At 38.1% G+C, this 60,276-nt stretch overlaps 8 protein-coding genes, 1 long non-coding RNA gene and 1 pseudogene across 10 annotated transcripts; 2 read left to right on the top strand and 8 right to left on the bottom strand.

The window, feature by feature from the left end:
* The first annotated feature begins 10,713 nt into the window (after positions 1 to 10,713).
* On the top strand, positions 10,714 to 11,466 carry LOC130990809 (uncharacterized). Its single transcript, XM_057915044.1, has one exon. The coding sequence runs from the start codon at positions 10,714 to 10,716 to the stop codon at positions 11,464 to 11,466; it is 753 nt and encodes a 250-aa protein (XP_057771027.1).
* Positions 11,467 to 18,888: 7,422 nt separating this feature from the next.
* LOC130989212 (uncharacterized) lies at positions 18,889 to 21,422 on the top strand. 2 transcript variants are annotated; one of them, XR_009090530.1, is made up of 3 exons: positions 18,889 to 19,303; positions 19,554 to 19,630; positions 21,203 to 21,422. It is a non-coding gene; the product is annotated as an uncharacterized LOC130989212 (long non-coding RNA). The 2 variants fall into 2 exon arrangements; XR_009090531.1 differs by lacking the exon at positions 21,203 to 21,422 and adding an exon at positions 20,270 to 20,815.
* A 4,790-nt stretch (positions 21,423 to 26,212) lies between these two features.
* LOC130990808 (uncharacterized) lies at positions 26,213 to 27,464 on the bottom strand. The gene is made up of 2 exons (XM_057915043.1): positions 27,270 to 27,464; positions 26,213 to 26,515 (listed from the first exon to the last, which is right to left on the bottom strand). Exons 1-2 carry the CDS (start codon positions 27,462 to 27,464, stop codon positions 26,213 to 26,215), a joined length of 498 nt encoding a protein of 165 aa, XP_057771026.1.
* Positions 27,465 to 27,516: 52 nt separating this feature from the next.
* Positions 27,517 to 27,975, bottom strand: LOC130990807 (uncharacterized). The gene has a single exon (XM_057915042.1). The coding sequence runs from the start codon at positions 27,973 to 27,975 to the stop codon at positions 27,517 to 27,519; it is 459 nt and encodes a 152-aa protein (XP_057771025.1).
* Positions 27,976 to 29,248: 1,273 nt separating this feature from the next.
* On the bottom strand, positions 29,249 to 30,004 carry LOC130990806 (uncharacterized). The gene has a single exon (XM_057915040.1). The coding sequence runs from the start codon at positions 30,002 to 30,004 to the stop codon at positions 29,249 to 29,251; it is 756 nt and encodes a 251-aa protein (XP_057771023.1).
* A 9,226-nt stretch (positions 30,005 to 39,230) lies between these two features.
* Positions 39,231 to 39,986, bottom strand: LOC130990805 (uncharacterized). The gene has a single exon (XM_057915039.1). The coding sequence runs from the start codon at positions 39,984 to 39,986 to the stop codon at positions 39,231 to 39,233; it is 756 nt and encodes a 251-aa protein (XP_057771022.1).
* Positions 39,987 to 41,422: 1,436 nt separating this feature from the next.
* On the bottom strand, positions 41,423 to 42,178 carry LOC130990804 (uncharacterized). The gene has a single exon (XM_057915038.1). The coding sequence runs from the start codon at positions 42,176 to 42,178 to the stop codon at positions 41,423 to 41,425; it is 756 nt and encodes a 251-aa protein (XP_057771021.1).
* A 1,211-nt stretch (positions 42,179 to 43,389) lies between these two features.
* LOC130990803 (uncharacterized) lies at positions 43,390 to 44,145 on the bottom strand. The gene has a single exon (XM_057915037.1). It carries the CDS (start codon positions 44,143 to 44,145, stop codon positions 43,390 to 43,392), a length of 756 nt encoding a protein of 251 aa, XP_057771020.1.
* Positions 44,146 to 44,515: 370 nt separating this feature from the next.
* On the bottom strand, positions 44,516 to 48,988 carry LOC130989211 (serine/threonine-protein kinase BSK1-like). Its single transcript, XM_057913166.1, has 9 exons — positions 48,127 to 48,988; positions 47,868 to 48,003; positions 47,471 to 47,604; positions 47,297 to 47,402; positions 46,572 to 46,657; positions 45,664 to 45,852; positions 45,220 to 45,384; positions 45,027 to 45,140; positions 44,516 to 44,912 (listed from the first exon to the last, which is right to left on the bottom strand). Exons 1-9 carry the CDS (start codon positions 48,451 to 48,453, stop codon positions 44,658 to 44,660), a joined length of 1,512 nt encoding a protein of 503 aa, XP_057769149.1. The 5' UTR covers positions 48,454 to 48,988; the 3' UTR covers positions 44,516 to 44,657.
* Positions 48,989 to 52,248: 3,260 nt separating this feature from the next.
* LOC130989210 (protein ALTERED PHOSPHATE STARVATION RESPONSE 1-like) lies at positions 52,249 to 56,468 on the bottom strand (annotated as a pseudogene).
* Positions 56,469 to 60,276: the final 3,808 nt, after the last annotated feature.

Raw genomic sequence — 60,276 nt, 5'->3', positions numbered from 1 at the left:
GAGAGAGTACATGGACAAATATATAAGCAAGAGCATGATAAGTGTCACATGCTATCTTTTGGAAATATCATGACAATAATTCAGAAATCACATGGGTGGTGCCACCGAAAGTAAAGGCTTTTGAAACTATTGTGACAATAATTCAGATATCACATGAGTGGTGCCACCGAAAGTAAAGGTTTTTGGAACTATTGTGACAATAATTCAGAAATCACATGGGTGGTGCCACCGAAAGTAAAGGCTTTTGGAACTAGTATGACAATAATTCAGAAATCACATGGGTGGTGCCACCGAAAGTAAAGGCTTTTGGAACTATCGTGACAATAATTCAAAAGTCACATGGGTGGTGCCACCGAAAGTAAAAGCTTTTGGAAATGTCATGACAAAATGAAATTACATTGAAATTGCACAAAATGAAATTACATTGAATTACACAAAATGAAATTACATTGAAATTGCACAAACTGGAATTACATTGAAATTACACTGAATGAAATTACATTGAAATTGCAGAAATTGAAATTACATAAATAAACCATACAATAATTTAAATAACACAATAATTAAAAACAAGCATCATAAGTTCGATTACATTCCATAAAGTTCTGCCATTAGCCGACGTTTGAGAGCTTCCTCATCTGGAGATAACTGGTTTTTATTACATTTTGATGATGTGGAGGTCGAACTTGGAGAGACCATGCCACCGATAAACACAGCCTTAGTGAGTGCATCAGCCAACTGAAGTGTGTTCTTCACATGAACTGGAGTGATGATCCCTTCCACAAACTTATCTCGGATTGTATGACAATCGATTTCTATATGTTTGGTCCTTTCGTGGAACACCGGATTGCAGCAAATATAAACCGCCGCCTTGTTGTCACAATATAAAGGAGCTGCCTTTTGCTGTTGAACACCAAATTCCAGTAACAAATTTCTCACCCAAGTAACCTCACAACTCACTTGAGCCATGGCTCGGTACTCAGCTTCAGCTGATGATCTGAAAATAGTATTCTGCTGCATCAGAAAAGGCAAACAAATGCAAACTAGACTCCTTGGCAAAGAAAAGTCCATGCCCAACTGTTCCTTTGAGGTACTTAATCACACGTTCTGCTGCTGCTAAATGACCTTCACATGGTTTAGAAACAAATTGGCTTAAGTTTTGTACAGCAAAAGTAATATCAGGTCTTGTCAAACTGAGATAGAGTAGTCTGCCAATCAATCTTCTTTATTGAGAAGAATCTGCCAAAGGAGCTCCTTCCTCAAGAGTTAGATGTTTTCCTGATTCCATGGGTGTGCTTGCAGGTCTGGAGTTCATAAGTCCAGTGTCTTTCAATAGATCCAACACATACTTCCTTTGGCATAGAGATATGCCCTTGCTATTGCGTGCAATTTCAAGACCAAGAAAATATGTAGGTTTGCCTAGATCTTTATACTTAAAAGCCTTTCCCAAGAACTCCTTGAAAGATGCAACAAGTGAGTCATCATTGCTAGCAAGCAAAATATCATCAACATAAACTACGAGGCCCAAAAACTTCCCATTCTCTTGTTTGTAAAAGAAAGATTGATCACAAGCGGATTGCACTAATCCAAATGTTGTCAAAACCTCAGAGAATTTAATGTACTACTGCCTCGAGGCTTGCTTGAGGCCATATAAGGACTTAGTCAATTTACAGACTGAGCCAACGGGATAAGGTTGCCCCCCCTCATCAAGTAAGTCGGGAGGAAGTTCCATATAGATGTCCTCATCTAGGTCACCATACAAGAACGCATTATTAATATCAAGGTGAGAGAGAGTCCAGTCATAAACAGAAGCAAGAGCTAACATAACTTTGACAATGACCAGCTTTGCCACAGGGAAAAAAGTGTCAAGAAAGTCGACACCAGCTTGTTGAGTGTAGCCTTTAGCTACTAACCGTGCCTTATAGCGGTCAACAGTACCATCTGCAGAGAACTTGGTACGAAATACCCACTTACAACCAATTGCAACCTTATCTGGAGGGAGCAAAGTGACAAACCAAGTATTGTTTTTTATGAGAGCTTCAAGCTCTTCTTGCATAGCCTTTCTCCATTCAGAGTAGAGGGCAGCTTGATGATAAGAAGAAGGCTCAGGAATGGAGGAGAGAGAGCAAATGAGTCGATAATATGCGGAGGAAAGTTTGGCATATGAAATATATTTATGAATAGGATAGAGAGAACAAGAGATGGAATTACAGACATAATCTGAGAGATGTGAAGGTGGTTTCACAACACGACCAGACTTAGTGGTAGGAAGAGATGGATTTGGAATGAGAATATCTGTAGAAACTGAAGGAAAATGAATGGCAACAGGCACATGAATGGAAATAGGATCTAAGACAAAAGAAAATTCAGGAGGAAAAGTATATCGAGGCTCAGGAAATATAGCTGAGGGTAGATGAGAGAAAGGAAATGTAGTTTCATGAAAAACTACATCCCTGCTTATACAGACTTGAAGAGTATCAACATTGAGAACCTTATAACCTTTGTACCTAGGAGGATACCCCAAAAAGACACATTTAGAGGCTTGGGGGGAAAACTTTGATTTGTTTCTGTCAAGTGTAGAAACAAAACACAGACAACCAAATACTTTGAGATGAGAATAAGCTGGAGGTTTCTTAAAAAACATTTCAAAAGGAGTACTATTTTGAGGTAAGACAGAAGAAGAAATTCTATTGATGAGATAAGAGGCTGTGTGTATACAATCACCCCAGTAAGCAATAGGAAGATGAGACTGAAATAATAAACTTCGAGCAACATTCAGCAAGTGTTGATGCTTTCTTACCCGTGCATTTTGTTGAGGTGTAGAGACACAAGAGTGATGCACTAGAGTCCCAAACTTAGAATATAACTCCCCTAGATGGAATTCTGGCTCATTGTCACATCTAAGAACCTTAATACATTTCCCAAATTGAGTTTTGACAGTGTGGAAAAACTGAGTGAGGATATCTCTAAGATCTGATTTGAACTTCATTAGGAAAGTCCAAACAAATCTAGAGTAATCATCAACTATGGTGAGAAAATAAGTGTATCCTTGAGTAGTAGGTGTTTGATATGGCCCCCAAATATCACAGTGGATTAGATCAAATATATCATTGGAAACATGTTGTGAATCAGGAAATGATAATCTCTTTTGTTTAGCCAAAGGACAAATAACACAGAGAGAGTGTTTACAATTGGAAAGAGAAAGAGTTCTAGACTGATGTGTGTGAATTAGTTGTCTAGATTTGTGTTTATTATCGTGTGTTTTTATTTGATATTACCCAAGTCGTTGGTGTTTTGGCGCAGGAATTGCGTGGATGGAGAATGAAGATGGCAGATGCCGGGAGATGATGAAAGTCGAGAATTTTGATGAAGTTGGCATGATTTTGAAGAGATAATTAGAGTTGGGCTTGGAGTTATTTATTTTATATTTAGTTAAGCCTTAAACTCTTGTTTTTATTTATTTTTTGGGCCTTTGTGGTGTTGGCCGATTAAGCCCATTTAGTGGGCTAAGAGACGGTTATTTGAGGGATTAAATCCCTTGACCTTGTGCTCCACTCAGCCGCCAACTAGGGAGTATTATATATATTAGAGGATTAATTTAGTTTTGAGTACAGCCGCATAGATTAGTTAGAGGTTAGGTTTATTTGATTTTTTTTTTGGTAATACACGTTTTCTTTTTCTTTTCCTAGACTAAGGGGGGTGTATTCGTTGTGGATTTCCACAGACTTTAAAAAGTCCATGGAATTTAAATTCCATGGAATTCAGATAGATTCCAGACGACTTTAAAAGAATTCGTGATTGGATTTCACCCCGATTTTTACTAATTTTTGAAGACTTTACGGGATAATTTTGGAATTGAATTCCATTAAACCAGCGCCCGCGGAGAACCAGCGCCCGCTAGAAGAGACCCAGCGCCCGCGGAGTCCCAGCACCCGCTGGAAATCCAGCGACTGCTGAGTTCCAGCGAGCGCTGAGGAAAAAAAACCGAAGAGGATTTGGGAACCCAGCGCGGTGTGGGTTGGGCTGCCTGGACCCAGCGACCGCGGCAACCCAGCGGCCGCTGGGAACCCAGCGCGGTGTGGGTCTCTTGTTTCTCTCTCTTGTTTCTTGCTTGCCTCTCACTCTTCCTGCTTGTGGGTCTCCAGCTTTAGCCTAACCCCTTTTCTTGTTTATTGCTTCAAGTCTCATGACACCCATTTCTGTTGAATTTGTGTTTGGGTGATTATAGAGGGAGCTTGGGATCTTTCTCTCTCCTCTTTCTCACTCTGCAATCGATGTGGCATACCTGAGGCTAAGCTGATTGAGATTGTTGTATACAATTTGTGTGTGTGTATATATGGGATGGAGTTGGTGATGCTGCAAGATTTGGGTTTATTGCTTCAAGTTTGGGCATTTATGAATTTGTGGATTTCTTGAATAATCTGCTGTGGAATTAGTGGATTTCTCAAATTATGAATTTATGTTTCATCTCTGCACCAACAATTTAGTGGATTTCATGTTTCTCAAATATCAATGAGGTTCATTCTTGTGAGGAGGAGAAAATGTGATATGTGAAATCATGTATTTGAGTGGATTTCTTGAATCAATCTGCTGTTGAATTAGTGGATTTATTGAATTATGAATTAATTTAATTTATGCTTTTCTATTTCTAATGCAATGCAGCAGTTGATAGTAAGACGTTGTTGCCCAAGTTTGTTCATAAAGTAAAAGGTATAATTAGATTATGCCTCATTGGCTACTGCATGTAAGACTTGTTTTTTCACTGATTTGATTACCGGAGCCTCTATCTAGATCGTGTTGTTCGTTGGCTAGTTGAAGCAACTCTTTCTGCACGCGTATGCAAGTGAGATTTCGATGCTTGTGTATTCCAAAAGTTCAGTCACTATTGCAAAAAGCAAAATGTTATTTTGGATGTCTATACAGAAATTGGTTGCTTTAAAACTGACTCTCTAAGGCTGTAAAATTGTGTTATAAACTAGAGGGGAAGTCAGGTTTATTGGCTTTGAATTGTCCAATGATAGATTTGCACGAGTTTTCACTACTAGCTGCCTCTATCATGGACACAGATTTTAGACCTGCTTTTTCCATGCAGTTTCTTCTGTTGAAGAAGGTAAACCAGGCTATGTGTCTAATGTGAATGTTTTAATTGGCGAAGCAGCAACACAGGTTGCTGAGTTCCAGCGCTCGCTCGCTTCTTGGCCGCGGGCGCTGGAACTCAGCGCTCGCTTAAAATTTCATGGATTTTAATTCTCGTGGTTCTTGGCCGGATTTCGTCGTGTGTATTTTTTGGATGAAATCCATGAAAGTCATTCCGGATTTTAAGTCAATGGAATAACGAATACACCTAGATTTATATGGATTTTAAAAAGTCTTGAACGAATACACCCAGATTTATATGGACTTTTAAAAGTATTGAACGAATACACCCAGATTTCTGCAGACTTTTAAAAGTCTTGAACGAATACACGGAGACTTTTAAAATCCATAAAAATCCATCAAATTCCACAACGAATACACCCCCCTAAGAGTTAATTAGGTTTTTAACTTTTGCTTAGGTTTTAGTTTTTAGCTTTGACTTTTGTTAAGGAGAATTCTTGGCAGAACACTTTTTACTACTTAAACTTAGATTTGTTTTGCTTTTCTTTTGGAGTTGCGGCTGGAGTTCTTCGAATCGCGGCTGAATTTTATTATTTCTTACAATTTATTTTATTGTTCTATGTTTGATTTTATTTATTTTATTGTTCTAGTTTTAATTATGAGTAGTTAATTTCTAATTCGGCGAGAATAATGAAGTATTGATTTAATAATCTGTGAGACCTAATTGTTCATATAATTGATTCCTGTTGATTTTGATTTGTTCCTTGTGTTTAAAGATAGTTCTGATTTAATTTAAGCCCGATCAACTTAGGTTAAATTGGATTACAGTCAATTGGTTCCCCCAATCCGTAATTATTGGAATAGGGCTGATTAGTGATAAAGCTACCATGTTCGTAGTAGGAATAAATTGGTGGATTAATTATTATTAGCGTATCTAGGATAATTGGTCTAAATTGGGTTCCTTCCTCTTAATGCTATTAGAATATTAAATCTAGGTCTGGCGTCTCCAGCTAGGTTATATTTTAATAAGGGAAATAAGCAGGTTTGGCGTCTCCAGCTGTTTATCGACACAGTAAGTAGGAATTGGGGTACGTCCGTTGCGTTTCACGGTATCCTATAACTGGTTGGTTGATAGGGATTAATTAATCTCTGCGTCGATGATCAGAGTCATTAAATTAATATGGATTTATTCGAGCCGAGTTACCTTTTGTTTGATTTATTTCTAGTGTGATTTTCGTTGATTTATTTATTTTCTTAGTAAATTAATTTTTATATCACTTTAAGGCGTGGTGGTTACACCAAAAATTAGATCTTTAGGAATTTGATTGCAATTACTCGTTCTCTGTGGTTCGACCCTGAATTTGATTGCAATTACTATACTCATTTAATTCTTGGTGAGATTGCAGGAATTATTTGGTGGAAAACGACGTCCACCATAGACAAAAGCTGCAACTTATTGAAAGATAAATGTCCTAATCTATTGTGCCATAGATAAGCAGATACACTAGAAATGAGAGGTGCAGCAGAATTGATAGAAGGAGCAAGAGTGGCTTCTAAGACATAGAGGTTTCCAACTCTATTACCCTTCCCAATCACAGTCTCCCGAGAAGCTTCCCGGATAACAAAATTATTGCATGTGAAAGGTACAAAACAATTAGATGAAGTAGGGGTTAATTTCATGAAATGTCACTAAACTATGGTACTTGTATCAAATTGGTTACTAAAATTTAATTTGTTTCAAAATGATTATTAAAGTTGTATTTTGTATCATTTAAGGTTTTAATGGATTTTTTCTTATAATTTTATTCCATATAACAATTAAAATACCACATAAAATTAAAATACCACATAATCTTCTGCATTAAAATCAACTCCTGGCTCCCATCTTCCCGGTCCTGTGTTAGCTTGATTTTTTCAGCTACAATCACAGTTGGAATAAACCACAATTTTAATTGCTACATTGTAAGCTATTGCTAGTGCATAACTCTGTTGACATTTCTTGATACGAACATCCATCTTCTGCAAGAGAGCAACAACACATCTGAGCCTGAGCCTCAGTTTCTTTCGTCCACGTTCGCATCAATTGTCGTTGCCCGACAACTCGATTTCTGCTCCATGCGAGCTCCCTTGTTTGATGTTTGATGATTCTCGATCTGAATAGCCATGATGGCTAGGTTGGAGCTCGATTTGATGGCCATCCCGGTCTATGATTAATCATGTGGCTACAACTGTCAATGAGCAGTAGGATGGTGATGAACCGGAAATCGCTTTTGTCGAGGGTGATGGCGAAGCCGTCGGGAACAACCACGGTGACCCAAATGAAGTTCAGCTGCTTCTCAGGCGCTTGAATTGAGGGGTGGGCAGTGGCGCTACCGGCTTGGGTTCGAAGATCGTTGGAGTGGAGGTCAAGCTGCTTGCGTCGCCTTTGCGCCGTTGAGCTCGAAATCTGGAGATGAGCGCTGTTTTCGCTATCTTTCTATGGAGTAATTGGAAAGCCTAAGAAGATGGGAGAAATTAATTTTATTGGAGAAGATTATATTGTATTTTAATTATTTTTTGGAATAAAATTATTATTCAAATGTAGTTAAAATTTTAAATGAAACAAAACATAAGTTTAGTAATCATTTTGAAACAAATTAAAGTTTAGTATCCAATTTGATACAAGTACCATAGTTTAGTAACATTTCATGAAATTGACCCGATGAAGTAGTAAGAGAGCTGACTGAGATTAAGTTGTATGAAAAAGAAGGAACACAAAGGACAGATCTTAGCTTAAGTGAAGTTGAGAGAATAATGGTACCAACACAAGTGACTTCTACATTGCTACCATTAGGAGGACTTACATGAGTGTTGATGGCTTTGGAGGAGTGAGTAAAAAGCTGTGAATTATTACATACATGGTGAGTAGCACCTGTATCTAATAACCACATAGATGAACTGAAAGTAGAGCAAATGAGAGGTGTATAGGTGACAGTACCACTGAATGGAGGAGACATGCAGGCGGGAGCAGAAGCATCTCCAAAAACTTGCCCATCCTTGATGGAAGCAGGGGAGATCTGAGTGTTTGTGGAAAAAGAATGAGCCTACATCTGACTTTGTAAGAAAGAGATCATGCGAGTCATATCTGCAGTAGAGAAGGAGGGAACAACTCCCTGAGCTTGAGTAGCAATCATAGTCTCACCAGAACTTAACTGATTAGTAAACCTTGGTATCAGTAGAAAATCCTTGAGGCTTTCCTCTTCCCTTTCCATAACTTGGTGGATATCCAATAATCTCAAAGCATTTATCCATTGTATGACTGGTTTTGCCACAATGTGTGCAAAGAAACTTGCCTCTGCCACCTCTACCTCGAGCCATACCCGTGGCATTAATAAGAGATCCCTGAATTTCAATATTAGTTGAAGAAGATTGTGGAAGACCAAATTCTATAGATCGTTGCCTCTCTTCCTGCAACACAAGAGAAAATATCTTTGACAGTGATGGAAAAGGAGTGGTTGAGATAATCTGAGACCGGATCTGAGAATAGGTAGAGTTTAATCCTATTAGGAATTGCATGGAGTATTCCTGCATCTGAAAATCATTCCATCTACGTGCGCTGTGACATCAACAATGATCATAGGTACACCAACGATAAGGCTGAAAATCCTTATACTCATCCCACATAATGCAGAGATTAGTAAAATAAGTACTCACATCCTGTGCACCTTGCTTGAGATTGAACAACTGCTGTTTTAACTGACATATGCGAGCTAGATTTCCTTGGGAAAATTGTTCCCGAAGATCATTCCAAATGTGGTAAGCATCATCAATGTACATAATACTTGAACTAATTTCAGGAATTACCGAATTGCGAAGCCAGGAAACCACCATACTATTGCACCGCATCCATTGCGTGAATAGCAGATCAGTGTGGTGAGGACACTCGAGAGATCCGTCGACAAACGCCAGCTTATTCTTCGCTATAAGCACCGTTGTCATAGATCGGTGCCAATTTGAGTAATTAGAACCATTTAACTGCTGCGTAACCAGCTGCACACCAGGATTATCACTGTTTGGCAGAAAATAAGGGCTAAATGCGTCCTCATAAGGAGGCTGATGTTGTTGTTGCTTGAGTGGAGGTGTTGGAGGCGCCATTGAAGAGCACAAAATCAGCGAAAATACGTTGCTCTGGATACCATATTCAAGAGAGAAGATGATATGAAGATAGAAGAGAAGATTTTATTATTTGAGTGAATGAATTACAAACTCCCTATTTATACCCGTGCCCTCTTCACATATAATACGTGTTTATGAAGAGGACGTGGAAAAGCGAGAAAAGGAAAAATACAGATCAGCAAATATAATAAACCCACACCAGGCATGCATGCCTTCTTTATTTCTTATTCTCAATATCTTCAAAACTTTTTGCATGCGATAACCTTAGTGGAGCGACACAAGATCTTCAGCCATCCAATATTAGCTGCACATATTTTTCTTGTAACAGAACCAATTCAGCATGTAGCTATAAAGCCATTCACCTTCATGAAAATGATGAGCAGAAGCTATAGTATCTCATCTTCAAAGGACCAAAAGACCTCTGCATTGATCGTATATATACAGATGAAGGGACATGATGAATCATTTTTACTGCTGTCGATCAAGATTCACTAAGAGAAAAATCTTTAGAGGCCCATTTTTGCTCAATCCCATGTTTTCTCAGACTTTGTTGAGATTTGAGAGCCAACACAAAAAATTCATCGGTGCTGCTACACATCCTCATAATCGACAATGATGAACTGAGAAATTGCTGAGAGCAAGCTAAAAGAACCACAAATAAGTTTCTGCAGCTAACTTCCTAGAAATGCTACTATATATACAGATGAAGGGACAATGTAATTTTAAATAACCAAATTTTGGTTTTGATGGAGATTCGCTATTATGTCTACGCACCATCATAACATAAATAAATCCATATCTTCATGAATTCTAGACAAAATGGAGTGTAAAATATATCATTTTGCCTTCTGTTGGAGGGAACAAAGCTATGTGATTTGTAAACGCTGCACGAGCAACAACCTTTATTAAAGAAATGCACGTCTCATCTCAACTCGTTTCTCATAGATAATGATACGACTTTCATTGCTCATCTACAGACAAAATAATACTATATTCTGATCTCATGTTTCTTCTCCAAGAGCAGAATCTGAAATCATCTCGTGCATTACATTACAAAATTGTTCAACTAAACTATATTTTGTGGCTATGATTATGATCCGTCACTGAGATGCATTCATGAATACAGGTTGGCTACTCCATTATGAAGTTTGCATTTCAGACAAAATGCATTAAAAGAAATGCACGTCCGATGGGAGCTTCGATGCTGCATAGATAGTGATGGAGCCTTGATCATATGTTTCTTCATCAAGAGCAAAACCTGCAACCTACGCGTGCATTGCATTAAAATAATACTATCAATACAGCTATATTTTATAGTATGTCATTGGGAAAATAATGTAGATTCCTTATGTCATCTTTCTCACTATATAATAAGCACATACATTGTTCTTGGAAACATCAAAATCTTCTTCCTTCATTCATCAATTCAGTTCTAACTCTCATTTTCATCAACAAAAAACCATGGCTCTTCACCACAGCCGCTCTCTTAGCTTCCCATCTTCATCACACCCTGCTGTTTCCCACTTCGATCAAAACTTATGCAGATTGAGATCTTCGGAGGCTGCTTGCTCCTCCCTCTCATCAATCAACGCCACAATAAACGGCCTTAGAAACTTATACGAGAGCATTGATGATTTGCTGCTCTTGCCTCACATTCAACAGATCGTAACTGAGGAATGTGTTGACGATTTCATTAAGCTATTGGATGCTTGCAGCTCTATTAAAGATCTCATCTCACTTGCAAAGCAAAATTTAAGAGAGCTTCTGTCTGCTGTAAGGAGAAAGGATGCTCGTGGCATCAACTGCTACCTTAATTCCAGAAGAAACTCGAAGAAAATGATCCAAAAGTGTTTGAAGAAGTTGAGACGTAGCAGCGCCTCAGAGAATGTTTCCTTGTTGAAAGATGCAGAGTCCGTTGCCATTTCCTCGCTCGAGTCTCTCTTGTCCTACACGCTGGGGATGAAAATGCAAGAGAGGAAGAGCAGCTGGTCATTGGTGTCAAAGCTGATGCAATCCAAGAAAGCATCAGACGACGAGAATGAGTTCAACAAGGTGGAATCATTGTTGCAAGTGAATCAAGGAAACGAGCTCGTGAATCACTTGAAAGAGATGGACTCGAGCATTCAAGTTGTTGAAGAAGAACTTGAATCCGTGTTCAGGCAGCTGATCAAAACCAGAGTTTCCCTTCTCAACATTCTCAATCACTCGGCTTGAGATTATGGATGGATCCAAAATTTTGTAGATTAGAAAATAGGAAACAGAATGATGTATATTCCGTTGATCATCAATCAAGTAAAGAAAAATCTCAAATATTTCTCCTACATAGCTTGTCTTTTCCTTTCCTTCTTTTGCTCATCTTTATTTTCTCATTAAAACAACAAAATTATGAATGAATTATTAACTCTTATGTAACTTAAACAATTTATTTCCAAAATTCTTCACTTCTTTTACCTTCCTGCCTGCATGAAAATATGATAGATTCCGTTAAATATATATAAAGAATAAAGTTGAAAGAACATAGTAATATATGCTGCACGTATTTCTTATATCTAAGAAACTTGTAAAATCTGAGATCAAGTCAGTGAACACGAGGGACTTGCACAGTTTAATGCTATTTAGGGGCTGCTGCATTTATAAAAATGAAGTATTTTTGAAGCCAAAAAGAGGGAAGAATCATAGTTTAACTATGACTTGAGCGAACCTGTATCAGATTCAGAGCTAAGTCATGTTATTATTTGCTGTCAATATCGAATTATGTTTCTTTTTTTTAACAAGTGCTTCATATTTTTTTCAAGTCTCATATTCTGTATGAAAAATACAAGAATAAGTTACCTTATTTTCAAGTATTTTGTAGTATTGAAAAAGTTTGTAGTATGAGTGTATAAGACACGAGCTGTTTCAATCTCTCAAATTAAAGCCGGCGCACCAACACATGCCATAAATCCCATCTACACCTAGGGCTTGGACCTTGGTAATTCAATTCCGTCGTCATGGACGCTGAGGAGAATTTGATACCGCAAAAGATACGTGCTATCTTGAGTATGGGCATCAATCGTTATGCCGTCTACATAGTTGATATAGTCTCGGAGGATGGTATCAAGTCTTTTAAATTTTTTGTTCCTTGTAATTTTGTTAGTTCTACTATTGTGGGCTTGTTTGCCTTCTAGAAACTTCTGTTTTAGATCTAGTAAGAATGTAATGTTGAATTCAGAACTTGAGAAATATTATTATTGTAAACATTTGGTTATTATTTTCCAATTCCAATGTCGTTTAGTATATGCTTCATTACCTGTTTCATTCCTGTTATTGACTTGAATATACAAGATGACATATAAATATAACATAGTGGCATTTCAAGAGTTTATAAGAAATTTTATGTTTGTATTGTACAGTTGTACAAACTTTTCAATCCCAAGATGAGATTCAATAGCCTAATGCAATAATTAACACACTCCTCGGAAATGATCTGTTGAATGTTAGGCAAGAGCAGCAAAATCCCAATCCGAAAGGACCCAGTTTAAGAATTCTCTGCTTAGCATAGCTTGTGAATATATGTATGAGATTGAGAATGGATGTTGTGTACCTTAATTTGCTGAGTGAGGTGAACTTGCTTGGAAGACTTTCTCATCCTCATCTGGTGAAGCTTGTCTTGAGGAGAAAGAGCTACTTCTTGTCTATGAATTCATGCCCAACCATCTCTTTGGAAGTAAGGGAGGATTGATTAATTCATCAACTTAATTTATAATATTAGATACTTAATTTGCTTACTGAGTCTGTGCTGTGCAGCCGCTTCCATGGGTCACTAGACTGAAGATATTGATCGGAGCAAGTTTTTGTACCCAAAAAACAAATCCAACCCTCATAATTTATGTTGGTCAAGCTCTTCATCACATGCGCAAACAGAGCCATTGCATACTGAGACATTGAAATAGCCAAATGTTTAAATATCTAGGCTTACTTAGGCCTGACACGATTTCAATTGTTAGAGCTCCATATATGTTTAAAAAGATATTTTCGAGCTCAAATTAATGAGGGGGAAAAATTGGTAGTTATATATGATCATAGTATGATGCTGTAAATCTTGAAATGTCATTCTGTTGTATATTCAAGTCAAGAATAGGAATGAATAGATAAATGAGCATATACTTATAATATCAGGATATATATTGAACAAGAATGTAGCAGAAAATTTTCTGATTGTATTGTAATGATTGATCCTTGTGGATCGATCAATTTGATATATACTGGTATATATATTTTCATGTAATTAACTTGAATGCTCGAGTCCATCTCTTTCAAGTGATTCACGGGTTCGTTTTCTTGGTTCACTTGCAACACTTTTGGATCATTTTCTTGAGTTTCTTATGGAAGCAAGGTAGATATTGATTACGTGAGCATTATGTTCACCCAAAAATTGTGCATTAAGTTCAGTCCAAAATGACGCTATTGGTATTATTTATTCAATTGGCGTATCAGAGAATTCCTGCAATTCTAGAGCTTCTAACTTAATACTGGATGTGTCAAATTAATTTCACATGTAATATTTTATTTCCATATTACATTTAATATTTAAATTATCTACAAATCAAATCAAAATAGATCTGAATTAAAAACCCACGTCTCACGAAAACCCTTACATGTACACCATCGAGCAATGCCATGCATGTTCTTTGTAGCAGCCTACTGACTAGTTCAAAGTTCAAACAACCAATTTCTGATACAGATATGCATATCCTCAAACATTAGACTTAGGTTGATGCCCCTCTATCTCTCTCATGTACGCCACCATATTTGTGACATTTTCTTTTCTATATATTTCGGAATACAGGTTTTACATTTGATGAACAAAATGATCCCGAAAGGCATTACCTCTTCCAGAACTTCCATGGAGTCTAACATGGAATATTTATCCAGTAGTGAGTCAAAAATGGAGTCTTCAGATGAGGCTAGACCTAATCGAAAGTGTGCCAGGCGACAAGGATGTGGCTCATGAGGTTGTTGTTGCATTAGTTTCCAAGGAGAAGCCTATAATAAAAAAGATAAACCATGTATTGCAACCATAATGTATTTGAGACTTATTCCCCTTTGCAAAGACTTGTAACATAGTGGTTTTAACATGCTTGCAGATAAGAATAGCACAGAAGCAGAATCAACCTGAACCACAGGCTGCAAAGGAGTTGCAAGAACCAATCCCTGAATACTGGAAAATTGTTCACTCCCAAAATTTAAGGTATTATATCCTTTATTATTTTCCTTCTACTGTCTTACTTCTCAAGAACCGTAGAGGCAATCAAATCTATTTCTACGATGATCTCTGAATTCCCCAAACCTCGAGCGTTCCAAGCTACGCAAATCATTGTGCTCGGCGGGACTGCTCAGCAGCCTCCGCCGTTAGCGCATTTTGGTTAGACTCATTGGTGCGAGGAATTTTAAGTTTGGGAATTTCCATCGCCTCAGCCTCGGTAGAAATTCCTTGCCTTTTCTTACCCATAAAAGAAACCTCCTCTGCCTCCTTATCACTCCTCATCCGCCGCACTCCCTCTCCTACACCCACTCCCTCCCCTGTCTCCGAACTACCACCCCATGTCGCATTACTCCTGTTCTCCCTCACCAACTCCTCCGTCCCCTTTCCACCTTTTCCCCTCTTCCTCGACCCCTCACCACCCCATGACCACCCCCTCTCTCACTCTTCCCCCCTTATTCTCCCTCGCCCGACGCTTCCAAGTAGCACTACCCTCCTTATCCACCTTCCTACCTGGGACTCCCCTCCCCCTTGGTGAACCAAAGTCCATATCCGAATGAACACTCCCGCCTCCACCCTTGACTCCCTCAGTCGAGGCCCCCCCGGAATCCTTAGGTAAACCTGAATCCAGAAAATCATCGCTTAACGGTCCATCAGAGTCCCGATCCTCTCCACTCTCCGAACTAGGGAAGTACTGTGACCGAAGTGTTTCCTTTGGCCCACTTTGAAGCTTTTTACGTGTTTCAGAGGGTTTCGGAGCCATAATCCACGTTCCAAACTTTAAGTCTTCATCCTTATCACTCCCTGGTGCCTCGCAGAATCGAACGAGATGACCAATTCTCCCGCACCTAAAGCAAAAGTTAGGGAGTTTCTCGTATAGCAAGAGAATGAGAGCCCTTTTTTCTTCACCATCAGGCAACAAACGAACACAGTGCTGTAGTGGGCGTTGCAGGGACCATCGAACCCTAACCCTAGCAAACCTTCCGCGGCAAAGGCCGCCAGCACCCAGATCAATATCCACCACCGAACCAATCTGCTCCCCGATTCTCCTCACCACATCGGGATGCATACATGCCATCTGAAGATTATGACATTGGATCCACCCCGTAAAATATTCAAATCTGACTTCTGAGATGTTTTGAAACCCTTCAATTTCCGCAAACACCAAAAGATCTTGGAAAAAGTTCCACGGTCCACCATGCATGGCATGTTTCTTATCACGTATGGACGAGAATTGGACGGTGAACAGATTTGAACCCACAATCTCTATGTCAATCCGTTGTTGCGTCATAAGAATATTAGGCAAAACCTGGAGGAGTTGCTCACGACTCACTTGCTTCCCTGCGAACACTTTACCCACGAGGCAATGTTTCGTCGAGTTCCGTAAATCAGCGGTGAGTTCAGCCGGCAAGGTCACCGTAGCCTCGTCGGCCTCCTCAGAAAGGTTAAGGCGATCAACTAGTTTCTGGATCTCATCAGGATCCATGGCTGCTCGGTCAGACGGAAAACGATCACCGAAGACGGCGATGAGATCTACTCTCTCAAAACCCTAGGAAACCCTAGTTTAGTGGAGAAAAATATGGTGCTAAACATGCAAATATTCTAATTATAATTGTTTAAACAAAATAACTCATAATATCAATATTATATATTTGTAATCAAAGTAGTTCATTAAAAGTAATTTGTCACTCACATACACAAACATAAAAGGAATAAATTTTCACCTTTAAAAATTTGACGACATTATAGAGTAGTAGCTCTTAATCAAGACAAGTGACTTGCTACATTTGTTACCAACTTTATAATTTTTCAATGAAAAATATTAATTAAGTTGTGAGTAGGATTTAAAAAATTAGAATAAAATCAAATTCATTATTACTCCCTCCGTCTCATTATTTATGGCCTATGTTCCTTTTTGAGCTGTCCCAAGTAACATGGCATGTTTCCTTTTTGGGCCATAATTAGGGTTTAATTAAAATTCTTAATCAATACACTTTTATTCTCTCTCTCATCCTACCCACCGCCTCTCTCTCTCTCTCTTCTCCTTCTCCACACCCATCGGTCTCTCTTTCTCCTCATCTCTCTCACCTTTCCCTCTCGCAGCCACCGTTGTCCACCGCCGTCCGAACCCTAGTAGTGGCACCGCCGTCCGTCAGCCAGCCAGATTTCTCCGCCGCCAGATTCGTCCACAGCCAGATCTGTCCATCGCCGTCCACAGCCAGATCTGTCCGCTGCCGACCTCCATCGCCCCTGCACTATCCCCGTCGCCGCCTTCTCTATTACGCTGTCGCCTCCTCCACCCATGCCGCTGGAGATGTTGCCTCTCCTCACAGACGACAGCAGCACCAAGGAGATGGCTCACGAGACGGACCTTCATCTCCAACCGCGAGGATAAAAGACCTTCATCACGATGGCATCCAGAGCAATCTTTGAGATCTCAAGCGTCATTATTTTAGAGGAGGATCTTAGATCGAATTATTCTTGGTTTTTTTTTTGCTTTTGTGGATTTGGGAATTTTGGGGATTTTGGTTTATGGATATGTGGATCCGAGAGGGGGTGCTGGATTTTGGAAAGTCGGCAGCGCCGGAGACGAAGGAAAGTCGGCGGCTCCGGCGATGCTTCACTGTCTGTGTTGAATTTAGCATGGGGGAGATGGAAATGATTATTTAATTAATAGTAATTCAAGTTTAATTAAAACAACACTAAATATGTAATTTTTCTTAATTCTACACTCCTTAATCCCCGTGCCGAAAAGGCACGTGCCATGAATAACGGGACGGAGGGAGTACAATTTAAACTTATGAAAATGATCAAAAAAATTTTTCATGAAGCATCTATTTCTATATAAAAAGAAAGTAAGAGTGTGAAAATGTCAATTCAAAATAATTTCACTTCATTGAATTTTAAAAAAATATATATATATATTTACTTTCGTAAAAAAAATCTTAAACTTTTATGTTATCTTATGTCAGTTTTTTCTCATTCAATTTATATATTCCATTAAAAAAATTAATTCATTTTAGCTTCAAATTTATCTTAAAAAAATCATAAATTCACACGACAAAAGAGTATAAATTTTAGTGTGCTCAAAACAATCATCAAACTTTTTCTCATCTTTATTGTCCTAATACGCGTTAATTTGATTCTTTGATTCACTCTAATGTATTGTCAAATAATAAATCTGGACATATTAGGAATATACTTGTATAATTTTCTTTTACAATAATTTTCTTAATCATTGTGTAGAATTCAATCAGCCTATATAACTGGGATGAATAAAGTCTTTTGAAAAAATTCAGAGTTGTATATGCATCAAATAATAAAAATTCTAGAAAATCTTTTTTACTAATATGCATAAATAAAGTTTTAGAAAAATTTTCTTTCTTAATAGAAACCTAAAATAAAAACAATGAATATTTTGATGGACATTTTAACTAGCTAATAATGATAGTTGATAAAAATATGTTGTTAATTGATATTGGTCATTGATTTAACTTACATACAACTACAAAAAGTCACCTTTATTTAAATGATTATAGTATTAGTGAGATCTCTCTTATATAAGTTAAAAAAATTATCAATATTATCTTTTAAGATACAAAAATATAAGTATAATATAAAAAGACATTCAACACTAAAAAGTATAGATTACTTATACTTTTAAATAATTTAGTTAAATAACTAGTTTGAAGTAAAAAGGGTGACCTTCATCGCGGATACCCAGCTGGGTCACTCCAAAGCCATGACATTTGGTATTTAATTATAAATCACTTTTGTCCAAACCCTAAACCCTCACGGACGGGTTCAATATATTTTGCACACCTGTTTTTCTTTTTTCCCAGTCTCCCTGGCCACAGATCCGGTGCGTTTCAGACATGGAGGCCACAAGTGCCAATTTTTGTGGATGAAAGGAACGATAAAGCCCTTCCTTTCATTGAGCAAGAAAAGATGACATATTCTCGCAACCTATGTGTAAGCCTTGATCACGAAAATATTCTTCCTAGTTTTGGTTCATCTAGGAGCTTATGACTATACACTTAGAGATTATATTGCTAGCTATATTCATCGAAGGTGTAGCGAAACTTGGGCAGTTGGATCGATGAATATAACTACAAGTGACCAGTGGATTTGAACATAATCTCTAAGTCCTAGATGAACTAAAAACTTGGGCAGTTGGATTGATGAATATAGCTACAAGTGACCAGTGTATTTGAACATAATCTCTAAGTGTATAGTCATAATGTTTTCGTGATCAGATGAACTAAAAGTCAAATTATGAGTCAAATTATGGGTGACTAAAATGAAAGCCCTTTCTTGATCAATGAAATGAAAGATCAATGAAATGATCAATGAAATGAAAGATCAATGAAATGAAAGGAAGGGCTTCATAGACTTTGTACTGTAAGCTCATTTTCAAAAGCTAGAACTCTTTTGTTTTCATTTCTTCAATATGTCTATGGATGATGTAAGGCTTAGAATTGAATTGAATCAAGAAAATTGTGATGCCTCTAACAACAATGTATGTGCTTATGATATAGTGGGGAAGAGGATTCAAGGAATCTGCATTACTTTCCCAATGACAGACCATAAATAACTGCCATAAAATATAGTTGTCTTGATATTATTTTAATGGTTTGCTCTTGGTGAAGAAACATATGATTAGAATATAGTATTAATTTGTCTGAAAATAAGCAATCAAAGCTCCATCATTATCTATGCAACACAGAGTTTGCACAGTTGGCAGCTCCATGAGACCTTGTGAAGAATGAGGAACGAGGCGAGATTCAACGTGCATTTCTTCTAATAAAGGTCAGCTCTTCCTGCAACGTCCAAATTATATAGCTTTGTGCCCTCATACAGAAGCACAGATCTGCAGAATCATATTTTCTTTAATTCATTTTGTCTGAGCTAGATGCTTGTGATAATTATCTGCTTGTGCTCTTGACCTCTCAGTATTTTTGTTTTTTGTGATAATTCATTAGCTAAATCAGGGTTCTTAAAGTCCATGGACTCAGACATTGAACTCCAACATGCTGATGCTTTCATTTTACTCTTGCAGATCACGGAGCAAAGAAAATTTATGTTGGATCTTGTATTCAAACAGAAGAGGATGTAAAGAAACTAGCTGCCACTGAAGTAAGAACTATCATGCCTTCATCTTATATGTTACTGCTTGCTTTTTGCAACTTTGCTATTCTTTGTTTTCTCATAGGACTTGTATATTTACAGCTGATATCCATATTGTACTTGAAATAGATTGATTTACAATTAATAAATGACAAAAAATTAAAAAAGGGTAGCTAGTGTATCAATTTCAGAAAGTTGGTATGTAGTGTAGCAAACTTTAACAAATGGGTTATTCTTATATGTTTCCACTTTTGGAAATGTGCTTGTGATGTGAAGAAGAAATCACCCGACTATACTTGATTGATGCATGTAATTTCAGGTTTATAATTCCACCAATTTCATTTGTGAGCAGCACAATGTGATCGAGTAGTAATATTTTGCTTCTCTCTTTTCTTTTGGTTGGTGGGATCTTACCTATAATGCTGCTTTTTTTAGATGATATATTTCCTAGATGTTTATATGCAATGACTAGATAAGTTAATCATGTTAAATCAGGGTTCTTAAAGTCCATGCATAAAATAAATATGTATTTTTAATAGTCTGCTGGTTTGTGAATCTCAATCAATTTCACATGGATCCTCTTCATCTGCATATATGCTGTAAACGCTAGGTAGACAACTGCATAACTCTTTTCTGTTCAATTTGTAGGCCTTATTTGCTTATTAGAATGAACTGGAAAAAAAAACTGGTAGATTCACCTTTGGAATCGAAAACCCTCAAACATGGCCATTAGCAGTTGGACTTGGAGCTCCTAAGACCTCAGTTTCACCATTGTCATCAACGAGGGATAGTAAACGGCCTCAAATGCACCGATGATTTGCTTTTTTCGCCTTGTACACGTTGGATCATTATCAACAAAGTTGAGAAAATATTGAATGGTTGCTTGCAGCTCGGTTTGAAGATCTAGTCTGGCTGTTGTGAAAATGATCAAGGAAGAAATACAAGTCCACGAGTTCATGTATCACTTGAAAATTTGTGGTGTTGAATCTTTTAGTCTCATTTCAGTCCCTGCTAGACTTACTTAGGCTTGAGATGATTTCTGTAAATGTCGAAGACATCAGTTTAGATAGTATTTTAGAGCTCAGTTATCTTGTAGTTGTTGATTTGATAGTCATGTAGCTGTTGATTTTATATATAATGAGGGAGAGAATATTATTACAAACTGAATAAGATAATATTAGAACTTTGTTAGTAGACATGTAAGATATAAATCTTGTTAGTTATGAACATAGTATGATGCTGTAAATCTTGTTGTATTGATATGTCATCTTGTATATTCAAGTCAAGAATAGGAATGAATAGATAATTAAGCATATACTAATATCAGGATATTGAACAAGAATGTAGCAGAAAATTTTCTGATTGTATTGTAATGATCCTTGTGAATCAATTTGATATATACAAGTATATATATTCATGTACTAGTTACAAAATTTTCAATCTCTAGTTGTTGAGAATGTTGAGAAGGGAAAGTCTGGTCTTGATCATCTGCCTGAATACCGATTCAAGTTCTTCTTCAAGAACTTGAATGCTCGAGTCCATCTCTTTCAAGTGATTCACGAGCTCGTTTTCTTGATTCAGTTGCAGGAATGAATCCACCTTGTTGAACTCATTCTCGTCGTCTGATGCTTTCTTGGAATGCATCAGCTTTGATACCAATGACCAGCTGCTCTTCCTCTCTTGCATTGTCATCCCCAACGTGTAGGACAAGAGAGACTCGAGCGAGGAAATGGCAACGGACTCTGCATCTTTCAACATGGAAACATTCTCAGAAAAGGCTGAGGCGCTGCTACGTCTCAACTTCTTCTATTGAAGTGTGATGCATTTATCTAGAATATTCTAGGTAAGAATAAGCTATGTATATTCTAGAGAATTCACCACTAGCTAGATTACTCTAGAGTATTCTAAATAATACCTAGGACATGTATGGTATTCTAGAGATTAGATATTTTCTATATAGTATCTAGAGAATTCCTTAAGTGGATGCTAGTAGAGAATTCTAGATACAAGTTAGTGTAGTGGGATCTAGAGAGATCTTCCCACACCTATAAATAGAGCTCTTGTGAGCCATTTGTAACCAATCTCACATAATCTCAACAATCTCAAAAACATCACTCTATCTAATATTATCTAAGTTCTTTGGAGACAAGAGCTCCACTCTAAAATCATTATCTCTATCTTCTACACACACTACACTCACAATATTCTCTACACCACTTCACTACAATCACTCACCACACTCAAACCTCTATATAATCACCTCCATTTTCTAACAAGTGGCATCAGAGCTTGTTCGATCATAAGCGGGCGTTATGGCGTCGTCAAGTCTCTCCATCACGACTCCAATATTCAATGGAGAAAACTATTACTATTGGAGTGTTCGTATGAAGACTTGCCTTGAATCCCATGATCTTTGGGATGTCATTGAAGAAGGAATCACCATGCCGGGAGAAGATATCGACAAGACATCCTCATCCGAGGTACGTAAGAAATTAAAGCAACAAAATGCTAAAGCTCTTTATCTTCTCCAACAATCTGTTAGTGATTCTATCATGGCAAGAATTATTCGAGCCACTACTGCAAAAGAAGCTTGGGATATCCTTAAGGAGGAGTTCCAAGGAAATATTAAAGTTCGAACCATTAAACTGCAAAGTTTAAGGCGAGAACTAGAGAATCTTAAAATGAAAGATTCAGAAGCCGCAAAAGATTATTTCTCAAGAATAATGGAAATAATCAATCAAATGCGGTCATACGGAGATAACATCTCCGATGAAAGGATTATACAGAAGGTCTTAATCAGCCTTACCGAGAAGTATGATCCAGTAGTGGCGGCGATTGAAGAATCAAATGATTTGTCAAAAATGCCTGTCGCGGAGCTAATGGGTTCCTTGGAAGCACACGAGCAACGATTGAGTAGGCGACATGAAAGTTCACTTGAGAGTGCCTTTCAGTCCAAACTCAACGTTAGAGGCAATAACTCAAGGAGCGGCGGAAATTTTAAAAGCAATCACAAGGAAGGAAGCTCCAGCAACAAGGAGAGCAAGGTAAATTTTCCACCATGCGGAATTTGCAGGAAGACAAATCACTTGGAGAAGAATTGCTATCATCGAGGAAAGCCACAGTGCAAAAACTGCAAAAGGTTCGGGCACATGGAAAAAGATTGCAGAGATAGAAGAAATCATCAAGCCAACTATTCAGAAAATCAAAATGAGAAGGAGAACATGTTCTATGCATGTCACTCGGCAACGGAAGCAGGAGAAGAAGAATGGTACATCGATAGCGGATGCAGCAACCACATGACATCCAACGAGACCATCTTCCGTGAGTTAGATACTTCAGTCAAGACGAAGGTGAAGATGGGCAATGGAGAACTGGTGGAGACGAAAGGGAAAGGTACAATTGCCATAGAAACTAATAAAGGTACGCGATTTATTAGAAATGTTCTCTTAGTACCTCGTCTTGCACAAAGTCTATTAAGTGTTGGCCAAATGATGGAAAGTGGATATGCCCTCCACTTTGAGAAAGATTCTTGTCGAATTTACGACAAGAAAAATAACCAAGATATTGCAGTAGTAAAAATGGGAAAAAATAGAAACTTTCCCATTCAATGGCAATATCCACAAAAGGCAATGGTGGCTCAACTCGACGATACGAGTCTATGGCACCGGAGATTTGGGCATTTCAACCTAAATGCCTTAAGGCTACTTCATCAGAAAAATATGATGAGAGACATGCCTCTTCTAAATGAAAGAGAAGGTGTATGCGAAGGATGCATGATCGGAAAGCAACACAGACAATCATTTCCAACGGAGAAAACATGGCGAGCCAAGAAGATACTAGAGCTTGTTCACACCGACGTTTGCGGTCCAATGCGCACACCTTCAGTAAACCAAAACAGGTACTTCATCCTCTTTATTGATGACTACTCTAGAATGACTTGGGTATATTTCCTCCAAGAAAAATCAGAAGTCTTTAGAATCTTCAAGAGATTTAAGAACTTTGTGGAGAAACAAAGTGGTCGCAAACTAAAGAAACTGAGAAGCGATTGAGGTACCGAATACAACTCAAAAGAGTTCGACAAGTTCTGTGAAGATGAAGCTGTGGAGCATCAACTAACGGTGGCCTACACTCCACAACAAAATGGCGTGTCGGAAAGAAAGAATCGAACAGTCATGGAGATGGCGAGATCCATGCTGGCGGAGAAAGGATTGCCAAAGAAGTTTTGGGCAGAGGCAGTGTATACATCAGTCTACCTACTCAACCGATGTCCAACAAAGGCCGTGCTAAACAAGACGCCGATCGAAGCTTGGTCTGGACAAAAGCCTTCAGCCAAACATTTGAGGGTCTTTGGAAGTATCTGCTACATCCACATTCCCTCAGCAAGAAGACACAAACTGGAGGACAAGACGGAGAAGGGAATCTTCCTTGGCTATAGCTCTAAATCCAAGGGGTATAGAATCTACAATCTTGAGACCAAGAAGCTGGTGACAAGTCGAGACGTGGAATTTGACGAACAAGCCTCTTGGAATTGGGAGACAGAAAGTGTTGAAAGGCAGACAACAACTACACTCCTAAAAGAAGTCACAGAACATGGAGAACAAGATCAACAAAGCCCACCAAGGTCCTCTTCAGAAGCCAATACCTCAAGTGGATCCGACTCAGACTCCTCACCAGACTTTCCACCTTTTCGGGTAAGAACTCTAGCAGATTTATATGAATCCACTGATATATATGAGACATGCAACTTTTGTTCTTTGGAGCCAAATAACTATGCAGAAGCATCCAAAGAGGAAGTTTGGATTAAAGCAATGGAGGAGGAGATAAAAATGATAGAAAAGAATGATACTTGGGAGTTGGTGGATCTTCCAAGTGACAAGGAAGTCATTGGAGTCAAATGGGTGTTCAAGACAAAGCTGAATCCTGATGGTTCGATCCAGAAGCATAAGGCAAGACTTGTCGCAAAAGGATATGCTCAAATACCAGGAGTCGACTACACAGAAACGTTTGCTCCAGTGGCACGGATGGACACAATTCGAGCACTCATAGCTCTGGCGGCTCAAAAGAGATGGAAAATCTATCAACTTGATGTTAAGTCGGCATTTCTCAATGGAGATCTAACAGATAAGATATATGTAGAGCAGCCAGAAGGGTTCACAAAGCAATAAGGCAAAGTTCTTCGTCTCAAGAAAGCACTCTACGGGCTCAAACAAGCGCCACGAGCCTGGTACAGCAAAATAGACGGATATTTCACCGGTCAAGGATTCATGAGGAGCAAAAACGAGGCCACTCTATACATTAAAACTCTAGGTACGGACATCCTGATTGTCTCACTTTATGTTGATGACTTAATTGTCACAGGAAATAACACAAAATTGATCGAGGATTTCAAGAGAGACATGATGAGCACCTTTGAGATGACGGACTTAGGATTAATGCACTATTTTCTCGGAATGGAGATAAGTCAAGAGGAAGAAGGCATCTTCCTATCACAAAAGAAGTATATTGAAGATATGCTCAAGAAGTTCAAGATGCAAGACTGCAAGCCAGTGGTTACACCTCTCATTCCAAATGAGAAGTTGAATAAAGAAGATGGGTCTAGACCGACGGATTCTACCAACTATCGAAGTTTGATTGGGAGTTTACTATATTTAACGGCAACGAGGCCTGACATCAAGTATGCAACAAGCCTTCTATCCAGATTCATGGAAAGTCCGAAGGAGACCCACTATGGAGCAGCAAAGAGACTTCTCAGATACCTGCAAGGAATTTTTTCTTGGGGATCAAAGAAGCAAGACTCAGTTGCACTATCAACAGCAGAAGCTGAGTATGTTGCAGCAGCCGAAGCAGCATGTCAAGCTATATGGCTTAGAAGAATACTAGCGGATATGGGCGAACCGCAAGACTCATCGACAGAGATCTACTGCGATAACAAGTCAGCTATAGCAATGGCTAAGAATCCAGTTCAGCACAATCGCACCAAGCACATCGACATCAAGTATCACTTCTTGAGAGATGTTGAAGCAAAGAAACTTATCGAGATGAAGTATTGTCCAACAGAAGAACAGTTGGCGGACATCTTCACAAAAGCACTACCAAGGGACAGATTCCAGTTTCTACGAAGAATGCTTGGAGTAACCGATAAATGCATCAAGGAGGAGTATTGAAGTGTGATGCATTTATCTAGAATATTCTAGGTGAGAATAAGCTATGTATATTCTAGAGAATTCACCACTAGCTAGATTACTCTAGAGTATTCTAAATAATACCTAGGACATGTATGGTATTCTAGAGATTAGATATTTTCTATATAGTATCTAGAGAATTCCTTAAGTGGATGCTAGTAGAGAATTCTAGATACAAGTTAGTGTAGTGGGATCTAGAGAGATCTTCCCACACCTATAAATAGAGCTCTTGTGAGCCATTTGTAACCAATCTCACATAATCTCAACAATCTCAAAAACATCACTCTATCTAATATTATCTAAGTTCTTTGGAGACAAGAGCTCCACTCTAAAATCATTATCTCTATCTTCTACACACACTACACTCACAATATTCTCTACACCACTTCACTACAATCACTCACCACACTCAAACCTCTATATAATCACCTCCATTTTCTAACATCTTCAAACACTTTTGGATCTTTTTCTTCGACTGCTTTCTTAAAGCAAGGTAGCCGTTTATGCCTCGAACATCCTTTCTCCTTACAGCAGAGAGAAGCTCTCGTAGATCTTCCTTCACGAGTGAGATGAGATCCTTAACTGAGCTGCTAGCATCCAATAGGCTGATGTAATCATCAACACACTCCTCAGAAACGATCTCAATCTGAGGCCATTTGCAGCGCGGTTGATGGATGAGAGCGACGAGCAAGCAGTCTCGGAAGATCTCAATCTGGATAAGTTCTCATCGAAGTGAGTAAGAGCAGGATGTGATGAAGATGGGAAGCTAAGAGAGCGGCCATGGTTAAGTGACTTGGATCTCAAAGGTGAGGGAGCCATTGTTTTGTTTTTTTTCTTGGTGAAAGTAAGGCTTAGAATTGGAATTGAATCAAGAAAATTGTGATGCATCTAACAAAAATATATGTGCTTATTATATAGTGAGGAAAAGGACATAAGGAATCTGCATTATTTTCCCAATGACAGACCATAAATAACTGCCATAAAATATAGTTATCTTGAAATTATTTTAATGTAATGCACGAGCAGATTTCAGGGTTTGCTCTTGGTGAAGAAACATATGATGAGAATATTGTATTAATTTGTCTGAAAATAAGCAATTAAAGCTCCATCATTATCTATGCAGCACAGAGTTTACACAGTTGGCAGCTCCATGAGAGCTTGTGATGAATGAGAAACGAGGCGAGATTCAACGTGCATTTCTTTTAATAAAGGTCAGCTCTTCGTGCAGTGTCCATATTATATACCCTCAAACAGAAGCACAGATCTGCAGAATCTATTTTTTTAAATTCATTTTGTCTGAGGTAGAGGCTTCATATTCTTGCAGCCAACCTGTATTTCCCTTTGGCTGAAAATTCATGCATAAAATAGATATGGATTTTTAATTTTAATATTTTCATATATGCTAGTATAACTCTTTTCAGTTCAATTTGTAGGCTTATTAAAATGAACTGGAAACAAAAACTGGCAGATTCACCGCTGAAGTCGAAATCCCTTAAACATGGGCTGTCACAGTTGGAGCTTCTGATTGTGGCGTTGATTGATGAGAGGGAGGAGCAAGCAGCCTCCGAAGATCTCAATCTTGATAAGTTTTCATCGAAGTGGGAAACAGCAGGATGTGATGCAGATGGGAAGCTAAGAGAGCGGCTGTGGTGAAGAGCCATTGCTTTTTATTGTTGAACTCATTCTCGTCGTCTGATGCTTTCTTGGACTGCATCAGCTTTGACACCAACGACCAAGAGACTCGAGCAAGGAAATGGCAACGGACTCTGCATCTGTCAACATGGAAGCATTCTCAGAAGAGGCTGAGGCGCTGCTACGTCTCATATTCTTTAAACACTTTTGGATCATTTTCTTTAACCTTTTTCTGGAAGCAAGGTAGCCATTGATGCCTCGAACATCCTTTCTCCTTAGAGCAGACAAAATCTCTCTTAAATTTTGCTTGGAAAGTGAGATGAGATCCTTAACTGAGCTGCAAGAATCCAATAGGTTGATGTAACCATCAACACATTCCTCAGAAACAATCTGTTGAATGTGAGGCAAGAGAAGCAAATCATCAATGCTCTCGTATAAATTTCTGAGGCCATTGATTGATGAGAGGGAGGAGCAAGCAGCCTCCGAAGATCTACAAAATGATATTTTCTTTATATTCTCTTTGGCTGAGAATTCATGCATGAAATAAATATGGTTTTTTAATAGTGTGTGGGAAACAATGCATAGACATAGCCGGAAATAATTGTGAATCTCCATGCATCACTATCACGTTGATCATGTTTGAAAAAATAATTTTGATTCTTCTTGTCCCTTCATCTCCATGTATGCTATAAATTATAGGTAGATGGCTGCACAACTCTTTCTGTTCAATTTGAAAGGCCTTATTTGTAAATCAGCAAAGAAGAAATACAAGTCCATGAGTTCATGAAAAATTATGTAGTTTTGGCAGTAGTCACAAAATAATCTGGTTTTTACAAGTATATCCAATCAAAATCATGGACAACAAGAAAACTTGAATCAGGATTTCAAGAAAACCAGGCCAGTGTTTTCCAGCAACGAGATTCCTTTATTATTTAAAAAAAAAAAACACACACACATAATCGAAGAAGTAATTTTTGTACCCAAAAAAGTTCCAACAAAAACCCCTCCTTTTTTTTGCCTTTGTCGATATTTTCTAAGAAATATACCCTTTTGTTATTTCCCTCCTCATCAATATCAATAAATTTCGATTTTTTTTTCTAGAATTATTATCATGGCAGATACTATGAAATTTTGGAGTGTAGCTCAGGTTTTCTTGAAATCCTGGTTCGAGTTTGCTTTTTTATCATGATTTTGAGTGGTGGTGATGAAATACAAACAACAAAACAAACCCAAAAAATAAAAAATACTTAGATGAATTTGCTTGTTGCCTCATAATTCATGTTGGTCAAGCTCTTCATCGCATACCGAGACATTGAAATAGCTGAATCTTTAAATATCCAGCCTCACTTAGGCCTCAGACGATTTCTCGATTAATTGAAAAAATCAGTTCAAAGTTTAAAAATATATCCAGCCTTCATTCAATTGTTAGAGCTCCATATATGTTTAAAAATATATTTTAGAGCTCAAATTAATGAGGGGAAAAAATCACATCCATATCTTCACGGATTAAGATTCATGAATCAATACATGCTGCATGAAATAATATGTTAGATATAAATCTTGGCAGTTATGATCAGAGCATGATGCTGTAAATCTTGAAATGCCATTATGTTATATTTATATGTTATCTTGTATATTCAAGTCAAGAATAGGAATGAATGGATAAGCATATACTAAAATAAGGATATTGAACAAGAATGTAGCAGAAATTTTCTGATTGTATTGTAATGATCCTTGTGGATCAATTTGATATATACAAGTATATTTTGATGTACTAGTTACAAAATTTTCAATCTCAAGGTGAGTTTAAAAGCTAGTTGTTGAGAATGTTGAGAAGGGAAACTCTGGTCTTGATCATCTGCCTGAATACTGATTCAAGTTCTTCTTCAAGAACTTGAATGTTCGATTCCATCTCTTTCAAGTGATTCACGAGCTCGTTGTCTTGGTTCAGTTGCAGGAGTGAATCCACCTTGTTGAACTCATTCTCGTCATCTGATGCTTTCTTGGAATGCATCAGCTTTGACACCAATGACCAGCTGCTCTTCCTCTCTTGCATCTTCATTCCCACCGTGTAGGACAAGAGAGACTCGAGCAAGGAAATGGCAACGGACTCTGCATCTTTCAACAAGGAAGCATTCTCAGAAGTAGCTGAGGCGCTGCTACGTCTCAAATTCTTCAAACACTTTTGGATCATTTTCTTCGACCTTTTTCTGGAAGCAAGGTAGCCCTTGATGCCTTGAGCATCCTTTCTCCTTACTGCAGAGAGAAGATCTCGTAAATCTTGCTTTGCTAGTGAAACTAGATCTTTAACTGAGCTGCAAGCATCCAATAGGCTGATGTAATCATCGACACATTCCTCAGAAACAATCTGTTGAATGTGAGGCAAGAGCAGCAAATCATCAATGCTCTCGTATAAGTTTCTGAGGCCGTTTATTGTGGAGTTGATTGATGAGAGCGAGGAGCAAGCAGCCTCTGAAGATCTCAATCTGGATATGTTCTCATCGAAGTGAGTAAGGGCGGGATGTGATGAAGATGGGAAGCTAAGAGAGCGGCCATGGTGAAGAGCCATTGTTTTTTGTTGGTGGAAATGAGGCTTAGAATTGAATTGATGAATGAAGGTAGGAGTTTGTGATGTTTGAAGCATAATGCACTCTTCTCAATATATAGTGGTGTAATATGATCTGGATTAACAATTATTTTGGCGATGTCTACGCAATGTTTCCTACCATCACAGCCAATTGTTGATAAATCTGCAATTTGATCCACATTATTAGCAACTGCACATTTTATTAGTGTTTTTTCTGAGGTGAAAGCATGTGATATATATTCAGTAGTTGCTGTCTCTGCAGAGACATTTGGAATCTGGACAGCTGAGATAGCATTAAACTATGCAGTACCCTCGTGTGGCCTAAATTATTATATTGATATTGAGATTTGAGAAGTTTCACAAATTCAAGTAATTGATTTGTGCTGCCTATGTTCTTATCTTCTTCTGAGATATGATAAGTTAAATGTTGGTAATAGTAAATGAATGAATCTTTTATTCCTTGATAACTGCTGGTTTCGAATGCTTATGTCTGATTTTGGCTGGAGAAGGCATATACTATGCTGCAATCAAAACTACTAAAGTCGGTAACAACTGATTTCCATGGCAGTACTGTTAGCTGCTTGTCTGAATCACATGATAGACAAAGTAAATGCCCTAAAACGCTGTTGTCTGAATCAATAAGTTTCTTCTTTCTTCTCATATTCATTGGATCAGTTCACAGCGAAGTTGAGAAAAATAGGTTGAATTTGGATGCTTGCAGATTGGCTGAAGATTTTCTTCTCACACACGAACCAAGATGCTCGTGAGCTACTTTCTGCTCTAAGGAAAAGGATGTGCAGAGCTCCTGCTGTTATGCAATCCAATATTTTGCAGCTTAGTGAGTAATAGCAATTCAAATGATATAACTTTCTGTTTCAAAATTTATGTTGGTGTCTTGGTGAAGAAGCTCTTCATCACATTTTATAGTCAAGGATAGGGAAAATGAAATATGTATACTGCATTTATCAAGATAGGGAAAATGAAATATTCTCATACAAGTGTGTATGAGAATATATTTTTTTTCTTCTTGTATTGTATTAATCCATGTGAATCAACAGATATGTACAAGTATATCTTGTGCACAAGTTACAGAACTTGTAATCTAATGATAAGTTTAGTGGTTGAGGTTGAGGATGTTGAGAAGGGAAACTCTGGTTTTGATCAAGTGTCTAAAGATCTTCTTCAACAACTTGAATGCTGGAGTCCATCTCTTTTATGTGATTCACGAGCTCGTTTTCTTGATTCACTTGCAACAGTGATTCTTTATATTAGGCCAACAACGATGGTTGCTTCTTCAGTCGAGAATGAGAATCCATCACAAGTATCATATCAAGCAAACCAGCTGATACAATCTCGTAATACTCTTTACTAGATAGGAATAGGATCATCCTGCAAAATGTAACAAAAGAATATCCTCTTCTATAATCTCTAATATTAACGTCAAGTAAACCAGCAAGGTTTTTGTGTAGATATACTTTCAAATTACCGATTAATTTTCAACCGTAGAAAGAAATCAATGGCTGAGATCATAACCGAGACTTATACGCTTTTGCAACTAAACCCCTCCGCAGATTAATAATTGCTTAGAGGCCCTTCTCTTTAACTCCTTCCATTTAAGCATGAATAGAGCAGGTAATTTATTCACAATTCTCCACCTTACCTCTCTGATTCATGCAACCCAACAAAATACTTCCTTCCTCCAAAATCCTGACCACAAAGTCAGCTCTTTCGCAGCTTTAGCAACAGGCTGCTTCTTCAGTAACACCGCACCAAATTTACCAACTGATGACAATATTCAAACTTTGAAACTGGCCCTTCCACTTCCAATTGCACAACCCATCTCATATGGCCCTTCCACTTCCAATTCACTACGCTGCTACCACCATTCCAATCAAATTGAATATTTCACTCATACTAATTCTGATGATTTTGAAATGTATAACACAGAGTCTAAGCTTTCTTTAAAGCTTCCACCTTTACATATTGCTCGGATCAGCCCCACCATATTTATGTTGGTAGGAAAAATTCCTCGATCATACTCAGGGACGGAGGCGAGGGGGGGGGGGCTAGAGCCCCCTCCCAAATTCTGAGTTTTTTTTTTTTAAATATATATAAATATATGTTTATACCTATTATAAAATAATTTTGCTTTGTAAAAGAGTATTTGGTTATTATATTCACTCATATATACTTAATTTAAGGATAATTCTGTTATTTAAAACTATAAAATCTATTAAATATTGTTTGTTATTATTACTATTATACTTGTCTTTTAATAAAAAAACTAGTATGACCATTCGTGCGATGCACGACGAACATCGAAATCAACCACACATTTTAAATAAAAATATATAAATATTAGATAAATTATAGTTAAATACAAAATATATTTTAAAAATAAATTAAAGATAAACCTCGTCAATTACAAATTTTAACTTTCTATAATGTGTAATGATAATCATAGTTATTAAATAATTTCAAAATTTTTTGATAATGAAAATTAACATTACACATTATTATTATAGAGTATTACACGACATATTAAATGAATAAATATTCTCATGGGCTAACATAAATAAAAAAAAAATTATAAAATTTTAGCGAAGAGAGAGAAAATAAAATATCTTAATATTTTCATAACTTATTCATTTTAAATTCATTTTTGATAATTTTTTTACCATATTAAAAAACTTGTCACAAAATTAAATTTAAGATGCATATTGAATATTTTTTTTTTCATAAATAAAATTTTGTGATGTTTAGAAAATAATTAAAATTATAAAAAAGAAGAGAAAATATTGAAAAATTTGGTGGAAGAAGAGAGAGAAAAAATTGAGGGAAAGAATGGAGGAAAAAACTCCTCTTTTATATATTATATACTCCCTATGTCCGCCAAAATTATGTAAAATTGCTTGGGCACGGGATTTAATAAAATTGATGATGATTTTGATGTAGTGGAGAAATGGTCCCACCACTTTATGAGATGTGTGGTTGAGATTGAATTTTGAGTGGGTTTTTGTAAATAAAGAGTGTTAGTAAGGATAAAATATTAAAGAAGATGGTGGGACCATTGCCATAAAAGGAAAGTGACATAATCTTGGCGGACGCCAAATATAGTACTCCCTCCGTCCACCAATTAAAGCCCCATTTGAGTGTCGGCGCGGAAACTAAGAAAGCTGAAAAAGGTGGTGTAAAAGTGGTGTAAAAGACTAAAAGGGTAGTGTTATTTTATAAGCTATTTCCTTCTTTCTTTTTTTACTCTTTAATTAAATAAACTGAAAACTGGAAATAAATAAATAAATAAACTGAAATTCAGAAAATAAATAAACTGGAATTAAATAAATAAATAAACTGAAAATTCGAAAATAAATAAATAAATAAATAAATTAAAATCTGGAAAACTATTTTTTTTAGAAAATAAATAAACTGGAATTAAATAAATAAATAAACTGAAAATTTGAAAATAAATAAATAAATAAATTAAAATCTGGAAAATTATTATTTTTAGAAAATAAATAAACTGGAAATAAATAAATAAACTGAAAATTCGAAAATAAATGAATAAACAAACTGAAAATTCAGAAAATAAATAAACTGGAAATAAATAAATAAATAAACTGAAATTCGAAAATAAATAAATAAATTAATTAAAAACTGGAAAATAATTTTTTTAGAAAATAAATAAACTTAAAGTTCGAAAATAAATAAATAAACTGAAAATTCAGAAAATAAATAAACTGGAAATAGCTTGGCGGACGGAGGGAGTAGATGCCTAATATGTATGAAATGCTAAAAAAAATTATAATGTATTGAAACTAATTTGTAATATACAGAAAATATATAATCTATGAACATGTTGTTTGTTATTATTATTATTATGCTTGCCTTTTAATAAAAAATGTCTTAAATATACGGAATGTCCAAAAAAAGTTTTGTGATATATTGAAACTATATAATCTATGAAAATAGTGTTTGTTATTATTAGTATTATGCTCGTATTTTAATAAAAAAAATACCTTAAATATACAAAATGCCCAAAAAAAAAATCTCGGGGGCCCCCAAACCTTCGTCCCTGATGATACTACTTGAGCATATATACCAGATATCCAGAACTTGTTGCTTGTATTCTGCAAGTAGGAAAGGATGATTACGAAAGGCCATTCTGGACTATGGATGTGGTAAAGCTCAATGACGGCAAGAATGCTGCACTTGGGCTGCCATATACATTTATTGCCATCAACAATGGCGGCACCACAAGGTTAAGTTTGCTTACCTTATCCATCGCCCGAGTTATTGGAATGAGATCAGCGCTATCAAGCTAGCTAGACACATGGTCACTCATCTATCAGAGCATATAAAGGTATTTTTTTTATATATTTCAGTTTATATACTATAAATTATCAATCAAACTTATTTATTATTTAATTTTTTGGTGTAGCGTCACGCACCGCAGCTTAACTACAAGCGGAGTGACATCGAGCTGACCATATTTTTGGAACAGTTGCTGGCGTTCCAGAAAATAGCACATGATATGAAAATTTTAGAATTGGTACTCTAGCTAATATTTTAGAGTTTGTAGTAGCTGATGGTTGGATAATCTAGACTTTGTATTGTAAGCTGATTTTCAAGGGCTAGAACTCTTTTGTTTTCATTTCTTCAATATGTGTATGGATAATGTATGCTTATTTTTAGACTTTTCTGGGAGACCGAGTCGTGACTAAATGAATTTATCTGCTGTGTTTGAATTGTGCATGCCTTTATAGAGTATGAGGTGCACTTCCATGGTAATAGGAAATTCTGTCTTGCAATACTGAGTTTATCTCTCGAGTATGAACTATGAAGATGCTTCCATGGGACATTAGGCTGAAGATATCTTGGTTAGGGGTCTCGAGTTTGAATTCCTGCATGCATCAATTCAAAGGGAACACTTATCTTGAAGGCCTCAAACATATTGCTTCACGGAGTAAGCTCTCATCTTCAAACTATCAAAATCTCATTTTTTGGAGCTTCTATATTTTTGTTAACGTTAATGTTGAGTACATCCAACTTTGGCCTAACGAAGATGGTTCCAACAGTTCGTATGTTTTTATGGATGGGAGCAATGAGCAAGCAGCCTTGGAAGATCTCAATCTGGATATGTTGTCATCTAAGGAGGTGATTGGTATGATAGAATGGAACGAATGGAATGATAAGTTGTCATCTAAGGGTGCGTTCTCTTTGGTTGTAAAATTATCATGAGAAAATGATGGAAATGAAAAGGTGGGAAAATTTTATCATTTCCACTCTTGTTATCTCATGTTCTCTTTGATGGAAATTTTTTTTTATCCTATACTTCATTTATCCTATACACATGTTCTCTTTGTGGGAAAATGATGGATAAATTGTTAAATGACAATATTACCCTTATTATTGACTTACTTATTTTATGTCATACTTTCAATTTTATTTTATGACATACTTCATTTTTTTTTATAATTTTTCTCGCCACCTCCACCCCCCACCCCACTACCCCACGCCCCCACCAACACCCTCCCCCCAATTTTTTTTTTGGTTTTTTAATTTTTCTCGCCACCTCCACCCCACTACCCCACGCCCCCACGCCCCCACCCACCCCATCCCCCCCCACACCAAAAAAAAAATTTAATTTTTTCGCCACCTCCACCCACCTCCCCTACTCCACCCCCCCACCCGCCACCCCTCCCCACCCCCCCCACCCCAAAAAAAAATTTAATTTTTTCGCCACCTTCACCCCCTCCCCTACCCCCCCCCCCACCCTCCCCCCCCCCCCCCCTCCCACCCCGAATTTTTTTTTTTAATTTTTCTCGCCACTCCACCCACCCTCCCTACCCACCCCCCACCCACCCCCCTCCCCAAAAAAAAATTAATTTCTCGTCATATCCACCACCCCTCCCACAACCAAAATTTTTTTTGTAATTTTCTCGCCATCTCCACCCACTCCCTACCCCACGCTCCCACCGACCACCCTCCCACCCACCCCCCACCAAAAAAATAATTTTTCTCGCCACCTCCACCCATCCCCCTACCCCACGCCCCCACCCATCCCTTTCTCACCACCCCCCCACCCCCCAATTTTTTTTTTTTTAATTTTCCTCGCCACCTCCACCCACCCCCTCCCTACCCGACACCCCCACCCACCCCCTCCTCCCAAAAAAAAATTCTTTAATTTTTCTCGCCACCTCCACCCCACCTCTTACCCCACGCCCCCACCCACCCCCCCTCGCCAAGTTTTTTTTTTCTCGCCACCCCCTACCCCGACGCCCCCACCCCCCGCTCACCCTCCCAACCCCATTTTTTTTTAATTTTTCTCGTCACTCCCACCCCCATCCAACTTTTTTTTTGGGGGGGTGGGGGGAGGGTGAGTGGGGGCGGGTAGGGCTGTAAATGAACAGAGCTACTCGCGAGCTATTCGAGATTCGGCTCGAAAAAAGCTCGTTCAGAGCTCGATTCGATAATAAATGAGCCGAGCTCGAGCCTGATTTCAAGCTCCAAATTTGAGCTCGAGCCTGACAGTGCTCGGCTCGTTAAGCTCGCGAACATGTTCGAATTCGATTGTTCGCGAACATGTTCGCGAGCCTGTTCACGAACCTTCAGTCGAGCCTTCAATCGAGTTAGTACACGAGCCTTAAACGAGTCAAACTCGAACTCGAATAACATATTAATTAAGGAGATTTTGTTAAATTTATAACAAATTCGAGCTTAAACATCATATATACAAACATCTAACGAGCCGAGCTCGAGCTCAAGCTCGAATTCGACATTATCGAGCATCACCCGAGCCGAACTCGAACCGAGCTCAAGCTTAGTATAAGGGTGACGAGCCGAGCTCGATCATCAAGATAAAAGATCGAATCGAGCTCGAGCCTGCTTGTATTCGACTCGGCTCGGCTCGTTTACAGCCCTAGGGGCGGGGTGGAGGTGGCAAGAAAAATTTTAAAAAAAATAAAAATTGGGAAAAAGGGCAAGGGGGTGGGGGGCGTGGGGTAGGGGGACGGGTGGAGGTGGTGAGAAAAATTTAATTTTTTTTTTGGGGGTGGGGGGGGTGTTGGGTGGGGGCGTGGGGTAGGAAGGGGTGGGTGGAGGTGGCGAGAAAAATTTTAAAAAAAATTGGGGGGTTGGGGGGGTGGTGGGAAGGGGTGCGTGGGGGCGTGGGGTGGGGAAGGGTGGGTCAAGGTGGCGAGAAAAATTAAAATAAAAAAAAATTGGGGGGGTGGGGTGGTGGGGAGGGGGTGGGTGGGGACGTGGGGTAGGGGAGGGTGGGTGGAGGTGGCGAAAAAAATAAAAAAATAAAAAATTGGGGGTGAGGGGGGGGTGGGGAGGGGGTGGGTGGGGGCGTGGGGTAGGGGAGGGTGGGTGAAGGTGGCGAGAAAAATTAAAAAGAAAAAAAATTTGGGGGTGGGGGGGTGGTGGGGAGGGGGTGGGGGCGTGGGGTAGGGGAGGGTGGGTGGAGGTGGCGAGAAAAAAAAAATTAATTTCTTTTTTTGGGGGTGAGGGGGGGTGGTGGGGAAGGGGGTGGGTGGGGGCGTGGGGTAGGGGAGGGTGGGTGAAGGTGGCGAGAAAAAATTGAAAAAAAAAAAATTGGGAGGTGGTGGAAAGGGGGTGGGGGGGCGTGGGGTAGGGGAGGGTGGGTGAAGGTGGCAAGAAAAATCTAAAAAAAGAAAATTTGGGGGTGGTGGGGGCGTGGGGTAGGGGAGGGTGGATGGAGGTGGTGAGAAAAATTAAAAGAAAAAAAAAATTGGGGTGGGGAGGGGGGGTAGGGGCGTGGGGTAGGGGAGGGTGGGTGAAGGTGGCGAGAAAAATTTAAAAAAAAAAAAAATTGGGGGTGGATGGGGGGGGGGAGGTGGGTGGAGGTGGCGAGAAAAAATTAAAAAAAAAATTATTTGGGGGAGGGGGGGTGGGATGGGGTGGGGAGTAAAATTAAAGAAAAAAAAATTAATGGTTTCGATCCGAATAAGACTCACTCACTAACATTCTCAATGTGAAGGGTAAAATTGCAAGATCAAAAAAATATACATCATGGGAAAATTTTATCACACCTGCAGGTCATGATAATATTATCATGATATGGGATGAAAATGTGGGTAAAGGGGCTGCCCGGGAAAATTTTCCCTCCTGCCCGGAGAAAATTTGCTAACATAGAGAACACATGAAAAAGATGGAAAATGAGGAAAATTATTTGTTTTCCATCCTTTTCCCACAAAGAGAACGCAGCCTAAGTGAGAAAGGGCAGGATGTGATGAGGATGGGAAGCTAAGAGAGCGGCCATGGTTAAGTGACTTGGATCTCAAAGGTGAGGGAGAGCCATTGTTTATTTTTTTTTTCTTGGTGAAAGTAAGTCTTAGAATTGAATTAAATCAAGAAAATTGTGATGCATCTAACAACAATGTATGTGCTTATAATATAGCGGGGAAGAGGACTCAAGGAATCTGCATTATTTTGCCAATGACAGACCATAAATAACTGCCATAAAATATAGTTATCTTGAAATTATTTTAGTGTAATGCACGAATACATTTCATTTTTTGCTCTTGGTGAAGAAACATATGATGAGAATATTGTATTAATTTGTCTGAAGATAAGCAATCAAAGCTCCATCATTATCTATGCAGCACAGAGTTTTACATAGTTGGCAGCTCCATGAGAGCTTGTGATGAATGAGAAACGAGGCGAGATTCAACGTGCATTTCTTTTAATAAAGGTCAGCTCTTCATGCAGAGTCCATATTATATAGCTTTGTGCCCACAAACAGAGGCACAGATCTGCATAATCTATTTTCTTTAATTCATTTTGTCTGAGACAGAGGCTTCATATTATTGCAGCCAACCTATACTTCCCTTTGGCTGAAAATCCATGCATGAAATAAATATGGATTTTTAATAGTCTGTTGGTTATGATGGTGGGAAACAAAGCATAGACATAGCCGGAATAGTTGTGAATCTCCATCAATTTCACATGGATCCTCTTCATCTGCATATATGCTATGAATTCTAGGTAGACAACTGCATAACTCTTTTCTGTTCAATTTGTAGGCCTTATTTGCTTATTGAAATGAACCGAATATTGAACAAGAATGTAGCAGAAATTTCTTTTGATTGTATTGTAATGATCCTTGTGAATCAATTTGATATATACAAGTATATATATTCATGTACTAGTTACAAAATTTTTAATCTCAAGGTGAGTTTGAAAGCTAGTTGTTGAGAATGTTGAGAAGAGAGACTCTGGTCTTGATCATCTGCCTGAATATAGATTCGAGTTCTTCTTCAACAACTTGAATGCTCGAGTCCATCTCTTTCAAGTGATTCACGAGCTCGTTTTCTTGGTTCACTTGCAACAACGAATCAACCTTGTTGAACTCATTCTCGTTGTCTGACGCTTTCTTGGATTGCATCAGCTTTGATACCAATGACCAGCTGCTCTTCCTCTCTTGCATCTTCGTCCCCAGCGTGTAGGACAAGAGAGACTCGAGCAAGGAAATGGCAATGGACTCTGCATCTTTCAACATGGAAACATTCTCAGAAGTGGCTGAGGCGCTGCTACTTCTCAACTTCTTCAAACACTTTTGGATCAGTTTCTTCGACTTCTTTCTTGAAGCAAGGTAGCCATTGATGCCTCGAACATCCTTTCTCCTTACAGCAGAGAGAAGCTCTCTTAAATCTTGCTTTGCAAGTGAGATGAGATCCTTAACTGAGCTGCAAGCATCCAATAGGCTGATGTAATCATCAACACACTCCTCAGAAACAATCTGTTGAATGTGAGGCAAGAGCAGCAAATCATCAATGCTCTCGTATAAGTTTTTGAGGCCATTGATTGTGGCGTTGATTGATGAGAGGGAGGAGCAAGCAGCCTCCGAAGATCTCAATCTTGATAAGTTTTCATCGAAGTGGGAAACAGCAGGATGTGATGCTGATGGCAAACTAAGAGAGCGGTTGTGGTGAAGAGCCATTGTTTTTTGTTGATGAAATGAGGATTAGAGTTGAAATGATGATTGAATGAAGAGCAATGTATGTGCTTAATATATAATAGGGGAGAGGACATAAGGAATCTGCATTTCTTTGTGCCCTCAAACACATGCACAGATTTACAAAATGATACTTTCTTTATATTCCCTTTGGCTGAGAATTCATGCATGAACAAAAAAAAAAAAAAAAGAGTTTTAATAGTGTGTTGGTTATGATGGTGGGAAACAATGCATAGACATAGCCGGAAATAATTGCGAATCTCCATCACTATCACGTTGATCATGTTTCAAAAAAGAATTTTGATCCTTCATCTCCATATATACTATAAATTATAGGTACATGGCTGCACAACTCTTTCTGTTCAATTTGAAACACCTTATTTGCAAATCAGCAAAGAAGAAATACAAGTCCATGAGTTCATGAAAATTTGTGTAGTTTAGGAAGTAGTCACAAAATTATCTGATTTTTACAAGAATATCTGATTTTGGGTTATGTCTTGTTGTTTGTATTTCATCACCACCAATCAAAATCATGGACAAAAAGAAAACTTGAATCAGTATTTCAAGAAAACCAGGTGTTTTCCAGAACGAGATCCCTTTATTATTAAATAAAAAATAAAAAAATATCAAAATTTCCCTCCTCATCAATATCAAAATTTCGAATTATTTTTTTTCTAGAATTATTATCATGGCAGATACTATGAAATTTTGGAGTGTAGCTCAGGTTTTCTTGAAATCCTGGTTCGAGTTTGCTTTTTGATCATGATTTTGAGTGGTGGTGGTGATGAAATGCAAACAACAAAACAAACCCAAAAATAAAAAAAATACTTAGATGAATTTGTAATTGTTGCCTCATAATTCATGTTGGTCAAGCTCTTCATCACATGCAGAGCCATTGAAATATCTAGCCTTACTTAGGCCTGAGACGATTTCTCTATTAATCGAAAAGATCAGCTCTTCATTCAATTGTTGGAGCTCCATATATCTTTAAAAATATATTTTTTAGAGCTCAAATTAATGAGAGGAAAAAACTGTCCTATCACATCCATATCTTTAAGGATTAAGATTCATGAATCAATACATGCTGCATAAAATAATACTCATTAGCCTCTCTTTAACAATATTAGAACTTTGTTAGTCATATGTTAGATATAAATCTTGGTAGTTATGATCAGAGCATGATGCTGTAAATCTTGAAATGCCATTATGTTGTATTTATATGTTATCTTGTATATTCAAGTCAAGAATAGGAATGAACAGATAATTAAGCATATACTAAAATCAGGATATTGAACAAGAATGTAGCAGAAATTTTCTGATTGTATTGTAATGATCCTTGTGGATCAATTTGATATATACAGGTATATTTTCATCATTCATGTATAGTTACAAAATTTTCAATCTCAAGATGAGTTTGAAAGCTAGTGGTTGAGAATGTTGAGAAGGGAAACTCTGGTCTTGATCAGCTGCCTGAATACTGATTCAAGTTCTTCTTCAAGAACTTGAATGCTCGAGTCCATCTCTTTCAAGTGATTCACGAGCTCGTTTTCTTGGTTCAGTTGCAGGAGTGAATCCACCTTGTTGAACTCATTCTCGTCGTCTGATGCTTTCTTGGATTGTATCAGTTTTGATACCAACGACCAGCTGCTCTTCGTCTCTTGCATCTTCGTTCCCAATGTGTAAGACAAGAGAGACTCAAGCAGGGAAATGGCAACGGACTCTGCATCTTTCAACATGGAAACATTCTCAGAAGTGGTTGAGGCACTGCTATGTCTCAACTTCTTCAAACACTTTTGGATCATTTTCTTCGACCTTTTTCTGGAAGCAAGGTAGCCATTGATGCCTTTATCATCCTTTCTCCTTACTGCAGAGAGAAGATCTCGTAAATCTTGCTTTGCAAGAGAGACGAGATCTTTAACTGTGCTGCAAGCATCCAATAGGCTGATGTAATCATCAACAGATTCCTCAGAAACAATCTGTTGAATGTGAGGCAAGAGCAGCAAATCATCAATGCTCTCGTATAAGTTTTTGAGGCTGTTTATTGTGGCGTTGATTGATGAGAGCGAGGAGCAAGCAGCTTCCGAAGATCTCAATCTGGATATGTTCTCATCGAAGTGAGTAAGGGCGGGATGTGATGAAGATGGGAAGCTAAGAGAGCGGCCATGGTGAAGAGCCATTGTTTTTTGTTGGTGGAAATGAGGCTTAGAATTGAATTGATGAATGAAGGTAGGAGTTTGTGATGTTTGAAGCATAATGCACTCTTCTCAATATATAGTGGTGTAATATGATCTGGATTATCAATTATTTTGGCGATGTCTACGCAATGTTTCCTACCATCACAGCCAATTGTTGTTAAATCTGCAATTTGATCCACATTATTAGCAACTGCACATTTTATTAGTGTTTTTTCTGAGGTGAAAGCATGTGATATATATTCAGTAGTTGCTGTCTCTGCAGAGACATTTGGAATCTGGACAGCTGAGATAGCATTAAACTATGCAACCCCCTCGTGTGGCCTAAATTATTATATTGTTTTGAGATTTGAGAAGTTTCACAAATTCAAGTAATTGATTTGTGCTGCCTATGTTCTTATTTTCTTCTGAGATATGATAAGTTAACTGTTGGTAATAGTAAATGAATGAATCTTTTATTCCTTCATAACTGGGAAGAATTCTCCAAATGAAAGAATCTCTTATTCCTTGATAACTGCTGGTTTCGAATGCTTACGTCTGATTTTGGCTGGAGAAGGCATATACTATGCTGCAAAGACACAAATTTATGATGCAATCCAAACTACTAAAGTCGGTAACAACTGATCTGAACCGGCAGTCTCCATGGCAGTACTCTTAGCTGCTTGTCTGAATCTCATGATAGACAAAGTAAACGCCCTAAAACGCATTTGTTTGAATCAATAAGTTTCTTCTCTCTTCTCACATTCATTGGATCAGTTCACAACAAAGTTGAGAAAAGTGGGTTGAATTGGATGCTTGCAGATTGGCTGAAGATTTTCTTCTCACACACGAACCAAGATGCTCGCACGAACCAAGTTGCTCGTGAGCTACTTTCTGATCTAAGCAGAAGGATGTGCAGAGCGCCTGCTGTTATGCAATCCAATATTTTGCAGCTTAGTGAGTAATAGCAATTCATATGATATAACTTTCTGTTTCAAAATTCATGTTGGTGTCTTGGTGAAGAAGCTCTTCATCATATTTTATAGTCAAGGATAGGGAAAATGAAATATGTATACTACATTATCAAGATATTAAACAAGTGTGTATGAGAATATATATTTTTTTTCTCCTTGTATAGTATTAATCCATGTGAATCAACGGATATGTACAAGTATATTTTCTGTACAAGTTACAGAACTTCTAATCTAATGATAAGTTTAGTGGTTGAGAATGTTGAGAAGGGAAACTCTGGTTTTGATCAACTGTCTAAAGATAGATTCAAGTTCTTCTTCAACAACTTGAATGCTTGAGTCCATCTCTTTTATGTGATTCACGAGCTCGTTTTCTTGATTCACTTGCAACAATGATTCCACCTTGTTGAACTCATTCTCGCCATCTGATGCTTTCTTGGAATGCATCAGCTTTGGTACCAAAGACCAGCTGCTCTTCCTTTCTTGCATCTTCGTTCCCAACGTGTAGGACAAGAGAGACCCGAGCAGGGAAATGGCAACGGACTCTGCATCTTTCAACATAGAAGCATTCTCAGAAGTAGCTGAGGCGCTGCTACGTCTCTGCTTCTTCAAACACTTTTGGATCATTTTCTTCGAGTTTCTTCTGGAAGCAAGGTAGCTGTTGATGCCTCGAACATCCTTTCTCCTTATAGCAGAGAGAAGCTCTCTTAAATTTTGCTTGGAAAGTGAGATGATATCCTTAACTGAGCTGCAAGCATCCAATAGGTTTATGTAATCATCGACACATTCCTCAGAAACGATCTGTTGAATGTGAGGCAAAAGAAGCAAATCATCAATGCTCTCGTATAAGTTTTTGAGGCCGTTTATTGTGGCGCTGATTGATGAGAGCGAGGAGCAAGCAGCCTCCGAAGATCTCAATCTGGATATGTTCTCATCGAAGTGAGAAAGGGCAGGATGTGACGAAGAGGGGAAGCTAAGAGAGCGGCCATGGTGAAGAGCCATTGTTTTTTGTTGGTGGAAATGAGGCTTAGAATTGAATTGATGAATGAAGGAAGGAGTTTGTGATGTTTGAAGCATAATGCACTCTCTCAATATGTAGTGGTGCAATGTGATCTGGACTATGAATGATTATGGCGATGTCTACGCAATGTTTCCTACCATCTGCAATTTGATCCACATTATTAGCAACTGCACATTTTGTTATTGTTTTTGCAGAGACATTTGGAATCTGGCCAGCTGAGGTAGTATTAAACTATGCAATACCCTCGTGTGCCCTAAATTATTATACTATTATTTTGAGATTTGAATGTTTCATAAATATATATACATATATAAGAGTAACACTCTGGTGATATTCCTCGACAACTGTAAAGAAATCTCCAAATGAATGAATCTTTTTATTAAAACAAGAACAAGGGGTTACATACATTCTTGATTTGAGCAAGAAAAGCTAGATTTTCTGACCCAAAAAATTTACAAACTTAGGATTGAATATGAAAAGTATATGGGAAATCTCATGAAGGCCTGCCTCCTTTCTGCCTCTTCTCTTCCAAGCCAGCAGCATCCTTGAGCATGTCTGCAGCATCCTGATGCATGTCCAGTTTCGCAAGGGCGACCGACTGCATGTAGAAGGCCGTCGGCCAGTCCGGATACACGATCTGCGCTTGCATCGCGTCTCGAAGGGCCACGTCCGGCTGGTCGTTCATCAGATAACACAGACTACGACGGGCATAGACAGTTGGGGAAACCATGGTGCCGACGTCGATGAACTGCATATGCAGAGGACAAAATCGACCTTTTCATGAAGTTGCCAAGATTGTCTCCTCAAATACTCAATCATATGCATTGTCAATCTACTGTATCACCCAAAAATCAAATCGAACCTGAGAATAACAATCGACAGCAGTCTTGAAGTCCTTGTCGCGGAAGGCGAAATCCCCGCGCTTTCTGGCGTCCAGCATATCTCTCATCTGCTGTGTCCATTCTTGGAACGACAACTGGAAGTGGAAGAAAGTAAATGAAACACTCAAAGTTTAACAAAAGGGAGGCGCAGAGAGCGTTGCAATTCAAGATTACCTCGTTCGTTCCTTCATCGTCCCTGTAGTGTGTTGTGACCAAGATTTGGTGTATTGCTGTCAGGTCTAGTCGAGAGCATGCCTCGCCCATAGGCGAAAGTGGGCGCTGCGGTGTTGGGGGGCTTTCTTCATGTTTCGAAATCCCAAGCATGACATAAGATGGCACCTGAAATCCAAAATCGAGTTCTTTCATGCCAGGAACACGAAGGCTGTACGATTCATTTGATACGAGACAGTAGTTTCAGATGCTCAAAACCGATCACCTACCCACCGTGGGCATACATAATATGCCCACCATTGATGTGGCAATCTTAATTAGAGTAAGATAATTTTAATTAGAGTAAGATATGTTAATTCTCTTTCCAAATTAAAATTGCCACATCAGTGGTGGGCACATTATGCTTGCCCGCGGTGGGTAGGTGATCGGTTCTGTTCAGATGCTTACGTCTGATTTTGGCTGTAGCGGAGAAAGAGTAGCAACGAGATCCTTTATATTAGGCCTTTCCCTAGGTTCATATTGTAAACATTGAGAAGCAAGGCCAACAACGATCGTTGCTTCTTCAGTTGAGAACTTCCCCTCCAGATGAGAATCCATCAAAAGTATAATATTTTTACCTCGTATCATATCAAGAGCCTGCATCCAGACCAGAGCAAACAAGCTGATACAATCTCATAATATAGATACGTTTGAACTTCCATAACCATCACTGAATTTGGAACGCTATATAAAGCAAATAGCGAAAAATAGAGAACGAAAGACCTCCAGAAATCTTCCTCTTTGCTGTATTAGATAGGATCATCCTACATAACGTAACAAAGAATATCCTCTCTCTAATATTAACGTGAAGTAAACCAGATACAGATTATAGGACCTCCACCTTTATTCGAGCATTCCCTGACCCTGAGATGCCTTACGAAGGTTTTGTGTAGACATACTTTCAAATTAGCGATTGTTTTTCACGCAATATAACTCGTGAATGAAGTTTGTGATCAATTAGCAAGTAGCATGAGCATTAGACTTAGATTTTTGTCTGTTGGTATCCGTCAACGTACAAAAATAATCCTTGAATAAAACTCAAAATCAAATGCTGCAGCCAAAAGTTTTGTTCTAAACCAGAAGCCAAAAGGCACGGCAAAGATTGGAATTTCATATATTGGATGTGGTCTACTTTACTCTGACAAGGATTCAAAAAATTAAAAGTCTATAGTGACAGTAGCAACAAAAATCATTAAACAAATCATCGGCATTAGCACATCTACCATGCAACATCACTTTAACTAGGCATGTGCTACAATTTTATACGGTTAGATTATTGGACAAAGATGAAAAAACTTAAGCAGACATCAACTCACATGACTCGGAGGTATGTGTTTTCCACTCAGTAGATCCAAGAGGACAGTGCCAAAGCTGAAGATGACGCTTTCGGGGGTTACCCTTCCTACAATACATATTTTACAGAAAATCAAGTAAATATTCTACCCATTCAAGAAAAACAAATAAATAATAATAAATGAAAGCAAAAGCCAATTTTATAGCTCTGGTAATAGATGCTTGGCAGGAGAATTGTTTATTTTGCTCTGATATCGGGGTAAAAATAGAATTGGAGAAGCTCTACCAACTTACTTTGTAAGTCCTTAAGATTAAACACTGGGAAAGTGGTCGATAAACTTCCTAAACTTCTCTAGTTACCGACTAAGTTTAGAGGCTTTGCCCTGGAATATTTCCTAGAGTCTTAATCGTGCAACATGAAGTTGCACCACTCATCTTCCAGAATAATTAATATTCAAATTTGCTCTTAAACTAAAAGGCAACACATTTCTTAGAAAGAAGTCTGTGGACTAGCGAGACATAATATGCACATTCTCATTTATTCGAAGTTTGAACGAGTCCTGAAACTGACAGGAAAAAGGATGCCTAAAAGTAGCAAGCCCGAAAGCCAGCTTATTGACCACTGCAAATAGTGCATGTGGACACATGCGCACAAAGCTCAATAAATTCACATCTAATCATGTGAAACAAGTTATGTCCCCAACTCCCCATCCACATATAACTTTTATGCAAGCTTTGGAAAGGTTACCGTTTTTCAAATATTCAGGGGGGGTGTAAGCAAGATTTGTGCTATAACTCTTCCCATCTCGACTGTTTTTCATCAGCCCAAAACATGAAATCCGAGGATCACCATCCTGCAAAACATCAATGTTAGTCAAGGAAATGAAAAAACACGTCAAACAAACAATATTTGTAGAATCACCTCATCAAAGAGAACCCTGTAAGCATTGAGATCATGATACAACGGCCGGCCTTCAGTGCAACAATATTCCAAGGCTTCGGCTATATAAAGTGCTACTCTCAAGCGCATTGCCCATTCAATGGTCTGTCTTTCCCCTATCGAATTTAAACAGGAGAAGAATAACTTTCATCATACATTGACTCGCATAAACCACACACAAACGAGCACCTCATCCCCTCTAACACCACTCTACTACTGTTATCTTCATCTCATTAATCTGCAGGTTTTCCTCAACTCAACAACTAATCCAGATTGATTCCAAAGAATTGCAAGCATAAGATTCAATAGACTCAATCCAACAACCAAGCAACACACAGTCGAAGATTGCAGCATTCAAATCAAAATTCAAAATACATACAGTGAAATAAATGCTTCGCAAGAGTGTCGTTGGGCATGAACTCAGCAATCAACAACCTCTCATCTCCATCACAGCAATACCCTATCAAATTTGCAAGCCTCCGGTGCCTCAACTTCCCAACTCCCCACGCCTCCTCCTGCAACCACAACAAATCAAGAAAATCCACAAAAATCAAATCTTGCAAAATCCCATCACAATCAAAGACACACATGCCACTATACATAAAAGCAAACATATGTGTGTGTTTGTGTGTGCATACCGCAAACTGTTTGGGGTCAGGCCAAGACAACTTAGGAAACCTCTTGACGGCGATCCACCGCCGATTTTGCAGGCGGCCTTTGTAGACAATATTGGGGGCTTTCTCGCCGCTTTCTGAGACAATGAAATCTGGGCTGAAGTTATTCGTGGCAGCTTTGAGGTCAGCATATGAGAACTCGCAAAAAGATGGAACCCCAGAGGAGGCTACCCCGGGCTCAGCCCCTGCGGCGGCGGAGACAGCTGACGGCGGCGCCAAGCCCTGATTTTGGAGCTTCTCCTTTTCTGGGTGCGTCTCGGTTGGTGGGAATTTCGAAACGCAGCAGCCCATCTCTTCAAGAACCTATCTTTCTCTCTCCTACCCCCTTTTCTTCAACTTTCAAGTTTCAAGATTTTAACTTGGAGAGAGAAGGGTGTGGCGGAACAGTGAAAAGGCAAAAATGGGATCTTTTTTTATCGCAATCACTGGCTGTCTCATCAATCTCTCTTATTACATGCAGTAAGAGAGGAATTCATTGCAGCAGTTTGATGGGTTTTACTAAAATTTTGGTGCCTCAAATTCTCTACAGTCGGCAAGGGGACCGACAGCAGCCAGCTTCGCAACTGGAGCAATGAGCTGATTGATTAGAGGTATTTAAGCACTGGTTTTCGTGATTCTTAATCCTGTAAATTAGTGGGAAATCAAGAATAGGAAAAGGCATCTCATCTTAAATCGACATATCTTCACGCTCTTATCGCAATCGACACGTGGCGCTTCTTGGAAGGATTTGATGAGTCGGTAGAGAAGAAAAGTGACGAAAAATTTAAGACCCATTTCTTGTTTTCAACTGCACAAATTGCTCATCTGATTAAATAATGCTTCTTCATGGACGACTTATATTCTTAATTATGTACTATATTTATACTAAATTGTAGTATTCTATCAATTGCTCCAATCATTCCATCATTCTCTTTTTCTCTTTCCTACATGCACGCTATGTGAATATTGGTGATTTTGGTTTCACTTTCAATTCCGATTTTTGTAATTACTAGCTCAACGGCATAGTTTCAAAAATAGATTTAAAAATTAGATACAAAAATAACTTAATGTCAATGAATAATCAAAATAAATAAAGATAATATAGATATAATATAAATATATAAAAATATACGCTATATAATATAAACAGATTGATTGAATTTTGTGTATTTTTTTATTAAAAAAAAAACTGTATATATTAAAATTTGTAAAAAAAAAACACTAGATCAATTAAAATGTGTTTAGATGTCAATCAGTATAATATATAATTCATAAATGTTTTAAGTGGTGGATCCCACATTAATGACAATCCATGGTATAAGATTTAAAAAATTAGTATTTGAAAATGACTATCCTTAGTCAAATAAGAATAAGACAAACGTATTTTGAGTAGTAAGAAATTGAAAAGGGTACATTTAAAAATAATAATAATAACAAACATGTCCTGTACATTTTCACAATTTACACGAAACAAATATTGATATCTATATTATATATAAAGCAGCAGTTTCAACGGTAATATTTTCCCACCAATTTTTTTACAGTTTTTTTCTTCCAATATTTTAGGTGATATTTAAATAAAGTGCTTTTCCCTATGACGAAGGAACAATTTCATCTTTCTTCCAAATCTTCTTGGCCAAGAGACATAATTTCTCCAGAAATCAACCAACAAAATTTTTTGAATTGAAAGAGGAAGAATGATAATTTATCCAGGAGTCAATCGACAAAAAAATCTGAAAAAAAAAAAAAATCTTAACTGAAATAGGAAGAGATATAATTTCTCCAGAAATCAATCCACAAAAAATCTGAAATCAGCAAAATTTAGAAGGGAAGGATCAGAGATGAACTGCGAGGCTAGGTTTGGGAGCAACGCATCTGGTGTAGGGTAGTGATCTGAATTTTTCGAAAGGGATTTTGGTGAATCGAGTAGAGAGAGAACAAGAATTAGAAAGAGGGATAAATAAGGAGGTGGGGGCTGGACGGCTTTGCTGTTCGGCCGAGAAATGGAAGCACGACGAAGGCGGCGATCCAATTGGCTGTCATTGGCGGATAAAGATCTTGGCGGCGTTGGTACAGCGGCGCCACGCATTATGTGCAGTCGGCCAGATTTATTTCGAGAAAAGGTGTAGAGATTTTGAGAGAGAAGATGGAGAGCAACAATGGCAGCCGAGTCGTGGCGGCGAGTGGTCGCCGGATTTGAAGGGGGAGGAAATAGATGGAGCAGGGTTTAGGGATCTGGCGTGACTTGGGAGAGACGACTGAATTATTTAAGCATTAAGCATTAATAAATGGAGTTTTGCACATGGGCTGAAAGTGAAATTGTTGGGCTCATTTTAGGCCTTAATTTAAATAGTTGTGAATATAGATTTTGATCATTTCATTATTTTTTAATGCAACTAAAGTGGGGATGAGATTTATTTTAGAATATTTTAATTTTAGTAATATAATTTGTAAAAGTTGAATTTGTATTACTTTTAATATAAATTTGGAGACAAATTGTTATTAATATATCTAGAAAATAGAATTTGTTATATAATTTAATTTGTAGTTATGTTTTCTTACAAATTTTTTATTTAATTATTTAAACATATTTGCTATTATATTATCTCAATTAAATTTAATATTAGATTGATATATATACGTGTATATATATATAAAGTTAAATATGTGTATACATATATATTAAAAATGAAACTTTAAATATGCTTTACATTTATAATTTTTGTTCAAAAATTTCACTGGAATAATAAATTTTGATATAAAGTTGGAGTAATTATATAATATAATAGCTATTTTATGATTAGTTACATATGAAATAAAATAGATAACTATTGTAGAATGTCAGATTGAAATTAAATAGATTACTATTATATGGCAATAATTGATTTATACATATAAAAAATCTCAAATTATGATATCGTCATCGTTATTTTATTTTTTCTTTATAACTTAATTGTTACCACATGACACTCATTGAGTTCAAAACATTGTTACTATACACTACTTCAAATAAAATAATATTTAAATTAGCCTAAATAATTTTTTATTATCAATCAATTTAACGGATAAATGATATTCCCTTTGTTCCACAATTTAGTATTTATATTTCCATTTTAAAAGTCCCTCAATAAGTATCCCTTTCTATATTTAGTACTCCATACAACCCTATAAAATGTGGGCATCTTACTCTACTTTAATCACTTTAACACTCTCATAAAAAATGAGATTCTTAGTCCATTCACAACACACTCAACCACTTTATTGAAATTCATGTTGAAAAGAATGAATATTAAATTAGGGGACATAGAGAATAACACGTTGACATTAATTTTTTTTCACAATATAAAATATTTTTCAGGCCGTGCATCGCACGGGGGGAGGATGTACTAGTTGTAAGTAAAAAACGAATTTACGGAAGAAAAATCCAAGTCCATATTAGGAGGCTAATGCAACTTATGACAGCACAAGAAACTAATAAAGCCAAGCAAAAGGCTATGAGAAAAGGACTTTTTGGAGTAGAAAATTGGATGCCCATAATCTTGTTTCTTTATGATTGGGGTGGCTATTGATTGTAGTTGGGATTAGGGTGTGATTTTAATATCAAAATGCAACTAGTTGATTGGGGAGGCATATATTCGAAATATATGGCTTTTCAACATCTTTCTTGCTACTAATAATCATTCATGCCTCACAAGCTTTGACTAGACTGTTTTAAGGAACAATTAGGGCTAATCTCGACCCTTCCATTTAGTTTTTTCATCGACAAGGTTTGTGGTGAAACACTCTTTCGATTTAGTTTTTTCATTGACGATAAATTAAAGAAGACGAGGTTTGTGGTTAAATAGTCTCTTTAGATTCAGTTTTTTCATCGACGATAAATTAAAGAAGACGAGACTTGTGGTGAAATAGTGTGAAGGAGAAAACTAGCAAAATCCAGCCTAGATGTTCCAAAAGATAGCTAAAAAGGCTAGAGCAACAAGATGAACAATGGCCCACATGATGTTTGCTAATTAGACTTTTTTTTCTTATTTTCTTGGGGCAAAGAATAAATAGAATTCATTATGTTCACCTCTTATTGAAAAGGTACATCAGATCAGAATCAGAGTCTGAATAATAAAAGATTAATAGGTAACGAATTCCTGTACAAAATTTGGATGAAAACTACTAATACATGCAACCTACTTTCTGTACATGGCCTAGTTTCTGAGAACTTACATGACTTCTGCTGCCTATATGCCATGGAGATGCAATGGAATACACAAGCCCAGAAAAGGAATGCTTCTCTTCCCGATTTTCCACAGCGCGTTCGTCGCCTCCCCACTCATCGAGAGATGACTGTATAATACCCATCCGGACGTGCTTTTATAACCTCGCGCAGTTCGCCTGCATTGGCTCTTTGCCTTCTCCTTTGGCAACAATCAACCATCAAAATTATGCAGTCCAAAGGAAAAAAGAAGGGAATTTTGGAAATTGCCTCCCAATCCCATTGATCTCTCTCTCTCCGTGAATGGCTTTGATGATCTTTAGACCTCACCTGTATTTGAAATATAAATCGGCCACGCTAAGAAACTTTATCCTGCTCCCGGGCCAGATGGTCCTCCTCGATTCGTTGCAGTAGCTCCTCGTAAACTTTCAGAGAGCTGGCAGTGAACCTCTCCATTGCCTCGAGAACGTGCTGCAGGCTCGCCTTCAGACTCCCTCCTTTAGTAGTCTCGCTTTGATAAACAGCATGTCCGGCTAATGCACCGTTGTCATCCGCAGATATCACCACCATCCTCTTGTCTAATGCCTGAATCTCCTTTTGTATCTTCTGATCCTCTTTGTCGAGGCTCTTGACCTTCCTCTCGTCCTTGTTCGCTAACATTCTCTGACGCATTTCTGCCTTATCCTGGTCCCATAGGTGAAGGACTGTCGAGGTAAAGTCTCGCATGGAAGCAATCACTTCAGGTTTCTGAGATTCTTTCCAGCGACTGCCACCACTGATTGCAGACAACAAACACTGGAGGGGCGCCAATCCTACCAGGAGAGAATGGGACTATCCCATCAGCCGTTTCTTCAGGGACGTAGAGGAGGCATTTCATAAGCCAGTTATTCAATGCTCGGACGAAACCCTTTTGTGCAGTAACCCAGTATGAGAACCTTAGAGTCCAATTAATTACATCGTGTTGGAGCTGTCTGGTGGCTTCAAAATGCGTATCACTGAAATGCTTTCGGAATGCAATGGAATCTAATCGTTTGGCTTCTCCAATTGCTTGACACTGACTATGATGACACTCGAGCATGGACTTCCACATTCTAGTCAACCTATAAAATTTAGAGAAGACGATATTGAAGACATTTTTTGGGCCATAAATCAGTAGAACTCCTAATGATAGAAAAATTATAGGGTAATTTGGTCCATTAATCAAGTAAAGAACAATCAACCAAATTTAGAATCAACAAATAAACAAGCGTAGATATATAATGACGTAGAACCACAGTGCAACGGGACAATGATAAGCTGTTTACAAAGAACGTATTAACATTGACATACCCTTGAATGAATTCATTTAGCTGTGGCCACAATTCCTCATCCCTCAAGTTATTTATCTTCACCGAGATCTTATCAACTACCTGAATTGCAATCCTGATTTTTGTGGATAGACTCCTAACCAAGGTCCTCGTCGCATCAATTTTGTGAGTCTCGGCACCTTTTTCATCCAAACGCTTCAATTTTCTAGACTTCTGCTCGTGAAGAATCCTCATTTTCTCCTCAACCTGCAGATGAACATACAGATCTATGAGAGGGAAACCTTATCAATTAAAATCAACTTGGTAAAAATGGTCAGAAGCGATTAATTTGATTTAAATGGGTCGTAACTACAAAGTCCGAAAATCCATATCTTCAATAGCACAACCAATTCGACTAAATAAGAAGAAAACAACAAAACATAAATCCAGACCCAAAGCCATATGAAGTCTTCTCGCATCAATTTGGCAGGCAGGTAAATGGAAGGGTTTCCAAATAAATACACAAAACTATATGGGTGGAGCTTTTATGTTAGTTTACTAGTTTGTACCAGGAAGGGCAAAAAAACCATACAGAATCAGATCAAAATAATAAATGAGGAATTATAATGGTATTTGCAATACCTATTGCCTAACAGAAAATATGGATGCGGAATTAAATGTAATACAAAGGACCATCTTATTCCTTGAATGCATTATTGGAAAATGTGAAGGGGACCACACTCCACAAACCACTAAGCAGCAACCATGCATAATGCAGCAACCACAATTGCTCTAACTGTAGCAGGAACAACACTGATTACCTTAACTTCTTCATACAATTTTTTCTCCCACAGATAGAGCTTATGTAAAGTGGAAGAAAGGTTCTTGGACCTAAGCTCCACTTCTTGGTTGATCTCTAAAAGAGCAGGATCAGCAACATCAGACGTAGAAGGTTGCGACGACACCATTGGTAGATGCAGTATCTTGGAAGACACTGAACATACAATACAAATCAAAATCAAAATAATAACAAAATCCCATATGCAAACTACTCCACATAATTTCACCAAGAAAACAGCCATAAATGCTTTTCTCCTTGCAAAGTACACAGCAGCAGCATGAAGAGCCAAATCAAGAAACCAATCACACAAAGATCAGATTTTTACCATGATTGCCACCGTGTTTCCGCTTATACGGAAGCCTCCCAACCTCAAGAAACTTGGCTAGCTCACTCCCAGATTCGGATGCCCGCTCAAACTGGACTTGAATCTCCTTCAAAACCTCCGAATCTTCTTTGAAGCCACGCGGCTTAAACCCGGGGGCATTGCCCCGATCCTTGGCCCTCTCCTCCGCATCAACGACCTTCTTATCCACCATATGCACCTCATACTCCACCGCGTCACTCTCCATCCCGACACTGGGCCTCGCCCTATACTGCAATTCCGCCTCATTCGCCCCTCCTCGTGCGTCTTCTTCCGATACCCCAGGCTTGGAGTAGCTGCTCCTCCCACTATCCGCATACTTCTGATCGCCGTGAACTTCCTTCACAACCTCATCTTCCTCATCTTCCAAATCCGGAATCCCCTCCTCTTCTCTCACCTCCCTCGAGTCGCGGCTGGGGGTGTAAGGCGGGTAGAATTTCTCATAGCTCTCGAAAGGGTTCAAGAAATCCCAAGCAGACGAGCTCGGCGGCGAAGGGGGTGGCGGCGGCGCTTTCGAAGTTGAAGCCACGGACGAATATGGCGCCGGCGGAGAAGAGCCGCCGAAATAGCCACCTCCAGCGGCGTAATTGTAATTATTATAAATAGGGTAAGAAGTGTTTGCGTTCTGATTATAGTAAGAGGAAGAAGGAGCGGAGGATTCACCCATATACATAGTTTCCGGACTCTTGGGCCGCTGCGTGTACACCACCGACGGCGCCGTGTGCTTCTTCATATAATTCACATTCATAAACCCGCCGCCACCGTTGGGGATATTTAAATTGAGATTGTCGTATCCCGGGAAATAGCCGCCGTAAGGGGGGAGTTGCTGCTGCGGCTGCTGCTGCTGGTGGTGATGGGGCGGCGAGCTGACGTCATGGTGATGCAGCGACTCGAAGTCGGAGCCGTCATCGTCTTCCTCCGAGTCGGAGCCGTGGAAGTGGAGGTGCGAGCCGGAATCGGAGCGGGACGGGAGGTGGTGGTGAATTTTCTCAGGAGGCGAGCCCGACGGCTCCAGCGAGCGCGAGTGCGGCTCCCCCTTCCGCTGGCCCGGGAGGTTCAAGACCGGCGACGGCGGGCCGTGGAAGGAGCCGTCGGGATCTTGGCTGAAGAAGCGGTCGAGTGAAAGGCCGACCTCCTTGAGGGAGTGGAGATACGCCATGTGAGCCTCGGCGAAGGCGAAACGCTGTCGTACGGCTTCGTCGAGGAAGCTGCACCGTTCCCGGCATAGGGCCACCGCCGGCGAATCGTCGTGCTTGGAGGTGGCGCAGCCCATCGATTCGTCGATCAATTGGAGCTAAAAGGGGATAAAAATCGGAACTTGGAGGTGAAAAACGGATGATTTGCTCAAAGCATGGTTGATGCGGGAGAAATTTAGGGTTGGGGGAAAAGGGGAAAGGAAGGAGGCAACGGAATCTTTTTCTTTATTAGCTTATTAAATTTATTTTCTTTCTTGGTTTTTGCCAGCAGGGGAAGTGTCGTCGGATAGCGGCAGAGTAGAGAGAGAAGAAGGTGAAGAAGAGAGAGAGAGTGAAGAGGGAGAGGGGATGAACGTCGGTGTGTTAAGAGAGAGTGTCGAAACTGAAAAAAGTATTATAAAATAATCAAATAATTATTTAATTGGAAACTACACGAATTTTTACTGCGTGTTCTGCGTGTACTTTTTGTTTCTACTTATCAACTCGCACAATCTATAAACATAATAAGTAATGAGCTCACAAAAAAAAAACCAAATAATTTTTTCAAAAGTAACAAAAAAATGCTCATATCCTACCATTAACTTAAATTAATTATAATACAGAATTTTTTGCATCCTTTAAAATAAAAAATACATATATAGTTATTAGTGGCTGTTCCTTAACGAAGAAGATTAGCAATTGGAAATTAAGGTTGAATTGGGTGATTTGTAAGTTGACTCGTGTAGCACTCACCGTTGAACTTTTGAGTTTGCACTAGATGTTTCTTATTTCCCATTTTAGCCTTCACTTTCCTCTCTATTTCCCTTCAATTTGCATTGCACCTATCTTTATCTATTTGTATAATACTCCCTCCGTCCCATTAAACATGACACACTTCTTTTCGACACGAGAATTAAGAAATTGATATTTTGTGTGTTAAGTGTGGTAGGTGAAAAAGTGAAAATGTGAATAAAGGGTAAATTTTTTGACATTTTAAAAAACTGTGTCATGCTTCGTGCGACGGACCAAAAAAGAAACTGTGTCATGCTTCGTGCGACGGAGGGAGTAATATATTTTTCCTTTAAAAATTAACACACATCTATCATGTAATTAAATAAGTCACTCACACGCAGACGAAAACTCTACAATCTACACTACATAAAATTAGAAAAATAATCACACACAGACAGAATCAATACTTATACAAAAGTGAAAAAATTACATTGCACGCAGATGGAACCAATACCCACACAAATATTTGTATAATATTTTAATTACTTCAGTTTCCTCGTGGCTTGGGATTTTAATTATCTTGTTTTAACTCATTTTTTGGTGGGACAATATAATCAATAGGCAATTAATTTTCTTGTTTTTTTCAATTTTATTGTGGGCTTATCCTAGTACTTACGTACGTCAAATTAAATTTAACAATATTGGTGAGTTAGAGCCATACAACTATGCAATTGAGTACAATAATTACAATTATGATTTAAATTATATAACTAACTAAGAAGATATTTTTCAAATCTTGATATTGCTTAGAGGTTATCAAAATCATTAATGGCCTCAAAATTTGTAGCTGTCGATGGTGTGAAAATGATCATTAACATGAATACATTGCTATATTATTTTTTTCTATAATTATCAATATTTCAAGAGATTTTTTTTCTTTTTAAACGGAAAAGGGAGACGCGCAAAAATATTATAATTAGAAAAAATGAATTTGAATTTATAACTTTTTGCTGATGAGGTTGTCGCTCCACCAACTAAATTATTCAAAAAATAAACGGGTTAAATTAGTTTTTAGTTGACACTCTTTAATTAGGAAAAAGTTGGTTGATCTCTGTGGTTGGCAAAATTCGTCAACTTGGCTCAAGCCCAATTAATACTTCAAGCTGGACTAATGAGCCAAACAACTCGGTCAGTCCAGCCCAACAAACTTTGAACCAACTTGGATCCACAACAAGGTTGGCCCAATTACTTAAGAAAACTTGCCGTCCAGCCCAATAAGTCAAGTTATACTTATCACGAAATCAACCTGAATCGACTCAGGTTGACTATCCACTTTACGTCTAAATTGTCTGAACAGTCGGGCTGAGTAATTCACACCCAGTCTAAGCCCATCAAGCTAATTTGCCAATTTGGCGCGATCTTAAAAAGCCCAACTAGTCAAACGGATCGATTCACCTAGCCCGATCGATCTGAATCCACAACCAAGCTGGATATATCGCATGCGGCCCAAAGGTTATTGCCAACCTAAATTGAAGAAATTATAACCTAGCCGTCAAACCCTAAAAAAGGTGGTCCGCCAAGCTGACACAGTCAGAGGATGATCTTCATGATCCCGTCCAAAGCGCAACTACCTGAGAGATAAGGGTTTTTGATGAGGCCAGACTGTAGAAACCCTAGCGGCCGAATGTCTCCTATATAAACATCTAGACTAGACCATGAAAAGACACGAAATTCTACTTGATCTCTACTTCTTGAACTCTCTCTCTACTCTGCCGCCAAGCTGATTACTCTTCCAAGTCGGGTACAGTCAACTTGGCCGCTTTCCATCTTTCATTATCGGCTGTCACCGTTTTCACCCTCCGACACCTTGGAATAATCGCGCATTCGAACCTGTCTTTCTCCCTTAGTCCATTCTGTTTTTCATTCTACCTTGTTATTCCGTTACTGACTTGAGCGTCGGAGGCTCTATGATCGACACCCCCTCCCGGTGCTCAACCTAATACTCTTACGTGTTCTTGTGTTGACAGGTTGCTAGTGCTCAATCTATCCGGACGTGCAGACATCAACTTCAATTATAGATTTTAGCCTCTACAATCTCTATCCAACATATAAGTATAAATATTTTTGTATTCAATTTTCTAACTACGCATAAAAGTATCATGTCTTCATTCAATATCAATCCACATAAAAATTAAAATATCGTGATTTCCTCATCACATTATTGCATGTATTCGTACAAACACAACTAAATAATTTAAGACAAGTATCCTCACTATTATTTTTATGTATTGTTCAGTATATTTTAAGTGATAGATGCCTCACATAACTGTATAAGCATTTGCATCATTGTCATACACACGAAAACAAAAATATAGTAGTATTAAATATTAAGACAAAAACCTCGTTGGGGATTGTCTATATATAACTTGCAGTTTACTTAACAATTAAAACCATTAAATAAAAAGGAAAACTCAATGATTATTTGACTCTCTTGTGTCTCAATCACTATTTTAATGGTGAGGTGCACCATATAATTACATATATCTGCTTTTGATCAATAATGAAATCATGAAATAATGGAACCTAACTGAAATTAAGATTATTTTATAAAGTTAAATATTTATTCGCTAGTCCTAACTAACACATCCAATGAATGCATCTTGTCTTTTTTGGTGAGAAATGGAGGTGACCCCCACACTCAATTTATCTAAAGATTAAAATTTGAGTTGATTTATTTGTTCGATTTATTAGTTATTATTTAGAAAAAAAAATACTTTGTTCTTAGTATTTATTTTTTAATAACTACCTTTTTCTTGAAAAATAAATGATCCATCATAATAAGTTTTGTATGATGCCTCCTTTTGTAGATTGCATGAGTCAAAACGAAAAGAATATGAGCATAGAGTCATGAACATTATATTTTTATTTTATTTTTTTGCAAAAATGAACATTATATTTATTATATATATTAATGTGGTATTTATTAACTATTATATATATGGAATTAGCATTTATATAGTTCACAAAAATATTGGCTAGTGTAACGTTAACAGAATGCATTGAATTAAAATGTGGGAGTATATATATATATTGATAACCAAAATTATGAATATTTATTGTGAAATATTTAATCACTATGACTATGAGCTTTTATGTGTAAGGATCCCTAGTCAAATGCCACCATAAATGGCAGTGATAGCACAAACAATCACATACGCACAAAATCTTCATTGAAAATTTTATTGTGCATGACAATCGAAATAGTTTATTATTTAAGTAAATTTTGGTTACTCATATAATTTTATACATTTGGCCTAAAAATTCATGGGGTGGAATTGCCGTTATGGTATATTTGAAGGAGCGGAGTGAAAATAGAGACATGTAAGGGTAAAGATGTAATATCGTTGAAAGATGATCTTCACAAAATTGAGTGCTGCAACTGAGTCATGGGTGACGAAGAAGCGTGTTGATTTGATTTGAAATGTCGCGTTTGACGACGGAAACACTTGCGCGACTTTTCTACAAATGGCTTTACT

This window comes from Salvia miltiorrhiza, chromosome 6, assembly GCF_028751815.1.
Source record: "Salvia miltiorrhiza cultivar Shanhuang (shh) chromosome 6, IMPLAD_Smil_shh, whole genome shotgun sequence".
NCBI classification, from domain to species: domain Eukaryota; kingdom Viridiplantae; phylum Streptophyta; class Magnoliopsida; order Lamiales; family Lamiaceae; genus Salvia; species Salvia miltiorrhiza.
The sequence above is the reverse complement of the archived record's forward strand: the minus strand, read 5'-3'. Positions and strand labels throughout refer to the sequence as shown.

Excerpts from the sequence above, each read along its gene's own strand:
- LOC130990809 (XM_057915044.1), top strand. The coding sequence starts at position 10,714 with ATGGCTCTTCACCACAGCCGCTCTCTTAGCTTCCCATCTTCATCACAC.
- LOC130990808 (XM_057915043.1), bottom strand. The coding sequence starts at position 27,464 with ATGGCTCTTCACCACAGCCGCTCTCTTAGCTTCCCATCTGCATCACAT. Across the intron at positions 26,516-27,269 it reads TCGACTTCAGCGGTGAATCT|ATTGAGATCTTCCGAGACTG; the intron begins GCCAGTTTTTGT and ends GAACTTATCCAG.
- LOC130990807 (XM_057915042.1), bottom strand. The coding sequence starts at position 27,975 with ATGCATGAATTCTCAGCCAAAGAGAATATAAAGAAAATATCATTTTGT.
- LOC130990806 (XM_057915040.1), bottom strand. The coding sequence starts at position 30,004 with ATGGCTCTTCACCATGGCCGCTCTCTTAGCTTCCCATCTTCATCACAT.
- LOC130990805 (XM_057915039.1), bottom strand. The coding sequence starts at position 39,986 with ATGGCTCTTCACCACAACCGCTCTCTTAGTTTGCCATCAGCATCACAT.
- LOC130990804 (XM_057915038.1), bottom strand. The coding sequence starts at position 42,178 with ATGGCTCTTCACCATGGCCGCTCTCTTAGCTTCCCATCTTCATCACAT.
- LOC130990803 (XM_057915037.1), bottom strand. The coding sequence starts at position 44,145 with ATGGCTCTTCACCATGGCCGCTCTCTTAGCTTCCCCTCTTCGTCACAT.
- LOC130989211 (XM_057913166.1), bottom strand. The coding sequence starts at position 48,453 with ATGGGCTGCTGCGTTTCGAAATTCCCACCAACCGAGACGCACCCAGAA. Across the intron at positions 46,658-47,296 it reads CCCTGAATATTTGAAAAACG|GAAGGGTAACCCCCGAAAGC; the intron begins GTAACCTTTCCA and ends TATGTATTGTAG. Across the intron at positions 45,141-45,219 it reads ACGATGAAGGAACGAACGAG|TTGTCGTTCCAAGAATGGAC; the intron begins GTAATCTTGAAT and ends TTCCACTTCCAG.